Source organism: Erythranthe guttata, chromosome 12, assembly GCF_056151865.1.
Source record: "Erythranthe guttata isolate IM_541 chromosome 12, IM_541, whole genome shotgun sequence".
Lineage (NCBI taxonomy): Eukaryota > Viridiplantae > Streptophyta > Magnoliopsida > Lamiales > Phrymaceae > Erythranthe > Erythranthe guttata.
This window is the reverse complement of record NC_142544.1, coordinates 14,408,283-14,480,371: the sequence shown is the minus strand read 5'-3', so window position 1 is coordinate 14,480,371 and position 72,089 is coordinate 14,408,283. Positions and strand designations below refer to the sequence as shown.

Below are 72,089 nucleotides of genomic sequence, written 5' to 3'. Positions count from 1 at the left end.
ACGAGAAGTTTTTTAATAATTAGAATAAATACAGGGGGTGTTAATTGCAATACACCTTGATTTTTTTTTTCCAGGAAATTTCAAAAATATGATTCCCTCTCTCTTACTTTGGAGAGAGAAAGGGAAAATGAGACGGTACTTCTGGTTATTTACACTAGATGGATTTGAATCGTAAATCTATACATAATCATACACACTCATATATGTGTGCTTAGTAACTAGTTATATGTGTAATTAAATCCGCGATTTAAAACCACACAGTGTACTAATCAGATGTATATTCTATCTCCTAGAGAGAGAGAGAGAGAATTTCTACATGCAGTAACTTTTCAAAATGGTGATGATATTTTTGAGGAAGGCCAACTACCCCAAGAGTAGTGATATTGCCTACCAAACCATGCAAATGCAAAACTTCACCAACCACCACATAGTGCCAATAATTAACTAAGTCATTTATATCACTTATTATATTGCATATTAAGTACTTTCTTATTCTTCTTGTTTTTTTTTTTTGTTTTTTTTTTCTATTTCTTTTTTCTGCATTGACTATAGAACTTGTTATTTTAAAATTAGTATAGAATGTGTCTTAACTTTCAAGGCATTTCCCATGCCTGTGTTTTGAAGAAAGACTTTTTGAGTGGGCAACTCAGCTGGCATACACGATACTATTTCCAACAATTATATATTGTGATTACAATTTTAATACATACATCATATTTTAAGTTTTAGCAGTTCACTTAATTCAAAGTAATGATTTAGTACGTCTTCACCAAATCGGGACCAGAAGAAACTATTAATTCAGACAGTTTATTAATTTATCGAGATTCTACTTAAAAAAATCTTGTTGTATGTTCAATTTTTTTTGTTTTTCCTAACATTCAAGAATGATGTATTTGCATTTAAATTGAAAATTTTAAAGATATGAGAAAAGTTTTTTTTTGGGGGGGCGGGGTGTGTCAAATGGTTTCATATAAAATAGATTTTAAATCAATTAAAATTATTTAAAATCAGATTATATTACAATAAGATTAGTCATCTATATAATATATAAAAGTTGAATTGCATAGCTAATTGATTGACATTTGGCAATTTCAATTGATGACATGTCTTCAATTTCATCCCAAGTGGCGAATTGGTTGGTCGAAATAAATCATCAAAAAACATGTCATCATTTTCCAAAATTAAAGATAGTTAAATATGTTTAATTATTTTATTAATATATTTATATCCTACCATATATAAAATGCTCTAAATATATCAACTTTTTTGAAAACCCTAAATAAATTTATTTTTGAATTTAATTTTATAAATAATTTAATTTTAATTTAGTTAAATTCGATTTAAAATCTTCTCTTATTATAAATGGATGATTGGTGGCATAACGAATTTTTTTAATTTTAATTCATAAACTTGGATTTATATTAAAACAAATATTGTAGAATAAATTATTTGATATTATACATTTTACATGAACATGACTAGAGAATATGTATTTTTTTTACTAATTTACTATTATATATTAATATTATCTGTAAAAAAAGATAGATATGTGTTTGAATTTACTATCTTGCGAAAATTGACACCATTTGTTATGCCATGTGTAGAGTAATGTACTCCCACTTATTTATCATATTGAAAATTATACTACATGAATTTCATGTTATTATTTAAATAATTATTTTTTTCTTCACTGAAGAATCCAGTGACAATAAATTTTACGATTGATTTAACTTTTTAAATTATATACTAATTAAAATACGAATTTTATCATGATTATACTAATAAATTGAATGACCTAAGTTAAGTTTAATCAATTGATAAAAAAACGAATTGATTTTATATATTTCAAAATATAATAATTCTAAATCTTTGGTATTAAATTCATTTTTATTTAATGACTAACATTAATAATATCAATTGTTTTGTTTAAAATGTATAATGATCGTATATACTATATATTGTATTCCACTAATAAGGATTTCATTATGACTCTAATAAATATAATTATGGAAATATCTAGATCAACACTAACCCAAAAGTATCAAAATGAGTTTGCAAATATTTATGTGTTATTTAATATTTTATTTTGATATTTATATAAATGTATTTGCTCCAACCATAGGTATTAAATCGTTGTTAATTAAATATATCTAATTGCCACATGTTATTTTCTAAATGGACACTGAGGTGGTTGAATTCATAACTCATGTTTGATATTTTATTCACCATGATTGCATAATGTATTTTTACATTTGAAAGATGAAATATCAAAATACCTCATTTCATAAATCTAATGGAATTAAAAATTATTATTTTGGAGAATAAAAATGGTGGTTAAATGTTTTGATAGCTCATTTAATAATCTCACTCAAAGTGCTCTTGCCGTATATAGTTTATATTAATAATTTACCTAATGTTTGTTTCCCTCTTACATCAACCGCTTATGGTATGATTTTTGAAGGAATTTTTTTATTACGTGAAATATTCCAATAATGCTTATTATACCCTGCACACACGACATTTCTTTATGGTACTTTTTAAATACAAAAATTACCCTCAGGTGAACTTTACACGAAATATTTATTCTTCTTAAATAACACTTTCACAATTTTGTATTATTACCATGACCACCCCTGAGGGTAATTTTTAAGTTTAAAAAGTATGATAAAAGAAATGTCCCGTCTGCAAGGGTAGACTCCATATTTTTTGGGATATTATATAGAATAAAAAAGATTCCGTACAAAAATCACACCATAAGGGGGTTGTGTAAGACATAGACAAACATAAGGGGAATTTTAGTAATCACCGATAAGTGGGGGTGTTTTCTGTAATTTAGTCTAAGTTCAGGAGGATTTTCATAATTTATCTTATTAACAATGATTATTGTTCTTTTACGTCTCAATGTTTGCTTATACCCTTATAATATTTTATATAATTTTAATGTCAATTTGATAATATAATTAAATATTAATTTCTAATATATTTAATATGTGTTTTTTTATGGTTCAACTACCACACATAAGAAATTTGATATAAATGTTCGAAATTGAATAGAATTATTTTTTTTATACTAAATAATAGATCATTGCAAAAATAATTGTTGCAAAATTAGAATTTTTGATTATAATTATAATTATAATTATAATTATAATTATAATTATAATTATAATTCTTTGAATTAGTATTAGTATTAATACTAGAAATAGGATTCAAATTGTAATTATGATTAATATAATATTAGGATTATAATTAATATTAGTATTAGAATTATAATTAAGATTATGATTATGCTTAGTACGATAATTAGTGACATGTATTAGTATTAGAATTATGATTAGCATTAAGTTTGGGATTAGAATTATAATTAAGATTAGAATTAGAATTAACATTAGCATTAGCATTAACATTAGTATTATTAGTATTAAAATTATTAGGCTTATGATTAGTGTTAGGAATAGGATTATGATTAGGATTAGGATTAGAACTATGATCAGTGTTATGAATAGAATTAGGAATACGATAAGGATTTGGATAATATTAGAATTACAATCATAATTAGCATTAGCATAATAATTAGCATATCTAGATTACATTAGCATCAAAATTACTATTAAGTATTATCATTAACATTAACAATATTAACATATTAGTATTAGTAATAGTATTAATAATAGTATTAGTAGTAATATTAGTATTAGTAATAGTATTAGTATTGGTATTAGTATTAGTATTAGTATTAGTATTAGTATTAGTATTAGTATTAGTATTAGTATTAGTATTAGTATTAGTATTAGTATTAGTATTAGTACAAATATTAGTAGTAACATAAGTATATGTATCAATATTATTATTGGTATCAGTATAAGTATCAGTATCAGTATCAGTACCACAATATCTATCAGTACCAGTATCAGTATCATTATTAGTATCGGTATCAGTATCCGTATCAATATCAATATCAGTATCAGTATCAGTATCTGTATCAGTATCGGTATCGGTATCGGTATCGGTATCGATATCAGTATCAATATATGTATATGTATCATTAGCATTAGATCATTAGCAATAAAATTAGTTTTAGCATTTATATTAGTATTAGTAATAGTAAGTATTATTACTAATATTAGTATTAATATCAGGATAAGTATCCGTATCAGTATTAGTATCAATATCAGTACCAGTATCAATACCAGTATATGTATCAGTATCGATATCAATATCAGTATGAGAATCAATATTAGTATCAATTTTAGTATCAGTATCAATATCAGTATCAGTATCAGTATCAATATTAGTATTAGTATCAGTATTATTAGTATAATATTAGTATTAGTATTACTATTTTTATCTGCATCAATATCAGTATGAGTAACAATATTAGTATCGGTATTAGTATGAGTATCATAATTAGTAATAATATTCGTATTAATATTAATATTACTATGAGTATCAATATGACTATCAACATCAGTATCAGTATCAGTATCAATATCAATATCAATGTCAGTATCAGTATCACTATCAATATCAGTATTTGAATCAATATCAGTAAGTATTAGTATTAGTATTAGTATAAGTATTAGTATTAGTATTAGTATTAGTATTAGTATTAGTATTAGTATTAGTATTAGTATTAGTATTAGTATTAGTATTAGTATTAGTATTAGTATTAGTATTAGTATTAGTATTAGTATTAGTATTAGTATTAGTATTAGTATTAGTATTAGTATTAGTATTAGTATTAGTATTAGTATTAGTATTAGTATTAGTGTTAGTATTAGTGTTAGTATTAGTATTAGTATTAGTATTAGTATTAGTATCAGTATTAGTATCAGTATTAGTATCAGTATTAGTATCGATCAGTATTAGTATTAGTATTAGTATTAGTATTAGTATTAGTAACAGTATTAGTATTAGTATCAATATAACTATTATTAGTATCAGTATTAGTATTAATATTTGTATTAGTATGAGTATTAGTATCGATATTACTATCGATATTAGTATTAGTATTAGTATTAGTATTAGTATTAGTATTAGTATTAGTATTAGTATTAGTATTAGTATTAGTATTAGTATTAGTATTGGTATTGGTATTGGTATTGGTATTGGTATTGGTATTGGTATTGGTATTGGTATTGGTATTGGTATTGGTATTGGTATTGGTATTGGTATTAGTATTTGTATTAGTATTAGTATTAGTATTAATATTAGTATTAGTATTAATATTAGTATTAGTATTAATATTAGTATTCGCATTAGTATTGATATTCGTATTAGTATTAGTATTAGTGTTAATATTAGTATTAGTATTAGTATTAGTATTAGTATTAGTATTAGTATTAGTATTAATATTAGTATTAGTATTAGTATTAGTGTTAGTATTAGTATTAGTGTTATAGCAATAGTATTAGGATTAATATTAGTATTAGTATTAGTATTAATATTAGTATTAGTATTAGTATTGGTATTGGTATCAGTATTGGTATTGGTATTAGTATTATTATTAGTATTAGTATTAGTATTAGTATGTGTATCGATATTGATTAGTATCAGTATTAGTATTGATATTAATTAGTATAAGTATTAGTATCAATATTAATATCAATATTGGTATCAGTATTGGTATCCATATTGGTATCGGTATTGATATCAGCATTGGTATCAATAAGGACGTATACATCTTATCTCTTTTGCAATATTTATAAGTTGTATTGTTGTTTGAGCAATTTGCATCACTAATTAAACGTCATTAGTTATAAACTTACAGGTTATTTGAATATCTATTTTGTTACTTCTCTCCTACCATGTTTGTTGTTAATTTAGTTATTTTGCAAAATATTGACATTGTGTAGTAGGTTGCATTCCTCGAAATAGAGTTATACCATATATTTTAAATGATTTCACTTAATCTTCATATCGTGTTTGCGCGCTTCACGTTTATGGGTTTTTTTTTATTTTCTTCCATTTTGTTTACTTGAATTGCTATTGTTATAAAGAGATAGTCGTTTACATATTATTATTTTTCTCATTTTAAAACTGACATCCGTGCAACGCACCGGTGAAGAACTAGTAAAATCTAAAATTGGTTGTCAGATGAACTAATTCAAACAAACTTAATGTATTTAAAATTACTCAATTTTTTGTAAAGAAATTGAATATTTTGTTGATTAATTTACCTATAAAAATTTATTCATTCTGTCATGATATAAAAATCTACTTGTTATGTTGAGACATATTATTATTAAGACAGCTCACTGTTAATACATATCACTATTAAAACATTAACAATGCATTTAATCTCGAGAATTATATGATGCCAACATATTTAATTTATTGTTTTTACAATGTGAATAGCATCATCCCAACAATCTTGTACTCAACGTAGCTCAACGCTCAAATGCACCACCACCTACCAATCAAAATTCAAGAAAAAAACTATAATTAAACAAACACATATACTAAATTAATATATGCAAAAAAAAAAAAAAAGAATAGTTTAATTGATACTCAATATATATTATAATAATAGCAATATAATTATCATGAATTTTCAGCCGTTGGAATGGGAATAGAAGAACGTTGGGAGTATAAATTATATTTTTGGAGAAGAATATATATACAGTTAAATTTATTTGGTGATGGACCCGATGAAATACATTGAGTGATTATTAACCGTTGATCTGGACATAATCGCGCATTATACAACTATATGCATGTGCGCTTAGCGTGGGTGGTTATTTTATTTAATCACATTAATTGTTAAAAATCACCCGATGTATCTGACTCGGTGTAGTTAACGAAGAAGAAATGACAAAACTACCTACTCGAAGTAGCCACCAACCCCTCTAACTAGAAAAGAACACACACAAACACACACTCTGAAGGAGAGAAAAACACTTTACACTTTATATACATATTTTTCTTAATGTGTGTGTTGGCCACTTTGTCTTTTTATCATTGTTGAATTGCAGGCATAGAATAAAAACTGTGGTTGTGATTTAATCTTTTAATTATCTTCATATATGTATATATAAATATGTAAACCGAAATTGTATATACATAAAAAAAATATTAAAATTGTTTCATTATCTTGGAATAGTTTGGTTAAAAGATTGTGTGTTACGAGGTGATCGATATGACTATTTATTAGTTGGCTTGAATGGACATGACATACATTTTTTTGTAAATTAAAATGGTGGTATTATATATTGTTGTTTCATTTCATTTGATTTTTTTTTTCCTTTTTAAAATATTTTTTTCATCCCATATTAACTGCCACCTTAGATGTCAATGTTAAATGCTAATTTTTCATGTTTTAATTTTATTAATTCAATTTTAAGTATTAACTCTATTTAATCATATCATTATTAAACGATTAAAGTTATTTTAGTTTTTTTTTTATATTTTTTTCTTCTAAAAATCACAACACATTTATTGATATTCTTAATACTTGTGCAAAATTGAAAAACGACAATCAATTAAGAATTGAGGTAGTGTGAAATTGTCAAAAACATTAATGTTACTATATATTAGTAAAAACTCTTTTATGATGTTTTTTTTATAGATATAACTCCCTAAATGGGGTGCTTTTAGGAGATAATATAATTTGCTAAAAACATTAGGGTAAATAGCATTTAATATTCATGAGGTTTGAACTTTGCGTACGTGATCATCTTATACTTTTAATATCAGCACATTACCATTTCAGTAGTTTAAACTTTGTGCAGATTGTACCCTTATACTTTTAATATAAGCACATAATCATGTTCATTAGGATGATATTTTTTTAAGAAAGATACACGGGAGTTATGTGTTTACATTAAAATACAAGGGTGTCGTGTACTATATTGAAAGTACAATGAAATCATGTGCACAAAGTTCAAACCACAGGGGTAAGTGCTATTTATCCAAAAAAATAATTTATTATATGGAGCTTAACTAATAATAACATAAACACATGGGTGCTAAACGCAATAAATCCAATTTCTTTTGGCTGGATAATTTAATGTTAAAATTACCAATCCTAGTCAGTACTATTGTTCGACAGGGACTTGAAAATTTGAGTAACTATATTAAGTTAAATAAAGTTTGTAGTAGAAAGTTGAAACAGACAATCCGATGTTTGTTCAACATTCAGGTGTACTTAGTGTTTCTCAGACAAGTGAATAATGTGTTCCTTAGAATGGAATTTTTGGTTGGCACCGATTTCGATCTGAAATTTTCCGATTTAGTGGAACAATATTTCTCATTTCGAAACTGAAAGTCAGATTTTTCCGATTTTTCTATTTCTTTTGGATTGAAATTGGAATATGCATACGTATCATATATATAAGATTGTGATTTATTTTTTTCTCAATTTTATACTTGTAAATTGTAATATCAATATTATAATGTATTTTATCTTTTAGATGACTAAAATTGGAAAACAATTTCATACCGCCCATTTCGATCTGAAATATTTCAATTTTGTAACAAGTTTTTTTCATTTCAATGTTTAAAATTTTGATTTTGATTTTTCCGAATTATTTCGGAACGGAATTAAGATTGGATTTTCACTTATATATTAAAAATATATTAGGTATTGCATGTTTTAATAAGTGGGAGTTGATTAGTTTTTATCTAACTTATTAAACAAATAAACATTATAACGTATCTCAAGAAATTAGATACCCTTGTATTTTCTCTCGAAAAACGTCGGCATTCGATATAGTTAAAAAGTGGAAATTTCTATACATTCCAATTCAATTAAAATTTCAAAATATTTCCTCAAATTTTCTAAAATTTCCTAAATCGGAATAGATTTTTGAATTACAAAAATTCCGCAAATTGAATACAAAGTGTGAATCATATAAAAAAAAAAAATTATTCGAAAGATCTATTTCCGATCGGATGCATCCGACTTTTTCCATTTCTCAACAGACACATGCTCAAAATGAAGAAGCGTCCTCAAAACAGTGGCACTGCTTCATTTGAATTAAATTGCATTGCCAAATAAAATAATTAATATTTACTAAAGCCCAAGACCAATCAGATTTGGGCTAAATGGGTTTTGTCAAAAAAGATTATTATCGTTGAAGACAAAGTCTAAGCCCAAGCTCGACTGAGGCCGCCGTGTTGCATGTATGTGGTGCTGGTATATAAATCTTATATATAAAATTGAGTAAATTACGGCCACCCTCGATGTAAGGAATAATTACGAAAAACCATTTCGTTTGCATAATTACAACCACCCCTCAATTATATGTTGTCCTCCATGTCCATCCGTACGATGTCAAATTTATCTAGAAATGTTCATTCGGCCGGTAAACCGATCGAATCGAACCGAACGAAAATTCGTACATGACGCTTACCTAATCGTTAATTCGGTGTGGCATTCTATATGTAACATTAGTATTTAAACTAAAATTAATAAAAAAAAAATCAAAATTTTAAATATTTTTAATAAAATTTTGGTAATTCGATTATTTATCGAAGAGGGAAGTATTCGCGCACATTCGTGATAAAGTATGCACATGTCTTCGAAGTTGGAAAATAAAATGACTATCGAACTATCGAAGGGGGGTAACGAAATATTAATTAAAGCGGTAATTCAAGCAATCCCATCTGACGTACTTAGAGAGTCAAATGGCAAAAGTTTAGTGGGACGAAATGAGGTTTTAGCAAGCGCTATCCCTGTGAAAAGTCTAATTGCTAAAAAAACCCCTATGTAAAAACAATTAGCACTTACCCCCCTATGTCAAGAAGTCAAAGGCACTCGCCCCCCTACCAGCAAATCGTGTGATGCACGCGTTGTTGGTGCGATTTGTTATTGGTTTTTTGATGTGAAAAGTCACAAATGCCCTATGAAATTCTTTTTTATATAAATATAAACTCAATTGAAGTGAAATGTAAATTTACAAATGTTAGGGTCAAATTGCAAATTATGTAAACTTCTTAAAGCCCTAGTATTTTCTTGATTTCCTCCCAACAACGGCACGCCAGCTTCTTCTCTGAGTTCGTCGGAACATACGCGTGCACGTCAAAATTTTCCGGCAACCGAGTCGAACCCGCTTCGATTGCTGCCCCATCACTGTGTTCCGGCGAACTCTTATTTAACTTCCCCCACCAATTTCGTCCATGGTAGATGGTGGAGATGGTGCCCACCGATGTCGTCCATGGTAGATGGCGGAGATGGTACCCGTAGCACCGTAGTAGGCTGCCGATTTAGGGAGATTTTTGCTAGAATTTGGGATTGGTTCTGATGTGGATGTCAAGAGGACATCTCCGAAGGATTTTGAAAGATTGGAAATCGGAGAATGGATTTGCAGTCGCTGGAGCCGCCGACGCCGGAGGTAATCGATCAGATCCAGTTCACGGATGGAAGATGTATTATCTAATCAATTCTTGGTCGGCAAAGAGAGGCGGCAGAAATGGTGAATTTGGAGAGGAGCATGATTTTTTTTTTTTTTGACAGAAGTAGAGAAGCATGATGAACTGTGGAGAAGATGACATTTTTTTCTTTTTATTATTTTATGTTTATTTTGTAAATAAAAAATAAAAAATATTAATATCTATAGTCAGTATTAGGGGTGGGCATTCGGGTCGGGTTATTCGGGTATAACCCGACCCGGTCGGGTATTACCCGACCGGATCGGGTAATTTTTTATGAAACCGGGTTTTTTCCGGGTTCGGGTACCCGGTGCTCCCAAACCGGGTCGGGTCCGGGTATTAGAAATCCTACCGGGTTACCCGATCGGGTACCCGGTTGAATTTTTTTTTTTTTTTTTTTTTTTATATATATATATATGTATATAATATATATATATATATATATATATATATATATATATATATATATATATATATATATATATATATATATATATATATATATATATATATATATATATATGTATATGTAATTCAGTATATGTATGTATATGTCTATATATATGTATAGTCTGTATCTCTGTATATATATATATATGTATGTCTGTAATCTGTATATATATATATACGTATGTCTGTATATATATACATATATATATATATAAATATATATCTTAAGTAAATTTAGTTACTATTTATTTTTCAAAAATGAAAAAAAAAAAATAAAAAAAAAATAGCAAAACCCGAACCCGACCCGAACCCGACCCGAAATAACCAGTATATAGTTTTAGCATTTTTTTAAATAACTGTCAAGTTCTTTTTTTATTTTTAATAATAACAAATAAAAGGACATGTAGTATATTTTAATTATTTTAAGTGGTGGGGGTCTGTGCACAATTGGGGAGGAGAACATCGTTTTTCATAGGGCTAATTTTGTCATTTCATTATGGTCAACGCACTTTATTTGAATAGGGAGCTGTGAACTAAATAAAAGGCATCATATCTCTCAGTGTTTTGTCATTTCGTTATGGTCTTTTATCACATCTCGGTGTTTTGCTTTTTCAGCAGATTCATTTTTCAAATCTGCCCCTTTATCTCTCAACAAAGTTTTCCTCTTAGCCTCAATAAATCTTGGTGATTTGTTGCCTTATTCTTCGTGAGTTTGGTGGAGGATTTGGGCGTATAAGTGCACCCTATTCCTTTTTCTGTGTGGGGGACGAAAAAAACGAGAAAAATAGAGACGAGAAGGAGGAGAATATTTCGTGTATTTTGAGAGGGGAAAATAGAGTGAAAAGAGAGACCTTTTTTGAGAAGCAAAGCTCGATTCTTTTCGATGAATTCGAGCTTACTTCTTTAGGAATAAACCGGTGAGATTAGGGTTTGAATTTGGGTTTTGTTTTCTTTGTTTTTCGTTGGAATACACACATGTATGCGTGTGTGTGCTGCCATAAGTGCTAGGAGGCCCCACTTGGATCTTGGACGAGGACTCGGAGATTGAGGGCCGAGTCGGAAAATCGAACCTCGTCGGAGTAGCCATCGGAGGATTTCTTCCCAGCAAATCTGTGTGATTTGCTTATGGTTATTCTATTCTATCTCTACGGATTATTATAGCCTTTAATGTTCTGTAAATTTATTAATTTGAAACCGTTGCATTCTGATTATCATTAATTGTTGGTTTTATTTGTTTAATAATTTATATGTCTACGTCAATTTGTTGTTGATTGTTGTCTTGATAAAGTGCTGCCATTGATTTAATTATTAATTAATTATGTTGATTTATGGATAACTCTATGGCTGCTTATTCTTATTTAATTTCTTCCTCGGGCGGCTACCCAATAGTGGTATCAGAGCCATGGCCTTGACCTAACCATGTGGGGAAAATTGCCGGAATCTATGTGAAATATCCGAATCCTCGGTGCCGAACAAAAATGGTGAGCTCCCGGTGCGCAAATGGTAGGTGGCTCGATGAGCTCCAAGTGGGAGGCTCGGTGATCCTTTGTGTGGTCAGACCTATGTGGTCCTTTGTTCAAGGCTTGGTGCGCGGAACAAAGATGATATTGAGCCCCGTGCGTAAATTAATGGGAGGCTCGGTGGTCAGACCTATGTTGTCATTTGTTCGAGGCTTGGTGCGCGGAACAAATATGATGTTGAGCCCCGTGCGCAAATTAAGGGGAGACTCGGTGGTCCGACCTATGTGGTCCTTTGTTCGAGGGGAGGATTGTTGAAGTGCAAACAATGTCCCACATCTTTAATATGGGAAAGATCAATCCTTTATAAGGAGGGGATAACAACTCTATTGGTATGAGGCCTTTTGGGGAAACTCAAGAGCAAAACCAGTTGAGTCCGGCCCAATCTAGACAATATTCCGATGGGGCCCAACAGCAGGGAAGGATTGTTGAAGTGCAAATAATGTCCCACATCGGTTTAATATGGGTAAGATCAATCCTTTATAAGGAGGGGATAACAACCTTTTGGGGAAACTAAAGAGCAAAATCAGTTGAGTCTCGCCCAATCTAGACTAGGGGTGTGAACGAGCCGAGCTCGAGCCGAGCTCGCCTCTTTTGGCTGGCTCGAGCTCGAGCTCGAGTTTATTTTGTCGAGCTCGAGCTCGAGCTCGTCGAGTTCTTCTTTTTCTGGCTCGAGCTCGAGCTCGTGTTAATTTTGTCGAGCTCGAGCTCGAGCTCGAGCTCGAGCCCAATCCCTTTTTTTTTTTTTTTTTTTTTTTTTTAAATATTATGTTATTATTATTTTATTATTAAAAAATATTTTAAAAAATTACAAAATAAACACAAAATTGTGATTATATATTTTTTTAATATTTGTATTTATTTCTATAATATTTATTTCTATAATATTAATAAATCCGGCTCGCGAGCCGGCTCGCGAGCTGATGAACAACTAAAATGGGGCTCGAGCTCGGCTCGTCAGAAAGCTCGAGCTCGAAAACCTCGAGTCCGAGTTCGAGCTTTTTACGAGCCGGTTCGTCGAGCTCACGAGCCGGCTCGGCTCGTTTACCACCCCTAATCTAGACAATATCATACCAATGTGCAGTTTGTGCTATCCCGATGGGGCCCAACAGTAGGGAGGATTGTTGAAGTGCAAACAATGTCCCACATCGGTTTAATATGGGAAAGACCAATCCTTTATAAGGAGGGGATAACAACTCCATTGGTATGAGGCCTTTTGGGGAAGCTCAAGAGCAAAACCAGTTGGGTCCTTTGTGATAATTATACCTGTTGTTGGTGAATCTTGGTGATTCTTTTATTTATTGCTTCCGCTAATATTTTGTCTCAATCTGTGTGATTCTTTATCTTTGTGATATTTAAAAAATTGGAATCTTTGTGATTCGATTTTGCTTTGAAATTGTAAAAATCTTTGTGATTCTACTATTTTTGTGATTTTTTGAAAATTTGTGATTCGATCTTGCTAAAGAATATTGAATCTTTGTGATTTTCTGTGTGTTGATCCTGCTGATATTTAATCTTGGTGATTTTGCTATCTTTGTGATACTTGGTATATGGGATCTATGTTATCTTTAGCTCCTTTCGATGGAAATGGTGATTTTTCTATTTGGCAACAGAAAATGAAAGGCATTTTATTTCATCAAAAATGTTTTAAAGCGATTTCTTTAAATGATGAAGTTTTTATAACTGTTGCTAAACGTGAAGAACTTGATGATCTTGCTTATTCTGCAATTCTCTTGAATATAAGTGACTCTGTGATTAGAAAAGTAGGAAAACATGATTCTGCTAGAAGTTTATGGGATAAATTGGAAGAGCTTCATGTAGAAAATTATTTGCGCAATAAAATGTTTTTGCTTGAAAAGTTTTTTGGATTTAAATTGGACTCACTCAAAAATATTGATGCTAATATTGATGTTTTTACCAAGTTAGTTCAAGATATTAAATTAACTGGTGATAAGAATATTAATGATTATACCCCTATTGTGCTCTTGAATGCCATTACTGATATTTATAATGATGTTAAGTCTGCTATTAAGTATGGTAGAGATAAGATTACTTTAGATACTGTGATTAATGATTTAAAAAGCAAAGAGCTTGAATTGGGAATTAATAGGGATAAATCATTTGGTGAGGTTAATTTTACTAAAGAAAGTCAGCCTAATCGCTTTCAAAACAACAAGGCTTTTTCTAGTCAAATTGATCAAAGTAAGAAAAATGGTGGAGATTGGAGTAAGTCGAAGGCTAATCTTAATAATAGAAGGTTTTTTAATTGCGGTGACCATAATCATTTCATTAGTGATTGTCCCAAGCCTAAGAAAAACCAACATAGAGATCAAGCCAATATGATATCCGACGGTGGTGATGTATTCTAATGTGTTAGAATATTTGCATTACTTTGTGTTTTGCTTGTTATTTGCATTACTTTGTGTTTTGCTTGTTTTTTGTATTACTTTGTGTTTTGTTTTTTAAACTTGTACTAACTTTGTGTTTTGAGTGCACGTAGTGTCATACAGCAATGATGACTTCGTTTCTCCTAAAAGGGTCCCGATGATCCATTTGGGTCAGGTGGAGATTTGTAGAGTGTGGCCCAAATATTTCTTTGTGAATGGCCCATTAAACAATCATCTTGCAGCCCACTTACGAAAGCAGCCCACAAAATTTGGAGCCCAAAATTAAAGTCAGCCCAATCTCACGTTGGCTTTCCCATTATCTCTCTTCGCCATTTTATCACATCTCAGTGTATTGTTTATTCAGGAGATTCGTTTTTCAAATCTGCCCCTTTATCTCTCAACAAAGTTTTCCTCTTATCCTCAACAAATCTTGGTGATTTGTTGCCATATTCTTCGTGAGTTTGGTGGAGGATTTTGTTGAGAATCGGACACGTGTACGCAGCGGAAAATAAAAATTTTATGCGAATTAAACGAATTTAAAACACATAAACGCATGCCCAATATTTGAAAACAATTAATTGCGTACCTTTGCGCTTCCAGCGAAATTAAAAACAACATACATGCGAATTATTTAATCGAAATTAAATCAACTAGCATGCTCGCGTTAAATCAAATAATCATGCTCGCAGTAAATAATCAATTTCATGTAGTCACATAAAATCATACAACATACTTACTAAACGAACATGCATATTTAATTTAAATGAAAACCGAATCGAATAAATACGGATTCGAATTATTACCTCTTGAAGCGTGAGGTAGGCGCACGAGTCGAAGCAAGATTGCCACGGAAACCAATCCGTGCAATCCGGGGCAGCAACGGCGAAGCGGCAGCAGCGGCGGTGCGAGCTACGGCAGCGCGTGTGGCTCACGCTCTGTCTTCGGGCGGCGCGTGGAGGCGCGTGCGTCGTCGGCTCGAGGGCTGCTCCTCGATTCTTCAATTCTTCGGTCTTCCTCCTCTCGAATTTCACCTCGTATACTTCGATCTACTAAAATGTGGCACTAGACACGATGTAGTTAGAATAAAATGGAAGAAACGTAAAGAGAAAAGAACTACCAGTAAGATCGGCCAAGGAGTGGCCGATTCCGGCGAGTTGGCAGCGACAGCGGTAGTGTTGGCCGCGGGGGGAGAACGGCTGAGAGAGAGGGAGCGGCTAGGGTTTTCGTTAGGGTTGTGTTTTTTTTTTTTTTTTTTTTTTTTTTTTTTTTGTGCAAGACCTATAAATCAAGTTTTTACAGTGTCTTGCATAAAAGCCCTAACGGGCTTAAGTTGGACCGGGACCAACAGCTTAAGTTCGTTAGTCTTTTATTCGCTTGTTTCTCTCAATTCAATGATTGGAAAATTGTAGCGATTACATTTTTGGAGTCATTATAATGTCCTCGTCATTATGAGGGCCAACTCTCGATTTCCAACTTTCCAAAATTGGAAACCCTAATTCAGTGCACTATTTAAATTTGGAAACTTCCCGATTTAGAAAGTTCACTAAGATGTTCGCCTATTCTTTTTCTTTTCTCATTCTCATTCATAATTCCAAATTACGAATGTTGGACCTAATCATATTGACTTCCAATCATGCAAAGATAAAACATTTTTTTTTTTATTTCTGACTGTTATTCAAAGATCTCATGTGCACGAGCAGTGTGACCCTCGATGGTTCGGGTGTAAGCTAGCCGTGGACCCACAACCCTTTGTGGTCAAAACTCAAACTCGTCCCTTAGAGTTACGATTAAGATGAAGCTCGTCATTACGAGTGCCAATTATCGATTTCTAATTTATAAAAGTGGAAACCTTAATTCAGTGGACTTTCTAAATTTGGAAACTTCCCAGTTTAGAAAGTTCACTAAGATGTTCGCCTATTCTTTTCCTTTTCTTATTATCATTCATAATTCCAAATTACGAATGTTGGACTCAATCACATTGACTTCCAATCATGCAAAGATTAAACATCCTGTTTATTCAAAGATCCCGAGTGCACGAGCAGTGTGACCCTCGATGGTTCAGGTGTAAGCTAACCGTGGGTCCACAACCCTTTGTGGTCTAAACTCGTCCCTTAGAGTTACGATTAAGATGAAGCTCGTTTCACCTTAACCACCCAAGGAATCAAGATTGGCGTCTAGCAACTACGCGTTATGATTCCCTAGATACAAATGAAGTGCCTGCAAGAACCTTTTGATATAGTTAGCGTACAGTACGATCCCTTCGATTCATATGTCCCGATTGAACTAGAGGCATTGGTTCATCGAGACCTCCTTAGTAGTTCAATGACTGTGCGATTGCTGTAAGTGTTGTAATCGTTACGTGCATGACTTAGAGAATCGAATTCCCTAATCATCACTTAGTCAGCTCTGGCCAGAGACTTAGAGATTACAAACTATGAGAACACACAAGACATCCAAGACTATTCTAGCGATCAAATCCCCGACTACAATGCACAGACCTCCCACTAGATTTTGGACTGCACGAACACTGGCCCTTGGGGTGTTCATCGGTAGAACTCAGGGACAGGTCACGATACAGCTGGTCCTCTAGTGAAGTCACGGTGATGTCTAGGTCATAAGGACTAATGGTGTACAGCTATACCATAGTTATCTCTACTCGATTATTGAGAACCACTTAGAGATTTCTAGGGTGAGGGAGTTCAGTGAACTTGTCAACTTACCAGCACCCACTTATGCATGCCGATATCACAATACCGTTTACTGATGAGATGCAGTACACATACACTAAGTGCTAGTCTCCTAATGGGAAAGACCGATATCCTCATTGGTGGCGTAACCCTTCGACTAGGAACACTTTTAACAATTATAATACTAAAGTAAATATCTCACGATCCTAACGATCAATTACTAGTACTTGTAATAACTGTAAGGACTATATCTATGCTTGTGACAAATGGACAAATATATAGAATGCCAATGTGTTTTATCATTAATATGAAAAATGTTTGTTTATTACAATAATAAATGGAAAGACCACAGCCACAAGTTGGCTTGTTGGTCAACTACTCTAACAGATTTGGGCGTATAAGTGCACCCTATTCCTTTTCTGTGTGGGGGACGTAAAAAAAGGAGAAAAATAGAGACGAGAAAGAGGAGAATACTTCGTGTATTTTGAGAGGCAGAAATAGAGTGAAAAAATAGAAACCTTTTTTTGAGAAACAAAGCTCGATTTTTTTCGATGAATTCGAGATTACTTCTTTAGCGATAAACCGATGAGATTAGGGTTTGAATTTGGGTTTCATTTTCTTTGTTTTTCGTTGGAATACATTGTGTGTGTGTGTGTGTGTGTGTGTGTGTGTGTGTGTGTGTGGCTGTCGTAAGTGCTAGGAGGCCCCACTTGGATTTTGGACGAGGACTCGGACATTGAGGGCTGAGCCGGAAAATCGAACCTCGCCGGAGCAGCTATCGGAAGATTTTTTCCCAACAAATCTGTGTGATTTGCTTCTGGTTATTCTATTCTATCTCTACGAATTGTTTTTGCTTTTAATGTTCTGCAAATTTATTAATTTGAAACCGTTGCATTCTTGTTATCATTAACTGTTGGTTTTATTTGTTTAATAATTTATATGTCTACGTCAATTTGTTGCTGATTATTGTCTTGATAGAGTGCTACCATTGATTTAACTATTAATTAATTGTGTTGATTTGTGGATAACTCTATGGCTGCTTATTCTTATTTAATTTCTTCTTCTGGCGGATACCCAACAAAAACAAATGTGGAGGTTATTGGATAAGTCTGATAGCCTTTTGAGTAAATTTTTTAAAGCTATGAATTATCTGACCACGAATATTGTTGAAACTTTGTTACGATCGAATTCATCATATACATGGAGAAGTCTATGGGGTTCGAAAAAGCTTATGTGCGCTGGCTTTCTGGGAGAATAGGGAACGAATGCTCGGTGAATTTTTGGGGGATAAATGGCTACCAAGAGAAACCACGTTCCAAGTTTTTACACCTTGAGGAAATGGCTTTGAGTGTTGAATCTCCGAAGTAAAGTAAAAAAAAATTCTTTGGACAGCGTGCAATAATTGTTTACCTACTCAATCAAATTTGATGAAACGAGGGGTGTTGGATGATAACCGATGCGGTTTTTGTAATGAGCATGAGGAAGTTATGCATTGTCTCTTGTACTCTTCCCTTGCCTGTCAAATACGGGTTTTAAGTGATATACCTCAATCAATTTATATGATAACAAGAATGGAGATGGGGAAATGTGATATGATCCTAACTAGCTCCAACACGAAGAATTGGAAGAAGAGAAAGTGAGTGAGTTTAATGAAGTTGTTCGTGTTCAAAATGATAAGAATCAACACAAGGGAGTTGATTGAAGAGACCATGGTATAGAACTGGAAGAAAAGAAAGAGGAAAATTCGTTGGAAAGTCGGATTCCGTGCATCCCAAAATTTTCGCATGTTTCTAACAACTTTATCATTCGAGTCATAAATCTCTCATCTGATGTCCATTTAAGATGATTCAAACTGCTGCGAAAAGAAAACTGAAAGGTCTAAAATTTCATGTTTTGAGCGGAGAGAGATTCAAAGTGAAACAATGTCTAAATTGAACTTAAAGTGTTTGCACGTGCATAACCATGTCTACGCGAGTTTACAAGGGTGATTGGAAAGTCGACTTGAATATCAAGTTATTTAATGTAGGATTTATTATGTTTTTTTTAATTATTATTTTAGAGTTCTTTTATCGTTAGAATTTGCTTATTTATAAGTTTCCTTATTATAGTTTAGGTAGGAGTCTATTTTAGGTCTTATTAATAGGTAGTCAATTTGGTTTATTTTAATGGACAAATTTTGATTAATAAATTGAGATTATTCTCTCTAGTTCTTCAAGAACTTTTCGAACATATCGGAGGATTCCGTGCGTCCACCCCGACTTATCAATCAATCTTTCACAATTGATTGTGGCGTCTTCACATACCAAAGTTCTTGTCTCTTTATAGGAAACGAGTCACGGTTCCACCCCTTTGATTCCTTCTTTTGGACGATCTAGGAATTGATAATCGAAGTATTGTTTTCGGGTTTTGTCACATGGTTAACATATTGGAAATGACTTTGGGCGTTAAATCTCCCGAGTAAAGTAAATATTTTCCTTTGGAGGGCATAATTTGTTACCTACTCGAATAAATTTGATGAAACTGGAGTGTTGGATGATAACCGATGCGCTTTTTGTAATGAAATAGCAGTTTAAAGTTCAAAATATTCTTAGGGGATGGAGTTGTGTGGCTCATGAAATAGCAGTTCTGTCTAAGCTAGATTTTTTGAATGTATTAGCGTATATTATTATATATATTACGTATATTATTATTATTCTTATTTATTCTAGTTACCTTGTATATTAGGTTACCTTGTATATTAGGTTACCTTGTGTAGTAGGTTAGGGTTTCCTACATGTAACTATATATATGATTAATAAACGTAAGAGATATTATTCTCTCTTCTCTCCAAATATTCTCTTTCTATCATGGTATCAAGCCAAAAACCCTAGCCACCGTTTTCTCCTTCTTCAATTTTTTTTTTCTCGTTCTGCCTTCTTGTCTTCAACCATGGCCAACGAAACACCAACACCGACCATGATTTCCAACCCCTTTCACCTTGTTCATGCTATATCTAACATCAAAGCTCTTATTCCTGTAACCCTGGATATTAAGAATCCGAACTATCAAAAGTGGAGTCACTTCTTCATCATCACCGCAGGCCGCTTCTGCCTCACCGATCTGCTTCTCGGAAACAAAAAGCCCGACAACATCTCCGCCGATGAATGGCAACGCGCGGATTACCTCCTCCAATCTTGGATCTATGGCACCATAACCGAGGACCTCTCAAGCATGGTTCTCTCCAAAACCGCAATGGCTCATGATCTGTGGAAGGCCCTTGCCTCTCTCTTTACAGACAACGAAGACTATTGGGCCCTCCAACTCGAAGAACAGTTCAAGTCCCTCAAGAAAGGATCTCTTTCGATCCATGATTATTGTCAACTTCTCAAAACCACTGCTGACAACTTGGCAGACGTCGGCAACCCCGTGTCAGACAAGCAACTCGTCTTCCAAACCCTCCACGGTTTACCAAAACATTACGGGACCATTGTCAATCTAATATCCTTCCAAACTCCGTTGCCATCTTTTCTCCAAACACGTTCACTACTCCAGTTGGAAGAACATCGCATTGCTGAACCGGAGCAGACCCCTACTGTTCTCTACGCATCTCGGCCCAACAGTTCCAACAGTTGGCCGAACAGTTCCAACAGTTGGCCCAACAATCCCAGTAGTTATCGAGGTGGTGGTTCTTGGCGCAATCAGCGAGGTGGCGGTCGCACAAACCGTCGTGGTGGTCGTGGTCAGTCACGACATCCGATGCAACACTATGTTTACAATCCATTTCATAACCAATCGCAACCTTGCCGGGCCCCTTATACGCCTCAGACCTCTTCATCGATACTTGGACCTCCCCCAAGCTCTTCTGGTCCTTACCATGCTCCTACAGCTCATGCTTATCTCGTTGGACAGCAACATCCGACACCTGGCCCCTCCTCTACTGCCTACAATTACCCTCCTCAACAGCACATGAACTGTTCCAACAGTTTATCGAACAGTGGTCCCCTGCAGCCAACGGATCTTGCCTCTCATCTCAACACGTTGACTCTTCAGTCCTCGAGCGAACCTCAGTGGTTTATGGACACGGGCGCCTCATCTCACATGGCACCTCACTCAGGTAATTTCCATTTTATTTTTAATCCTAGTAATGATTTCCCCAAGCATGTCATCGTTGGTAATGGCTCCACCGTCCCTATCCTTAAAGTTGGCCACACCATCCTACCCTCTACCCCGTTTCGTCTAACAAATGTCTATGTTACTCCCACATCATTAAGAACCTTGTGTCTGTCCGAAAATTCACTAGAGATAATTCATGTTCCGTTGAATTTGACCCTTATGGCTTTTCTGTGAAGGACCTTCGGACCAAAGCAGTCATCCTCAGGTGTAATAGCTCCGGTGATTTATACCCTATTGGCGCCCCTTCTCCCAGCCCAACGGCAGCCGCCCTCCTTGCTCACACCACACCTGTCTTTTCTACTACATGGCATCGTCGTCTCGGTCACCCGGGCAACCCTGTCATGTCTCGTCTTTTTTCTTCCAATTTCATTTCTAGTACCAAAGACCTACGGGAGTCTCTTTGTAATGCTTGTCAATTAGGCAAACATTCTCGTTTACCTTTATTTACTAGTCATTCTATTACCGTTGCACCTTTTGAAATTATTCATGCTGATTTATGGACCTCTCTTATTTCTAGTATTTCTGGTTTCAAATATTACCTCGTGTTAATAGATGATTTCACCCACTATACATGGACTTTCCCAATACACTATAAATCTGATGTTTTTTCACTGTTCCAACAGTTTCACAAACTTATACAAACCCAATTTCAGCACCCCATTAAAGCTTTACAGTGCGATAATGGCCGTGAATTAAAAAACACCGATTTTCAAACATACTTTGCCAAACACGGTATCTTACACCGTTTCTCATGTCCCCACTCTTCACTTCAAAACGGACATGCCGAACGCATGGTCCGCACCATCACAAACATGATCCGCTCACTTCTCTTTCAAGCTTCCCTTCCCCCCACCTATTGGGTTGAAGCCCTCCATTTGGCCACACATCTCATCAACATCATCCCTACCAAATCCACACAAAATCGCACGCCCCATGAATCCCTATACAAATCAAAACCCACCTACTCTCATCTTCGTGTCTTCGGTTGTCTCTGTTATCCTAATTTAACCGCCACCACCCCTCACAAACTCGCCCCTCGCTCTACTCCTTGTGTCTACCTTGGTCACCCCTCATCGCACAAAGGCTATCGTTGCCTCGATCGATCAACCGGTCGTATCATTATCTCCCGTCATGTGATCTTTGATGAAAGCCGTTTCCATTTGCTAAATCCACCGACTCATCCCACAACTCCCCCACCTCTAATATGACCGAACCCCTGCACCCACTTCTCTTCCTTCCTCAGCCTACACAAGTCCAACCCACTGTCTCACACAACTGCCCCAACAATTCGTCCAACAACACTACATAACCACCTACTGTCTCATCCAATTGTCCCAACGACAGTTCGTCCGACAGTCCTCCCTCACCTCCACACCCAGCGGAACCACAACCTCCCCCTCCCACTTCCTCACCCCCACCCAACCATCCTATGTTGACACGCAGCAAGGCCGGTATTCACAAGCCCAAAATCCCCTTTTCTCTTACCGTGTCTACCTCATCCCCAACTCCCACTACATATCGCCATGCCCTACTTGATCCAAACTGGCGTATGGCCATGCTTGGAGAATATACTGTTTTGATTAAAAATAACACATGGGATATTGTGCCCCGCCCCCCTTCTACTAATGTTATCAGTGGCAAGTGGTTATATAAGCAGAAATTGAAGGCTGATGGTTCATTGGAACGGTATAAAGCACGAGTTGTTCGCGGTTTTGATCAACGCCCTGGCATTGATTTCGATGAAACATTCAGTCCGGTGGTCAAACCAGCAACTGTTCGAACAGTTCTCAGTATTGCTCTCTCGCGCTCATGGCCAATCCACTAACTTGACGTGAAAAATGCCTTCTTACATGGCAATCTCTCTGAAACTGTCTACTGCGAGCAACCTCCCGGATTCGTCGATCCATCTCGCCCCACTCACGTGTGTCGTCTCAACAAGGCACTCTACGGTCTTAAGCAGGCACCACGTGCTTGGTACAAGCGTTTTGCATCTCACATTACTAGAATGGGGTTCAGAGAATGCAAGTCCGACACTTCACTATTTGTGTACTGTCGTAACAGTTCCCGCGATTGTCACAACAGTTCACGCGACTGTCGCAACAGTTCATGCACCTCGATGACATTGTACTCACGGCCTCCACACCTGAATTGCTACGCTCTATCATCGCTGCCCTTACTCAAGAGTTCGCAATGAAGGATTTTGGCGACCTTCACTACTTTCTCGGCATCTCAGTCACTCGCTCGTCGAATGGGCTGTTTCTCTCTCAACACAAGTACGCCGACGAGATACTAGAGCGTGCACACATGGCTTCCTGCAACCCTTGTCTTACGCCGGCTGACACAAAGAGCAAGTTGTGTTCGACCACTGGACCCCCCCGTTGCTGACCCTACTCTCTATCGCAGCCTTGCCGGTGCACTGCAATACCTCACGTTTACTCGTCCTGACATCTGCTATGTTGTGCAACAAATATGTCTATTCATGCATGATCCGAGGGAACCTCATATGGCTGCTCTCAAGCGTATCATTCGCTACATTCGTGGGACTCTCGATCACGGCCTTCAGCTCTCCCCCAATCCGGACCTCTCCATTATCGCCTACTCCGAGGCCGATTGGGGTGGCTGCCCTGACACTCGTCGTTCGACATCGGGCTATTGTGTTTTCCTCGGCAACAACCTCATCTCTTGGTCCTCCAAACGACAGGTCACTACTTCTCGATCGAGTGCGGAGGCCGAATACCGAGCTGTCGCAAATGCCGTTGCCGAAACGACTTGGTTATGCAACCTACTTTCACTACAACAAAAGTGGTTTTTCATAGCATATAAGCATAGCGTTTTTACTACTAATGCTATAACTGTTTTTTTTTTCTCTATATTAATTTATTAGTGTTATAAACAAACGCTATAATAGATTATAATTCCAACACGCTGATATTTTTATTGTTGCGCTTGTTTAGACAAACACTCCGCCTTTTTCAAAGTATAAAAGCGAATTAAAAAAAAACACATTTTGCCAGAATAAATTTGGGGGAAAAAAAGAACCCTAACCCATCATTCAACGAAGACGGAGAGCACTGGTCCGAAAATGCGACAGAGAATAATTGATGAGGGTTTATTATACAAAGACACAAATTCATGTGTTTAATTAAACCATGATTAGATGCAAACTGCAAGGTATCCTCCAATCCCAATCTTATCTCCACCCATCTTTGTTTCTATAATTTCCGCATATGGGCTCTGTATATGTGGTTTATGTCTTTTTTTTTTTTTTTTTCTTTTAACAATAGTTGTATGTCTATTCATGGTTTTAGAATTGATTTACAACCATTTGTTCATATAAGAAAAACATTGATATATGATATTTTTCCCTCTAATTTGAATGTTTTGGATTTACTTGTAGCTAAATAATTTTGTACGAGTACTCTTTTTTTTCTTTCTAGTTTTAGTTTGAGAGCAAATAAAAAGTTTAAATTGACCTAGTAATCTCATGTATTTATATCTATGTTCTTGAAACTGAAATTGTGTTGTTTCAAATGAGAGATTGCATTATTTAACCTAAATTTTAATCGATGTAGAGATACCTATTGTTTTGCTCCTAAGTATTGTTTGTTTCTTGGTTGTTGAATTATATGGATATTTATTATACCATATTTGAAGAAATGATTTCATACCGTAAGAATATCAGTGCATTCATGATACAGAGAGTACATCGCTTTTGCTCTAAGGAGTTAAGGCACGTGCACTACACGAAGTGTGACGATTCATAATTCATACATTTGAATTTGTACGAATACAATCAAGGCCAAATCAAGAATCATGTCAAGTTTGGCTACTTTCTGAAAAGTGTAGAATGCTTTAACCTTTGCATGTTATGTGTACCAATTAAGTGGGATTTTTTTGGTAAAAAACTGTTTTCGAGATCAACAATCTAAGGACCATGATGGACGGTTATATACAAAGGCTCACTGGGTTTGACATCAAAAGTTCTCTAAAATTAAGGAATTTCATTTCTTCAATTAAGTGTGATGCTAAGAGAATCTCATTTACAATAGTGTATCTTTTTTAGTTGTGATGGTGTTTTAGATGTTTAGATTTGGTCGTTTACAGAAGTGGATCCCCTTTTGCTGTCGTGGTATTTAGATGGAATAGAGAAAGACGACTTCTGAATTTTCGAAGGTAATGCTATGTTGGATTATGATGCATTTGGGAATGAATTTTTTGTATGGATAATCTTGTCGCTCGTACATTGTTCTTATGCGATGTAACTGACTTTTTTTATGTAATTTTACTTGAGACTTGTGACTAAATAATTAAACTTGAGTAGAATATCTTACTTTTAAATACTATTCCTCTTTTGAGTATTATTGAATCAAACTTTTTAATATTTTTATATGCTATGTTAATGCAGGCTGCAGTCTTACATGTAGAGAATGGTGAATTTGTTTTTCTTCTGCAAAGTGAAATTATCAATCAGTTGCACAAAGTATGTGATCTCAGTGGACCTTGATAACATATTGCAAAAATGAGGTGAGTCTATTTCCCACTCACGTTCTTTTGTTGGTAACGTATTGGTGCTATATTATTCTCAATTACCTTCCGACAAACATTAGACATTGAGCAATTCTATTGATAGTCGGTTTGCTCTTTTATATTAGAAAGATACCCTTTACAAAAAATACTCTTGATGACAAAAAATGTTAATTGGTTCAGATTTGACTGAGAGTAGAAACTAATACATTTTTCTTTGCATCTAACTAATACATTTTTATTTTGAACAATGTCTTTATTATTTGTCTAAGATTTATTCTTGTTGAGTTATAATAATGTATAATTATTTTTATGCTATACTTTACTATTATTAATTGTATAGGTAGGTAGCAAATGATGACTTATGAAGGATTGTTGATGTTGTTTGCACTAAGACTCTTTATTTTTCTTAACAGATAATGAAAAGTTGAGGGATGGAAATAAGGTGGCAGTCTCAATTGGATGAGTTGAAGTTGTTTAGCATCCTCAATTGGATGAACTGAATTAGTGCTATATCTGACTTCAAGTTTAAAACTTTTTTAAACTGGTCAATTGTATCGACTAGAGAAATTAAATGTTGTAAACATTATACTGTTTTTTGTTATCTTAATAGAATTTTATGCATCATTCTTCTTGTCATACATATATTTTGAGTTTTATAAAAATATCATCCAATATTGATTCTAATTATGTGAAGAATCCAATTTAACATTTTATTACATACGGATAATCATTGCAAATGAACATAAAATGACATTTATAAATATATAATTATTGGCAGAAAAGAAACATTAATAATATTTATTGGTAACATAGCGCAAGACAAATGCTATGACATAGCATAAGACAGGAATTGTAAAACGCTATAAAAGACGGAATAATAGCAAATGTAAAACGCTATGAAATGTGGATATAAGGTAGCATTTATAAAGCGCTATAAAACGTGAGGATAAGATAGCGTTTCGAAACCGCTATGGAAAACCATGTATCTATTATAGCTCCGGCAGACATAGCGTTTGTAAAAACGCTATGATAGCCTATAATAGCGTATTTCAAACGCTATGGATGGCAATTTGTGGTGTAGTGTTTCCGAGTTGCTCTGCCCACTTTCGAAAGCCACTATTGTCTACTGTGACAACGTTAGTGCCGTCTACCTATCCAGCAATCATATTCAACACTCTCGTACGAAACATGTGGAGATCGATATACACTTTGTCCGAGACAAAGTTTCTTTGGGACACGTTCGAGTTCTTCACGTCCCATCCGCCTACCAGTTTGCTGATATCTTCACGAAAGGACTCCCTACTCAACTGTTCCAACAGTTTGTCTCCAGTCTCCACGTCTTCTCCTTTCCCGTTTCGACTGCGGGGGTGTATTAGCGTATATTATTATATATATTACGTATATTATTATTATTCTTATTTATTCTAGTTACCTTGTATATTAGGTTACCTTGTATATTAGGTTACCTTGTGTAGTAGGTTAGGGTTTCATACATGTAACTATATATATGATTAATATACGTAAGAGATATTATTCTCTCTTCTCTCCAAATATTCTCTTTCTATCAGAATGAGCCAACAAGATTCTTGACATTGTATAATTTACCTGAAAAGAAAAAAATTATGCGATAGTAAATTTTTATCTACAAACAATATTCCAACTATATATTCTAATAACAATTGTCTGCGATTCATTTTATTGTTCAAATATGAAGAAATGTTTATTTCTTTTGAAATTATTTTTCATGCAACATTGTGATAATTGGAGGGATCCCCTTATTAGCTTACATAATTAGAACTAAACACGATGATACCTTGAATCTTGATAAAACCCTTTTGGTCGGGTTTCAACTTTTTATTTGAGATATATCTATATATATATTCTCATTTACCATTCTAGGGTTTCCATAGAATAACGGAGGGCTGAAGTTCCGATTAATTGACTTGATTTAACTAGGCGTCAGCGGCATTATGACTGTGAATCGTCGGAGCTCTGATGAGTTAACTTAATTTAATCAGCTGTCAATGGAGACACGATTGCGAACCGTCGAATCTCCGATTAACTGACTTGATTTAACCATATGTCAACGACGACACGGCAACAAGCCGTTGTAGCTCTAATTAGTTGACTTGATTTTAGCAGCTCTCGGCAGAACCCCAATGAGTCGACTTAAATTAGTTAACTTGATTTAGTCAATTGAATTTTTCGGTGGTGGCGGAAATTCAACTCAATATGTAGTGAAAATTGAGGTAAACTTATGCCAAATGAAATTTGATATTTTTGGAATATGATTTTGAAATGAGATCTTTGGAATGGAAAAAATATAAGTGGGACTAATATGTAAAGAAACTAAGTTTCATGGGCCTAATTGAAATAAATTCATTATCATATTTGTCACTAATTTTTATTGGGTAATTGGCACTTTGCACCCTTGAATTACATCAGTTTGGCACTTTGCACCCTTAAATTGAAAAAATAGCACTTTGCACCCTACAATTGCAAATTCCTTGGCACTTTGCACCCTCTTACACTTTTTGGGTGAAAAAATGACTGGCAACCGGTTTAGTGGGTTCCAAGAGGGGCAGATTTGTCTTTTTACATGTATTATGATTCATTGGAAGCAACTCTCGTCGGAATTACGTAGTTGAAACTTGAAATTGCAGATATAATTCAACGTCATTTCAGGTACTAAGCTGAAAATATGACCGTTCCAATCTTATGATGCACTGACTCACATTTGGACCGAGCTCGAGGGAGAACAGAGATGGGGCATAATCGTCCAGATGTTTCCATGATGTAAGAAGCTGCTTCGTTTGTGTTATTTCGTTGTAAGCCATTTTCCCACCGGGCAACCATGTGTCTCCTGGGCTATCGAGACTCTCCTATAGAAATTTGATGGGTTTGAACCCGATCATTTTTCAGAACCAGGTTCCCGTCGTTGAGCACGGCGGCGACGGCGCTGGAATTGTTCGGGGTTTTTACACCGGTGGACTAAATATGGGAGGACTAAATTTCCGTCAACAATCGTGAGGTGGACATAGTTTTTGTCGAAAATTGGGGTTACTCTGTTGGCGACCCCGACCCAGACTACGGTTTGTTTGTTGACTTTTTTTGTTGATTCCCATGTAGTGTTTTGAAGAATTACCTGGTGAGAAGAATTCGAGCTCGAAGTTCCCGCCGAAAGAAACGGTGGTTTGGTCGCCGGAGAAAGTTTGGCTGTGGAACACGGGTTCATGAGGAAGAAACATAGGAGGAAGACGAGATGAATCATAGTATGGGATCCTAGAAAGATAAATCTGCCCTGTTTAACCGGTTGACAATAATTTTTCTAGCCAAAAAATGCAAGAGGGTGCAAAGTGCCAAGCCATTTACAATTAAAGGATGCAAAGTGCTATTGTTTCAATTTAAGGGTGTAAAGTGCCAAACCCATGTAATTCAAGGGTGCAAAGTGCCAATTACCCAATTTTTATTATTTTCAGTAATGATTAGAGTTAAGCCCCACCGCGAATCGTTCATCGTCCGCCACTCCCCTTTCTTGCTCGGCGGCAGAAAGAAAGCTTATTTTTCATAAAGTAGAAGATTTTGTGAATATAAATCATAATTTCACTTTTATTTAAATAAGGAAATTCCGAATAGCCAGCCCACTGATGAACAGAGTTCTTTCTCTCTCCCCATTCTTATCCTTGAATCCCTTTACAAACAGGTTCGAAACTCTCTCTCTCTCTCTCTCTCTCTCTCTCTCTCTCTCCTAGGTTGAACAGAGTTATTTATTTATTTTTTTAATTTCCTTTTCCAATTTTGGTTTTGTACGCTTGAAGAATTTGCAGATTGGTTGTGAAAATGTCGGCAACAGCCGCCAGTAACGTTGGAATTCCGGCCGGTTCCCTGGTGGTGAAGCCTCCGGCGCACCCCACCTATGACCTCAACGGTGTTATACAGCTGGCGCTCTCCGAGGACGCCGGCGATCGAGGTAAATTTCACCGGTGAATTTTTTTTTGTTTATGGTAATTTAAAATGAAATCAACATCTTTTGTGTAGTATTTCCATCTAGTGTTGCAACAATTGGTTTGTGTTGAGGGTTTATCGATTGATTCCACTGATTACAGGATGATAAATCATCAATTGTATCACTAATTAGGGATGCAATTAGTGACGATTCTATTTATTCAAGATTATAAGCTGATTAGGGATTTGTTTATACAGTAGAACCTCGAGAAATTAATACTAGATAAATTAATAACCTCATAAAATAATAACCTCGCTTAAATAATAAGTTCTTTCGGTCCAGACTCGGTAAAAACCTACTAAATTGTTAGTTCGATAATTTAATATTTCGCTAAATTAATAGAATTTTGTTAGTCTCGGATTGTATTAAATATATAGAGGTTTAACTATATAAGTTGATTAGCTATTCACAGTGATGATTAAATTATTCAAGGAACAAATGAATTAAAATGCTTAGAACTGCACAAACATCCTTGCAAGATTATACATATATACACACGTTAGCTAGTATATTGCGAATTTGAGATTTTATTTTTAGTTCAGAAATTAGCTTCGTTGATAGAATAACATTAGAATTGAAACTGAATACAGTAGAACGTCATAATAGCTTCTTCTGGTCCCAACTCGGTAAATACCTACTAAATTATTAGTTCGATAAATTATTTCGCTAATTTAATAGAATTTTGTTAATCTGAGTGTATTAATTTATAGAGGGTTTAACTGTATCTGTATCTGGTTAAAATGTAGGGGATGTGACTTGTAAAGCAACAATTCCTGTCGAAATGGAAGTGGAAGCCTATTTTTTGGCAAAGGAGGATGGAATTGTGGCAGGTATTGCACTTGCAGAAATGGTATTTAAAGAGGTCGATCCTTCGCTAAAGGTAATTAATACTTTGGATCTATGTATCGTATCTGCAGATTCATCATTTTAAACATTTATCTCTGTTACGAAGAAAAATGAAATAGCAATTTGCTCGTTATTTGTTCGTTCGTCAGGTTGAGTGGTACGTAAAAGATGGTGATAGTGTGCACAAAGGCCTACAATTCGGCAAAGTACATGGTAAGCGATATAAAAAAAATAAAATCCCGGGAAATTGAACATTTATTCTGGAAATTCGTGTTTGACTTTGACCTTGTTTTTTTTTCTATTACTAATAAATGAAAATATGCAGGAAGAGCACACAATATTGTTGTGGCTGAAAGGGTTGTGCTTAACTTTATGCAGAGAATGAGTGGAATAGCAACTCTGACGAAGGTGTTGTTTTTTGTCACTATTATTCATAATTTTTTTGTCGTTTTTTTCTTCTAGGTGTTATTTATTGATCTAACGAATACAATAATCTTATTTACGTAAAATAGATTAATTCAAAATTAATGCAGGCAATGGCGGATGCTGCTCGCCCTGCATACATTTTAGAGACTAGGAAAACTGCTCCAGCCTTACGTTTGGTGGATAAATGGGCGGTGTAGATCTCTATCTTCTCTACCTTTTATGCCAATCTTGATAATCGTAATATCATATTTTTCTTTTCTTTCTTTTTTGACCCGATAATTTTTGCAGGTTTTAATAGGTGGCGGTCAAAACCACAGAATGGGTTTGTTTGATATGGTGATGGTAAAAGACAATCATATATCAATAGCTGGAGGTATCACAAATGCCATGAAAGCCGTCGATCTCTATTTACAGGAAAATAATCTTCAAATGGGTGTTGAGGTGGTGCAATTAAGCTTAATTTTTATTGCATATTGATATTATTTAATTAATTTGTTCAAGAATATTTGAGTACAGGTCGAAACGAGGACAATCGAGGAAGTAAATCAAGTACTAGAATATGCATCCACAACAAAAACATCATTGACAAGAATAATGCTGGATAATATGGTCGTCCCATTGTCTAGTGGTGACGTTGATATATCCATGCTGAAAGAGGCTGTCGAATTGATTAATGGGAGATTCGAAACTGAGGTACATGTTATAATCGTATTTTGATATGTGTGTATATATATTGGGTAAATTCCAACCACCTACCTGAGGTATGGTCAAATTACAAAAAATCCCCTCATGTTTGGATAATTACAACTACCCCTCGATTATGAATCTTCTTACAGGTCCACCCCTATGGTGTCAAATTCATCATAATCTTCTAGAGAATGTTCTCTAGTTTATACTCGTTTTGTGCAAAAATGCAGTTTCTGATGCTCTGATATATACAAGCCAAAAAAACACATCTTATGATCATCTTGTTTCAGAATGTGGAGCTCGAATGGGATAAAACGGGTCAAAATTGAGAGTATTCCATATAATCTAGAAGATTCCACTAAATTTGACACCGCAAGGGTGGACGTGTAAGAAGATTTATAGTTGAGGGGTAGTTATAATTACCCAACATGAGGGGATTTTTCGTAATTTGATCGTACCTCAGGGGGTGGTTGTAATTTACCATATATATAGATCTATATTTATTTTAATTATTGTATTTCGATTTTAATATGATTCATCTTGTGGGCAGGCATCTGGGAATGTGACGCTCGAGACTGTAAACAAGATTGGGCAATCTGGGGTGACCTACATTTCCAGGTACTTCCTCCGTAAATTTTCACCCTTTATTTAATCAAGAAACGATAAGCTAATTGATTCATTTACTCTATTTTTTTCATATTTCTTTTTTTGGCTCTATATTTAAACGACGAACTAATCTGTTTATGTAATTATAAATATAGTGTGCCGTTTCTATATAATGTTGGTAAGAGTTCTTTCTAGTCACACACATAGCAATGGTTTCTCATTTGTGTAGCTATATCACAAAAAAATAATTAGGCATTGTGTCTTTTAACCATTTTGATTAAGCTAATTATTAATCACTTGTTAATCTTTTGAAATGCAGTGGTGCGCTAACACATTCTGTTAAAGCCCTCGATATTTCACTGAAAATCGACACGGAGCTTGCACTTGAAGTTGGGAAGCGTACAAAACGTGCATGATTTTTTTCTCATTCGGACGAAAATAATGGGAAAACTATTCACCGTGATCTCCATTACACAGTTATACTAATTGGAAGGTACTAATAATATAGCGCATCATCATTTCAATTTACAAGACTATGTGAGCTTTTCGACTAGAAGAGAAAAATTGCATGGCAAATAATCCAGAGCGCTTATACGCAGATTCTTGCTATGCAATTCTTCGCTAGTGCTTTGTCGAGGCGGTTTCACTTGTATAATTTTTCGAGTCATGACTTTTATGTGACAAAATTTTGATGCTTTTATGTATTCAGAAGGTTTTTTACGACATGCATTATTGAGTAATGAGTAGGAACAACCCTAATTTATTTTGAAATCGAGTTCGAATATGGTCGTTTGAAACGCACCTAAACAGTAAAGCGAAGTGAAATAGGTTTTGTATGTAAAAATTTAAACAAAAAGAACTACATGACTGAATACAGGTAACTCTTTACACCTCTAAATATGGCTACTAACTTGTAAATTTTGATGAAAATCATGGGAGACGAAAAACACTATTGTTTTCACCATAAGTTAAAATGGCGAAATGGAAATTAACACGATTCTGAATATTATTAATTTTTCTCTTTGCTGTTAGTTAATAAAATAACTAATAATTACTCATTTTTTTTACATAATTAGGAGTTAATCTGGCTTGTCATTCGACTTATTACCAGATACTAGTTAGTAAAGATAAGAAACCGCTATGAGTCTAGCTCGTCTTGGACGTCTAAAATTTCGATCTAAATATGCCGATTATGGAAATTGAAATGTAAGTAACCAAAATTTTCTTTTAACTATTCTAGTAAATTAATTGGCTTGATTTTTCTTTTTTTTTTTCTTTTAAATGTTTAATCTGATAGTATATATATATATACTATCAGATTTTTTCGATAATCCAAAACATTATGTTGACACTCTCTTTAATTTTAAATATTGTTAGATCATTTGGGATAGTGATATAGTATTTCACTATTTCTCAATGTTTTTATAAGAATATCACTTTTTTATAAAAAAAAATTCGCAAATTAAATATTTCTCAAGCTAAGGAATGCTAGTAAGAGGAAAAGTGTTGCAGGACCTATACTTTAGAAATGCAAATTGTATTAACCCAAAAAGGGACTTGATAAATACATGACGCATTTTTAGTAAACACGTGACATTTTGTTTACACGTGATGTAAGTGTTCAAATTTCAACGATATTATTTTGTCAGAATTTCACGGCATTGATCACTATGGTCTAAGAACATGACTTTATCGAATTTAATGAATTTGCTTCTATAGCATACACATGTTTTTCTATGTTCGTGAAGCTTTCCTAGGTCGAATGTTCCACTTTTATTTTTCTTTTCTTTTTCGTGTTTTAGACCAACAAAATATACCCATAAACTCTTCATTTTAGGAACAATCTTTTTTGTTTCTAAATTTCAAGATAAATAATATTTTTTGAATTTAGATGAATTTTTTTTTAAGTTCTAAAAGTTAATAATTACAATCTAAATTTTGAATTTCAACAACTCTATATTGAAATTAATTTAAATGTAGTAATGAAATTATAGGATTTTCGCTTAAAATTAGAGACTTAGAAACATGATAAATGGATGGGATTGAATTAAAAGGTCAGATTGAAATACATATATCCTTGTACCAAAAGTCCATAAGGGGAAATCCCTTGCCCCAGGATCCCCATCCCTTGGCCCGACAAGTATTTGATGGAATGATGTTAATCATGGTAACTCAACAGTCCGTTAAGGTAGCGGACCTGGATCTGGTGCCCGCAAGGAACCAAATTACCAACATTCATAGGAATTGTCGAAAAACATATATCCTGCATTCACTAGAAGTGGTTCTGTATTTATCATTTCAGCCCCAAAAAATCTAAAAGAAAGATAATTTCTTAATGTTTGATCAAAACTTTGATGGACTAAGTATTACGTTTATTAAGTGTTATTATTTTCAGAAGTGGAAATTGTATTTAACCCAAGATATTCATAAATATTCAAATGAGGATAACAACATCTTGAGGTTAGGGATGCATGTTACACTCATCATTGTATAGTGTACTCATCTTACATGTTAACTTTTGTAATAAGTTTGAACTATTTATTTTAAATTGGGGTTTAAAATACGAAAGCCAAGCAATTTGAGCTACTAGACCAATCAAATTTATATCTTGTAGTATGGGTTCTCTTATGGAAAAGGGTTTCACTAATTTTTAGAGGATTCTTTAGATCGAGTGTACAGATTCCAAAAATTGTACCCAAGATTTTTTTGTTAAACTTTTTTTTATAAATCAAGGTTGTAAAAAGTGGGAATTGGATCGGAGGAGGTTAGGCACCGCCTCACTGTTAATTGGAAATAAATTGATTTTTCATATTTAATATAATATATATCTACATATTATTTGTAAATACTCAAAACATATATAAAAAGATATTTAAATACGGGTCTATTCCCATTGTTTATATATCCTAATCAGATGACAAAAGTTTAATAATAATAAGATCATAATACAATAAAAATCCTTATAAAATACAAATAAAATGCAAATCTTTTGCATTAAAACATATGCTTGAACATAGCAAGCATGTATCATTAGTTCCTTTAAATATAATAATTAATATAAACAAAACAAAGCATAAACTCATTCTTTTATTAAGAACCTATATACTTTTTTTTTTGGATTATAAAAAAAAATTAGATAAAAAAACTAGTTTGAAAACCGATTTTTGTCACTAAAGTTCGACCCGTCTCGCATGGTCTCAACCCGCCTACATACCAAATTCCGATTTTTCAAATCTTATACGCCAAAATTGTAAAGGTATTGGACCGCCTCCGCCTCGTAGGTCGATTAATCGGCCGTCTCTCGGCCGATTTTCAGAACACTGTAATGAATATACATGTGTACCGTACGTTGGGTATCGATCATCACCCAATAAACGATAAACTTGATAGAACGTAACGTAGAATAAACAAGTTTCGTGCCTTGAAAAATGCCCGATTTCTAGAAATTGTGGTGAAAGAACTATGCAATATTCTTTTCACAATTATGTGAACCAAAGTTCTATGGTTTGAACGTAAGAAAAGAGATGTAGGGCTTTTTCAAGAAATGTAATTACTAGTCAAATTCAATCGTAATCTTATCTTGTTGGGCAGCCCCTAATTGTTATTTCAATCAATAATTTCTCATAGGGGTTAGGGTTTGTCAATTAGTAGGCAATAGTATAATCAAGAATTAGTGCAGATATTAGCATTTACATCACAAAGATTGTGAAATCTACCAAATAAATTTTAAGAAGAAATATTTCATATTACACACAAATTTATATTTGATGGTATATCCCTATATACATACGTATGATTTTTTTATTTAGACAAAATATTAAAATGGAGTGTAAAAGTTTAACTTTATTAGCATTCGTAGAGATAACGTTGAGTAACACTTGCAGTTTTTTTCGTTTAATCTCGTCAAAAAGTAAAATGATGACTAAAATAATATACTATATTGTGAATTATGATTCTTATACAAAGTGGTAAATGAGTTAATTTCAAAGTTTAATGGAGTACAAAAAGAAAGAAAATTTTGTGGTGGCTACCTAAAATAAAATAGATAACATTCAACAATCGAATGATGGAGTGTTTTACCTTACTCTTACAACTCAAAATGGAATTATAATTCCCAATAAACTACACCTTTTTTTTATGGGCATGAAAAAGTAAAGAAAAACTGACAAAATAAGTGTCTACGCTACAAAAAATAATTTTTCGATTGACAACACTAAATTTTCATATGATTAGACAAAAATATCTGTCACGGGAGTGTCACTAATTCTCTATAGTGACAATTGAAAATGATTAACTGACAATAAAAAAATAATTAGCGAAAAAAGAAATAGTTTCACTTAATATATGTATTTAGTGACAATTTTTAATATCGTCACAATTAGGATGTTACTAATACCATTTTTTCTTGTTAGAACTTGATGTTAATTTATATATTAATCTAATTACATGATTATCAATTTATGTGAAAGGAAAAAAGAATTGAATACCAAGATTTTGAGATGGGCTTTTTGAGGGGATTGAAAAAATTGAAAGATAGATCCCCATTTATTTAGGGAGGAGAGAAAAGGATTTTTGGATTCCACAAACAAGATACAAAATGATAATATCTTCACATGGAGATGACGACTCATACATGTATAAATCATGGTTTTGATGATGATAGGAAAAAAAAAAAAAGTTACATAGATCATAAAAGTTGTATTCCATACTATATTGGATTATTGTGAACTTTATTGGGTATTTAACTTTTTTATTATTTGCATATTTATTTTTAAAATAATACAAATAAAAAAATTATTGGACTGAGAAAATTACAATTATCTAAGTATAAATTTTTTAATCAAATTTCCACGAGCGAACATATCATATTAAACGACCACTTCAACCAAAAGTTGAAGTTAATTTGTGAAATGCATCATTTAATATAAATATCTCCAACATGCCTCCTCACGTGCAGGTAAATTACATTTGAATCATTGCACTTGAAATATTTGAATTGGGGATTGGGATTCGAACCGATCAAAATCTTTCATTTGGTCTGACTCTAATACCATATCGAATGACCATATCAATTAAAAGCTTAAACTAAATAATAAAATGTATCATTTAATATAAATACCTCCAATAAATTATACAACCAAATAAATTTCATTGGATAATTGGATAAATACACATAACAATAGCGGGGTGCACCCTCCATACTCCCATGCTTCTAAATAATGGACTGTACAAAATTAAAAAAATTAAAAACTAAAATAATTAGTTAATTAAAAAAAAACTAAAATTCTACCAAATGTATTATAAAAAGCGCCAAGAAAATAAAGTTTGAAAGATGACTGATAAAATGTGATAGATACATCTTTCGGCAGAGATGTGCCTTCTCATCCAACCGAAACACTAACTATAGCTACCAAATTAAATTTGCCTATTTCTCTCATTACATGTTAAATGACCCTTTTAAAATAAATTAATAAATTATTAATAGTCCTTACAATATTTTATTAGTTCATACAAAATTATGCATCATTAGAACTAATTATAATTTAACTTGTTAGATGTATGATAACATCATCTATTTTGAACATACATACATTTTAATAATCTTTCAATTAACATCAAATTTATCATGGGGGCAATTTTTTTTTTGGGTTGTTTTGTTTAGGAGTTTTTAAAATGGGGTTATTTTTGAAGTAGAAATTAAATTGGTGTTGGCCGCCACCGTGAACGGCGGCATCGGCCGGAGACGCCACCGCTGGTGGCGGCACCGGGAGGAGACGCCGCCACCGGTGGCGTCTTCAACTTGGTTTTAAATTATAATTTTAATATTTTAATATTTTAATATTTTAATATTTTAATATTTTAATATTTTTTAATATTTTAATATTTTCTTATTTTTTAATATATTATTATTCAACGGTGCTGATTCAAGTTGATCCGACGGTCCAGATGAAGACAGCCGGATCATTCCACCTCGGGAACTGCGCCTTTGACCAGAAGACGCCGCTGACAACGGCGTCTCCTAAAGACGCCGGTGTCAGCGGCGTCTTTAATCTCTCTCCTACCCCATCTTCTTCCCCCAACTCTTCTTTCCCTTCCTCAGCTCTTCTTCTTCTTTTTACTTTTTCTTTTTTTTACTTTGGTTAAATTTAAAAAAAAAAAATTATTTTTAAAATTCAAAATAACAGATATAATTACCTTCTCCGTTGGTGGCGACGCCAACGCCGCCTGCCCGCCGCTGCCTCCGCCACCGTCGCCTGCCCCGCCGCCGGTGCTCCTCTCGCCGCCGCTGGTGCTCCGTGGTCCTTGCCGCCGGTGTTATTCACCCAACAAGGTAATTTTCTATTATTATTGTAAATAATTAAAAAAAATTATTATTATAATTTTATATTATGTCCAAATTTTTTAATTAATTATTGTAAATACATGTGATTAGTGTTTTTTAGGATGTTTGTGGGTAGTTAGTTAGTTAGTTAGTAGTTTATTTATTTTATATTATGTATTAGTACTATATATATTTTATAAGCATGGGCAAATTTTTTTGAACTAGTGTTGTTTTGTAAAACCATAGCTAAAATGGTGTTGTTTTGTAAAACATCGGGCAATTAAATTAAATTGACTAATTAATTTTTTGGTGTGTGTACTTAGTTAAATTATTATTTTTTAACTAATATGCCTCATTATTAATTAATCTCGATTGATGAGTTAATTATCTCCTTAATCTTTTGAAGATTGATGGCGGCTAAAACTAATGTCAAAGTGTACGTGTACTTTGGAGGTCACATAATTCCCGATGATTGGGTAGTGCAATATAGTATTGCTCACAAAACAGCATTTCGAATTAAACGTGACTTGTCCTTTGCACAATTTTTGTCAAAGTTGTATCAACTTCTAGATGTCGATGTTAATCAGTTTGGGCTAAGAGTGTGTTGCAAATCTTACATTTATAATGGAGAAAGAATGAGGGAGATGATTACCGAGATGACAACAGATGAAGATTTACAAATGTATATTGATCCGGACGAAGGGAATGAGGCAATCGAAGTATTTGTTGAGATTGAACCGAAGCACATTGATAGTGCCCCACCACAAGTGAGCGTAGAGGCATTTGATTTGAATGAACCATATTTCTCACAACCAGAGGTGACTCCGGATTTTCTGGCGGCGACACAAATCATCCCTAATTATTGTGAGACTAGTGGAGCGAGAGATGTGCACAGAGATAACCATACAATTAACTATGGTAATTTAGGGGGATTTATTGGTGAGTCGAGTTCCGCGAGACGGAGCATTTTCGATGATGAAGACCCTATAGGTGACTCCTTTGGGCCGAACTGTCCTGTGAATTCCGAACCATCCGATGACGGAGACGACGACAATGAAGATGAAGACGTACAAGATGGTGTTCGGGAGACGTGGTTGCAGCACAACGAGGCGGAAGCAGAGGAACAACCGACTTTGTATGAGTCAATCCCATTTTTCTCGATGACGTTTTCAGAAGTGGCGGCAGATTCAGTTGATGTTGGAAGGGGCCGATATGATAAGTTTTACGATAGCGATCGAGGTATTCTTGAGGTTGGGATGGTGTTTGAGGACAAAAAACGCCTTTGTGCCGCGGTGAGAGACCATTCGATTCGATTTGCTAAACGAGAATTCACGGTTGTCGAAAGTAAGCCGAAGATATGGAGTGTCAAGTGCAAGCATAGCACACCTGAAAGGCCTTGTAGATGGTCGTTACGGGGAATTGAAAAATCGGGCAAAGGATTCTTCCTTATTACGAGATATGGTGGGCCCCACAATTGCATAATGGATGAAATGTCGAATGAACACAAGAATTTCGACAGGAACTACATTGCTGCCTTATTGGTTCAGTCCGTTCGAGATGATCCAGCTTGCAAAATATCACAAGCACAGAATATTGTGAGGTCTCAATTAGGATTTCAACTTTCAAAGATGCAAGCTTGGTATGGTTTGAAGCGTTGCAGAAATAACTTGTTCGGGAGTTGGGAGTCCTCAGTGAACAAACTGCCCAAGTTTATGAAGGCACTTCATAGAACGAACCCGGGTACGGCAATTGAGTGGGTTTTCAAACCAACAGATATTCCAACACGGAAGATGATCAAGTACTTCTTTTGGGCCTTCAAGCCATGCTTGGATGGATTCAAGTTCTGTCGAAAAGTTATTAGTGTGGATGGAACTCATCTGTACACTAAGTACAAGAACAAGTTACTAATTGCCGTTTGTTTGGACGCCAATAACCAAGTGCTACCACTAGCATTTGCTCTTGTTGACAATGAAACCACGGCGGCTTGGAGGTGGTTTTTTCAAATGCTACACAGACATCTAATTTCTCAAATTCCAGATGGAGAAAGCGTTTGTGTAATTTCAGATCGAGCTCCGGGAATTTTACGAGCTTTAGCGGAGTTGCCCGAATTTGCTCCCCCTAATGTTTTTCACAGGTTTTGCTTGAGACACGTGTGCTCCAATTTCAACAAACGTTTTAAGAGTGTAGATTTGAAGGATCTATGCTACAAGGCGGGAGCGGAGTCTCAAATTTGGAAGTTTAACCACATTTTTAATGTGATCAAAAGTCGGAGTGTTGAAGCTTATAACTATTTGAAGGATATTGATCAAGAAAAATGGGCATTTGCACATGATGGGGGCAAGCGTTGTGGTCAGCTTACTACAAACATGTCAGAGGCTCATAATGGTGTTCTCAAGGGAACTCGAAAACTTCCCATCTCAACAATTGTTGACCTCACATTCAACCGCATTCTTAGGTATTTTTTTAATCGTCTCGAACAAGCCAATTTGATGGTTCAGAGAGGACAGTTGTGGTCCACATATGCTTATGGCGTTTACCGGAAACATGAAGCCAAGTCTGTTAGATGTTTTACGACTCGTTTTAATCAGCAATTGCTCTCTGCCGAGGTGATCACTAAAGCTCGTCCAAGTGGAGGTGGAAATAACAAACACACCGTGAGTTTGAGGGACCAAACTTGTACTTGTGGAAAATGGAAGCTAACAGGAATCCCCTACAGTCATGTCCTCCACGTGTGCCGTGAATGGATGTTGTCTGCCTCCGTATATGTGAACGATTGGTACATTGTTGATCGATTAGTGAACACTTATTCTGGGATATTCCAACCACTGTTGAGTGAACACTATTGGGAGGATGTTGCATTTGAACTAATTCATGATCCAACACTAGTAGGGGATCGAAGACGCAGTCGTATTCCTAATGAGATGGATGTGCCACAAACAAGGGCAAGACAACAATCTAGAAGAGAGGAACAAGCAAGACGGCTCCGATAGTATAATTTATGTAGTTCATTGCAGTTTGTATTATTTATATGGCTATTTTCTAGTTTTCACTTCGGACTATGTAGGGTCTAATTATCGTGTTTGACTTTGTATTTGTTATTGCACTTTGTACTTATTATCTGAGTTTATCTATGTATTATCGTGTTTTCAAGTCGGACTAAGTAGTCTCTAATTATCGTGTTTCACTTTGTATTTGTTATTGCACTTGTACTTATTATCTGAGTCTATCTATGTATTATTGTGTATTTGTTATTACACTTCTGCTTATTATCTGAGTGTTCTATGTATATTTTTTATACAGGATGGATGTCAGTTATGTTTATGGTCCGCGGGACACTTCATTGCTATACTGCCAGTCAGAGCACATATCCAGATCGATTACATCGGCAAACGTGGATGATGTTGTGCGCGGGAGACGTTGTGATGGTTGGATTTGGGGTTTATATGGAGATGATGGTGATGATGATCCACACCCTAGAGTGATGCAGTACTTAGTTGATACTAGGTTCTATGGAGTATATCGATGTGGTCGTCTCGTAGTCGATTTGCATCTTATTGCAGCTTTAGTGGAGAGATGGCGTCCGGAGACACACACGTTTCATTTTCGAGCAGGGGAGGCGATAGTGACACTTGAGGATGTCGCACTATTATGGGGTTTGCCTGTTGATGGACTACCTATTACTGGACAGGATATTTCATGGTCGAAGGAGCAGTTGCAGGATTATTGTCAGACGTGGTTGGGATATACTCATTCAGATCGAGCTTTCAAAGGGAGACGGCTCTATGCAGCTGATCTGACCATATATTTACGAGGATGCAAGATTACCGATGACAGCACGGAGCAGCGTGTTCAGCAGCATACCAGGTGTTTACTGTAATTGCTACTTGGGGGGGTTATGTGTCCTGACACATCTTCAAGTGCAATCTCGTTGTTGTATCTTCGTCATTTCGAAGATCTTGAGGCGGTGCGTACTTTCAGTTGGGGTAGTGCAGTTCTTGGATATTTGTATCGTGAGCTATGCACTGGGGCTTTACTTAGGAAAGTTGTGGAACAAGACGGCACTGTTGAGTTGGATAAGAGGAAAACTAATCTAGGTAGTGCGCTTACTCTGTTACAGGTAATAGGATTTTTGATACTTTTAAAATTTAAATTAGTAGTTTATTATACTTGCGGTTTTTTATATTTTTTTATGTTTAATAATTAGTGTTGGGCATGGTCGAGGATCCCTTTACTCGCTCCAGCAATACTACCAGTAGTAGAAGATGATCCCCGTCGGCTTGCATATCCCCACCCTCCTTACGGTGCACGGTAAACATCTTAGTACTAATAATTTATTTATATGAAGGTTAATATATTGACTTAGCAAATTTTCGTATGATATTACAGTTGGATCAGACCTACTAGTCACACTCGGTCCTCGCCAAACAATATACGTGTTTATCGTACGACGCTCGATCGGATGCTCTGGGATCAGGTTATTTATAAGTTAACAACAATTACGTTAATGTTTGTGGTCTATTTAACAATATATTAAAAAATATTTTTTCTTTCTAGTTTACATGGATGCCTTATAGTGAACTAGATCCTGAGTTTGGCGCTTTACTTGAGTATCCTGAGATAGTGCATCCACAGCTTTGGTTGTCGAGTTGTCCCCTTATATTTTACGAGAGAGTTGAGATGCATCGTCCGTATAGGGTGCTACGTCAGTTTGGGAGGGTACAGCATATACCACCACATCCTACTGATCACGATATTGAGATTAAATTGCATTCTTATGATCGTCGAGGTGCAGGGGGTAGAGATTGGGCTCGTTTTCACGGTATCTATGTTGATAGATGGCATCGCCGACTTGATTCTCCCGTTGACTATCCATTTATTGAGTTTAGGGGACCTCAGACAGATCCAGGATACTACGAGTGGTATGAGAGGCACACACGTCGTTTGATATTACCGATTGACAATCTTGATGATATCGGTTTTCAGGTCGGAGACCCGATTTTACTGGATCTTGTGGTTAGTATTTTTCTCAAAACAACCATTACTTTCGATGTTTTTCAATTTGTTTTTTCAGTTTCTTAAGTTCTTAAACTTGTAATGCCTTTTATTTCAGGGTAATCAGCTTATATCCATGAGTCTTGCTGCTAGGGCAGTTTCTCGAGATGACGATCAGATATATGATATGTTTCAGGACAACGCTACACGGATGTATGCAGCTGGGACTCAACTTCTACGTAGAGATGGTGCTTCGTCCAGCTTACCTCCGATACCTGCCATACCTCCTATACCTTCTCCGCAGCAAGATAGACGTACCAGAAGAAGGTCCAGCGCTAGCGAAAGAGCTACTGAATTGGAGGATGACGTGAGACAGACGAGAGAGGGGAACTATTATGCATCTACATCTCGGGTACCTCCATCTGGAGATGTTGCCGGTCCATTTGCTTCCCATACACCCTTTTATGCAGATGTTCCTGTGCACGGAGGTATGGACGATTTATCTACTACACAGGGATTTATGGATATGTTCGGTGCGTCTACATCTCAGGTACCCATATTTACAGATTTAGTTGGTCCATCTACAAATGATTACGTTCCACATATGCCATGGTCCGATTCTCTAGCTACCCCACATCCTCCTGCTATTGATACCCGGTTCTCTTCATGGGGTCCACATTTGGAGCTCAATTTGGGATACTCAAGTCCCCAAGAGCGGATCCGACCACAGTATAATGTTTCCCCTGTTCCATATCCACCGGATGACACCCAGTTAGTTGATGATGTACCGGCAGATCCTGACATTCGTCGAGATGGTAGGCCGCGTAGGACTAGACGGGCACCTGCATGTGGCACTGGTTCACATAGGCACTGATTTCATAATGCCAATTTTATTTTCTTCTACTCATTTTGGACCTATTTATTTTGTATAACTCTTTTATTTGACCTATTTATTTTATATAACTCTTTTATTTTCTAAAACTCCTTTTGTTTTTGTCTACATGTTTTTAAGATTGTACCCTATTTTATTGTGTTGATTAGATAAATATATGCAATGATTAATTTAATACTAATTGATAAAATGTAATAAATTTAATACTAACATCAAACTAATGAATGTAGTTAGAATTTTTTTATTTGTAAAAAAAATTAAAAATTAAAAAATATTAAAAAAATAGAAAATATTAAAATATTAAAAATTAATAAAAATATTAAAAAATAAGAAAATATTAAAATAATAAAATATTAAAAAATAAGAAAATATTAAAATAATAAAATATTAAAAAATATTAAAATATTAAAATATTAAAATATTAAATATTAAAATATTAAATTATTAAAATATTAAATTATTAAAATATTAGAAGACGCCACCGGTGGCGGCGTCTCCAGCCGGTGCCGCTATTGGCAATGGCGTCCCCGGCTGATGCCGCCGTTGCCGGTGGCGGCCAACCCCAATTTAGTTACTACTCCAAAAACAACCCCATTTTAAAAACTCTATAATAAAACAACCCCAAAAAAAAAATTGCCCATTTATCATGTTTGCTAACAACTATGTGGCTGAAGCAATTTACAATTAAGCAAGTTGCATATTCAGCCAAATATTCAAAAACATTAGTTTATGCTATCTCATTCTTGTAATTTCTTATGGACCTATTCATCCCTCTTGTGGCATTTTCCTTGCAGCAATTTTTTTTATATAACCTTATCTATTTATTTTATCGTATGTAGTTATAGCCGAGGTTTAACAAGATTATACACGTTGAATAAAAAACAAAGGCATTAATTTGTCGAGCTTAGGTTGAGGGCTAGTTGTTGGAGCAAGTGAGTCTGCGTCAAGTGATCTATGTTTGCAAGCTATTATACAAGATTATACGTTCACTTAGTGCACCTATATGATTGACTGCAGATTCTTTCATAACAAGAAAAAAAAAGTATAGTTGGTGTCCTAAAAATTAAGGTATCTATTAGATCGATTCATAGATGTGCATAGATGTGCAAAGTTTCTTGTGAATGTACACGTAATTGAGGGCTTGTTTAATTTATGAGAACTAACTTTTTTTTTTTTAATAATATCAGTTATTAAATTTAAGTCGTGTTACAAATAAGAAAGTAGGGAAAACAATTGGACCCCTACTACTTGATCATAATAATGAAAGCTATGAGAAAATTGCCCATTTGGTCGAGGGCGAACCCATGGCGTTTTCTCGGGATTAGAATATTGAGGTGATTTAAGGGAATATTTTTCTTTTTAATAGACTAAAAGTATATAAAACTAAAAGTTGAGATGGGTGAAAGTTCATTAACTAATAGATAAATAATAAAATAAAAAAAAAAAAGTTATCTTTTTTGGGGCCCCAGTCCACCTATAGATTGCAGAGGTGACCTAGTTAGCAGAGTAAGGAGAGTGCATCGTCTAACAATTATAATTCGATTCTTCTTTGCTATGTTTTCTATGTCAAACGCATCGTACATGATATAAATTAAATATCTTACCTTTTACTTAATGTTTGGCTTCATTAGACATAATAGATAGCATCTTCTTCACGTTGAAAAATATTATGTTTGAACGACACAATGGGGGTTACATTAATGGTGCCCTTTGATTATCAATTCATATTTGGAGCACTTTTACAATTAAAAAAGGGTAAATTACAACCAGCGCCTGAGGTATAGTCAAATTACGAAAATCCCCTCATGTTTGGATAGTTACAACCACCCCAACTATAAATTTTCTTACACGTCCACCCTTGCAGTTTCAAATTTAGTGGAATATCTTCTAGATTATATGGAATATTCTCAATTTTGGACCCGTTTTATTCCATTCAAGCTCCACATTTTAAATCTAGATGATCATAAAATGTGTCTTTTGGCTTGAATATATCAGATTGTCGTGCATCAGAAACTGTATTTCTGCATAAAACGAATTCAAACTAGAGAATATTCCACGGAATCTAGATGATTATGTTGAATTTGACACCATAAGGGTAGAAATGTAAGAAGATTCATAATTGAAGGATTGATGCAATTATCCAAACAGAAAGAGGTTTTTTGTAATTTGACCATAACTCATGGGTGATTGTAATTTGTAATTTACCCTTACAAAAATATATATTCTTCAAAATCAATAATTTAACGAGTGAATTGTTAAAATATTTGTCAGGCAATACTGGAAATATTTGATAATTAAGAGGTTTGTTCCATGCAACTCATGGTAAATTTTATCAGATAATATGTATAAATTTATTGGTAAATTTCACTTGCCCCTTGTACTTTGGCTAGATATCACTTTATCCCCTACACTTGAAAAATTCTTTCAATGTGGTCGTCGTTGTTAGTAGTCAGACATTTCACCTTAACACGTTTCATCTAATTATGAAAATTACAAAAAAAAAGATAAAAAAAAATAATAATAAAATAATCAAGACAACGAGAAAACATAATCCACGGCACCAGCCATAATTTATTTTTAAGTTTTTTTTATTAATTATTTAAATTGGGATGAGTGATTTTTTTGTAATTTTCAGAATTAGATCAAATGGTGTTAGCGTCAAAGGTTTGAAAACTAACGGCGATGGCCACGTTGAGACAATTTTTCAAGTACTGGGGGCAAATCGATGCAATCGAGAGTAGAATGGGGTAAAGTGATATCGAACCAAAGTACAAGGGGAAAAGTAAAATTTACCCTAAATTTATAAATATCTTACACACGTTCAAAATTAAGAAGTTACTATCCATTTGGATGGAATGATTATGATGGATTCAAATTTCAAATCCGTAATAAAATATCCATCGAACTTGTTTGAATTGAGAGATTTGGGGATAGATGGATTTCGAATCTCCACATCTTCCTTGTAGTTTTAAATGGACCCTAATCATTCTTCCAAATTTCTTGCCCAAATTAAATCATTCCATCCAAATGAACACGAAATTTTTTTTGTATGATTTTTCAAGAGAGTCGCAAACAATCAACAAAAAATAGAGTTTTAAGGGATATATATTAGAAATTAATTTGTCAAATGCAAATCATGTAGCCTCTTTGACAAAGAAATAGTGGATGATAAAGAAAAAGGACTATTAGCCATAACCCCCTCTAGTGTTTTTTTAATGAGGGGGGATCCAGCCATATTTCCAATATTAGTGGAAAACCCACTATTTTAATGATTCCCGAAAATAGCCTTCTGGAAGACACACACAAAATTCAGAAATTTGATATCCCTACAATCGCAAACTCTAATTTTTTTAATATATAATTTAAATAAATTTAATTTTTCGGTTTTTTTATTATTTTAATAAACAAACTAACAATAATAGCTTTAAAAACTATTTTTCTTTTAATTTTTTAATTAAAAATAATTTTTATTTTATTTTATTTTTTTAATTTCCGTTTTTTTTGTTTGGAATCAACTATAAAGATTCTGAAACCAACTATAATATTTCTGAAATCGACTATAATTTCAATTTTTTATTTCATTTTTCTTAATTTTAATTTTCAGTTATTTTTTGCATTTTTTTCAAGAAAAAGAACTATTTTATTGCCATTTTTTAATAAAAAAACAACTATAAATTGTAAAACAACTATTACAAAACAACTATTTTTTTGCCATTTTTTAATAAAAAACCAACTATAAATTGTAAAACAACTATTTCCGAAAATCAAATACAATTTCGGTTTTTTTTCTTCTTTTTCTGGCTTATTTTTTCATAATAAACAACAACAATACTGAAAATAACTATAAAAAAATCGATTTTTTTCCCCAAATCAACTATAAGAAAACTCTAAACAAACACAAAAAATAGTGATTTACAATAATAGAGTTTACTTGAAATAAAAACAACTACAAATTAACGAAATCAAATATATAAACATCAAAATCAATCAAAATCAACTAGCAATCGAAAACAACTACAAAAAATCGAAAACAACTATAAAATATTAAACTCAACTATTAAATTGTTCCTCGATCGGCCTGTAAGTAACTACGAATTCATGCAAAATTTAATCGAAAAAACATCACAAAACATCTCAAATCAAAAATTCAAAAAGTATTCGACACGCTCTAAAACCCTAGGCACGAGATCCACCATTTACCTTTTCTATCCCTTCATTTTTTCATCTCCACTTTTACGGAGATTTGTCGTCGGCACCACCAACAACAATGCAAGAATGGGAGCAATTCTTAGCATAAAGTCCACACCTGCAAATAAAAAACAACTACAAACATCGTAAATCAAACTACAAAAATAATAACAAACAAAATACAACAGCAACATAAACAACTATAAAAAAGTAGCATAAATAACTCAAAAAACAACTATAAAAAGTAGAAATCAACTATATTATGATCAGTTAGAAAAATACTTGTATTTTATTCTATTTCTTTATACAAGAAAGCCACTGATAGATACACAAAGTCAGACATCGATTCTAATTTATGAGTGACCCGAATATTTAAAAAAAAAATACTCATCCTAATAGATGTAAAGAATATAGGGTAAATAGCACTTAGCCCCCCGGTGGTTTCCAGGTTTTGCACTTTACCCCCTTCTGATATCAATTTGGTCATTTTACCCCCTTGTGGTTGACAAGTTGTAGCGACCGTCAGATAAACCGTTAAAGTTAACGGAAAGTGCAGTTCACTCGCCCAAATTTGTAGTGGTTGAAGGTTTTCAAGTTAAAATATTATATTAAAACTTTTTTTTACCCCTTTTCCCATTAATAAAAACACTACAGCCATTCTTACTTTTCTTTTAATTAGAAAAGCATTACAGATTCATCTTTAATTTTTATATTAATTATTTTTAAGATGTTATATTAATTATTTTTAAAATACTCATCTAAATTTTTTTATAATTATTTTATATTTTCAATAAATCTTTGTTAAGTTAGTTGTACTTTTAGCCTTTACATTTAAACAAAAATTAAAACGTGTATATATATATGAAAACTTCTGTTTATGCTGAAAATAATATACTACTGCTGAAAAATAATTTTATTTCCTTCGTGTTTTTGCTTAAAAAAATGAATGCTATATTTTTCATTCTAAAAAAGAAACAACATTAATTTGCCTTGACAATTTGCTTTTATTTTCTCCGTTTTGCTTATGAAAAGGGAAGCTGAATGGACACAAAACTCGACTGCAAAAGCAAATAATATTCAAGAAACAAAAAGTCGCATGAATTCATTAATTTACAGATCATAAAAGGGATTATAGTAATAATACTACTAATTTGAAGAAAAACTATACAAATCAAGCAAATATCTTAAATTTCTACAACAAATTGGCTATTAAAAGAAACCAATACACATGGTAAAATGTGTTTGTTATAGTGTTGGAATACTCGAAAAATAATAAATCTCTATATAAAAAAAAACAAAGGACAATTTGTTTTAGGTTACTATAGTGTTGGAATACTCGAAAAATAATAAATCTCTATATTAAATTGTAGGGAGTTTTATGAAACAGCGGGGGGGTCATGGCCCCCTGTTTCAATTTGAAAATACTCGTCCCCTCCGAAGAGTATTTTTAGATTTCGATCGTATAAGAAATTAATTTATACTAAGAAAAATAAGTTTATTGTATATCCATGTGTTAATAATACAAATTGCTAAAAGGCTCTACGCAATGACAATATTAACCAAAAAAAAATCCTTATAATACTTTTTTTTAGCACTAATGAGATTTTAGAAGCTACTGTGCTAAAATAATTGCATTGTATGGATTTTTTGCTGATATTAATTGATGACACGAATATTTTAGTTAGAATTAGGTGAAAAACAAGCTGTGTGTGCTGAATGCAATAAATCCCTAAAAAATGAAACTATTAAATTGCAAAAAACCAAAAATAAATTTTTTTTTTAATTTGTTCTTCTTCTTACCTGCAGTAGCTCCATCAACTTTAACGAAGAGAGATTCTTTGCAAGATTGTTTTTTTTTAACTCCTGATAATTGTATTTTAGTCCTATGAATTGATGTTATTTTTAACTAAATCCAATTGAATTTACATTTATTTATTAAAAAAAATATAACGTGCAAATAGTAGGAAAATAAGGGGTAGTCCATTTTCTGTTAACTTTAACAGTTTATTAGACGGTGCTACAACTTGTCAACCACAAGGGGGTAAAATGACCACATTGATATCATAGAGGGGTAAAGTGCACAACGTGAAAACCACAGGGGGGCTAAGTGCTATTTACCCAAGAATATATCATAATCTAAATCTTATTTATTCCTCAATGATTCGATGAACAATTAAGTTACAAAAATAAAATATTTTAAACCCATAATTTTCTACCATAGAAAAGATGAGAATTTTCTTACCGAATTAAAATTAAATTATTTTCTATACTTTAGCCGGGGGAGCGATTGCGGCGGTCTGTGGATCGGAGACGAAGATAGATGAGGGGAAACAAGGAAGACCGTGAGGCGACGTTGGGGCAGAGATGAGGAACGGTAGAAGCGGAGAGGCGGCTCGGTGGAGACGAGTAGCAGCGGCGCAGGGGAGAGAACGAGAGAGAGGCGTGGCGGCTTGTAAAAAAAATTGGACGAGGAATTGGAGAAATAGGGTTTGAGGTTTTAATATGGTAAAAGGGTAATACAGACATAAAACTAAAGATTTATATTTATTCTAAATTAAAATATTAATAAAGGGGGGTCTCAGTAATTATGAAAAGGGGGTTATATCCACTCTAATATATGTAAATGATGTAGGGGGTTCTCACTAATTATCCCTAAAGAAAAATTCACAAGGTAGTCATTTCTGGACCGTAAAAGGAAAACCATTTATTTCTAATAATATATAACTAAGCCAATACGACATTTACTTAGAAATTTAGCTGATTTTAATTGACCAAAATTAATATAGGCATGAGAGAACATAGAAAAAAGGGAACAACTAAAATAAATATCGTTTCTTTCTCACTTCAATACCACAAAAAAAAATATATAAAATAAATAGGTAATGGTATTAATTAATATCCTTGATAAAATCAATGCCACACAAATTTTATGTGTGGTATTGATTTTCATTAATGGTAATAATGTCATTACCTACTTCCTTCGTTCCAAAATAATTGTCGTTTTAGGGTGTTGTGCACATATTAAGAAAATTAATAAATATGCTTGGATTTTAGGAAAATACATATAATATGACTAAAATACCCATATAATTAATTATATCTCAACTAATTAAGAGTAATAACTAATACCTAATAACGGCGTAGTTGAGAAAACAGTAATTAATGCATCATTGGAATTTTAAAGTGACAGATAATATGGAACAAGAAGAACTCCCCAAAGCGACAATTAATTTGGAATGGAGGGAGATGTGGAGTATTTATTATCTATTTATTTTTGTATTGTTTATGTTGGTGGTATTAAAATGAGAAAAAAAAGTATTTGTTTTAGCCGCTCCCTAAAAGAAAATCACAAATACACTTTAGAGATTTTTCAATCAAAAATATAACTTAACTTAATTAGTAAAGGAAAGCAATATTTATGAATATAAAACAAGGGTTAAATACAAATTGTACCATGTATTATCACCTGTGTAGCATATACCCCTCATGTATTATAAAATGCGACAAACTGTCCCTTGAACGTAACGTCAATCCTCAAATCTCTAACACTGTTAGTTTGTGTAGCATAGTTGCCTTTTTCGCTTACATTTATATGATATAAATTGGTAATTTTTTTTTACTTTATTACTTGACAATTTTTTCTTTAGTTTATTACGTAGCCCTAGGTTGCATCGACGAGTGGTTCTAGAAAAAAAATATGATATGTCGTGTTTGGACGTAAAAAATGAAATGCATGAATTTTGAGAATGAGAACTATAGAAATAATTTTAAATCGAGAATTCTTGGGCTGAAAATAAATTAATAAAATAAATTAAAAAGGTATTTAAAAATATTATCCAGAGTAAAAGGAATCATAAATTTTGGGTGATATTTTTAGGAAGAAAACAAAATTGCAAAATTCCATAGATTTAAAAGAAAATTATAAATAATTTTCAGAATATGATATTTTTCATAAATTTATATGAACTTTTTAGGTTGTGGAAAATAAAATTGGGAGTAAATTGAATACAAGAGAGAAAGAAAAACGTACATCTTTTATAAACAATCAGAGGCGCATTTTCGCCCGATAGTATCCAACATCTAGTGCGACGGTCAATCAACTTTAAAAAACGACGATTATTTAACATGACTTAACGGTATAAGACACTTTGGCGCATGTTATAGAATATAAAATATATGCAACACTGATAATAGTACCATAATGCAATTTGTTTTTAGCCCTAAAACACCCTATAAACAACAAAAGCCGACAAAATTGATCATATATATACACATATAAAGATCCCTTGAATTTAAGGATAAATTATTTTATCTATATTGAATTATGAATTGAATTATAGAACACAATAGAATAAATCCCATCAAAAAAGTATAGATGGGCAGAATTATCTCATAATAAATAAATACATAGCCACAGTTGGACGACTTTATCCTTATTCCTTAATCTTAAAATACCAAGTTGCACAAGTGTCTTTTTTTATTAAAACTAAAAACTCTACAATCAAGATCGAGTGATATAGAGCCCGCTCGATTAAACTTATTTTAAACAACTTATAAATTATTACGTCTGATAAATTGTTTTAAGAGCCCATAAACTATTATTGAATATTTTTAGTACTCGTTACAAGATCCTAAACAATAAAATGGTGTAGGGTTACATTTGAAAAAATATCTTATTAGCTTTCATCAACTTAATTTTTGGATTTTTAAAATTTTATAAGCTGTTAAATATCTTATAAGTTTTTTTAATAGTTTAGCCTAACATCCTCTCAATTCGATTCCACTTACAAATAGTTTATAGAAGAAAACAAAATTTGCTTACACATCTGGCATAGTTTGAAAACTATTCACAAAATTGAATTTATTATTCAATGCACAAATTGAACACTAATTGTTAAAGCGGTTGTAGTATAAGTTGTCAATTTTATATTGTTATTATTATTATTATTTTCTCGTATAGGTCTTAAAACGTAATTTTACAACTCATCGAAACAATTCGAACCGCATGCACACATTCAAATATATTATTAAGTAAACTGTAAAAGTTGTCAATTAATCGATTGAGTTCAACTTTTAATAACTCAATTAATTACAATATGATTTTTTTTTTTTTTTTTTTTTACAATTAATAACTCAACTTTGCATTACATAACTCCAACTCCCCAAGTGGGGATTTGTGGATTTTGTTACTAGGTTTTTCTATCATTATTTATGCATTCTAGTATATTTGTCTATTAAAAATAAAATACCATGCATAATTTCTATATTTAAGGAGTTTTAATAATGATATCATTGTTATGTTATTTTATAGAAAATTAGTGACAAATCCCTCACCAAGTGTCGCTATTTTAAGAACATGACAAACACTAATTTAGGTTCCGACTAAAGTCCAATATTTAGATTTAATTTGAGCTAAGTTCTCGCGGTGTTATTTTGTCAATTTACCCTTATAAGGAGCCAATTGATTTCACTCAGTTAAGTTAACTGATTCAATTTTCTCAAAAAAAAAAAAAAGTTAACTGATTCAATTATCTCTGTCACTCTCTATATCCGCACTTCCTTTCGAGTCAATTGATTCAAATCACTCGAGTCAATTGAATTGAAAATAAAAGGGGGCAGATTCAACGATGTATTTAACATTTCAGAAGGTGAGAGACTTATTCACTAACAAAACTACGAGGCGTTTCAGTAAATATAAAATCAACAAATTACGATATTACCCTCCACACCTAATTTTTGATTTTGACAATTGACTTTTAGCATGCAAAAAGGTTGACTAAGTAAATAGTCTATGGAATCTAAATCTAACTTTAACCCCCTCTCATCACACACTATTTCTGACCAATAGCATCTCCAAACATTCAATTATCAGATTTAATTAATGAAATAATATTAAATAAATCACCATGCTGACCAATAGCTGAAGAGGCAGTGACACTAATCTTTTTATTTTATTTTATTAATTAATTTATTATTTTTTTTAATTTTGAAAAGGCATTGACACTAACTAATACAAGGATCAGATTACATACATGTACTATTATTTCACTTTCATTACATGAAATAATGAAATCCCTGTGAAAGATAAGTTTTGAAACACACTGTATATTTGCCATAAAGAAAAAAAGATGGCGGATTTTATACACAAGTATTTATGTGCATGTACATACACCAAAAAATAAAAAGTCTGTGTGTGTGTGCGTGAGAGAGAGAGAGAGAGAGAGAGAGAGAGAGAGAGAGAGAGAGAGAGAGAGAGAGAGAGAGAGAGAGAGAGAGAGAGAGAGAATATAGATGAATATTTTAATGTTGTTGAGGAGAGGTAGTGAAAGGTATGCTGCCGGGGAAGAGAGAGAAACAGCAGTTTTTATTGTTGTTGGTGAAGAAACAGAGAGAAATTATGGTTATGGAGATTCGAGCTTCCGCCATTGCTAGAAAAAGAGATTTCTCTGTGCTTTTTCTTTTCCTACTCTTCTTTCTCATCCTCTTCATCCTTTAAATTATATTTCCTTAGCCAAACTCCATAACTGAAACAAACCCACCATTCTTTTCATCTGGGTTCTATATTTCAGGAGCTTTCTTGATTTTAACCTTGTTGCTGGTGGAATTTTTTTTTTTTTTTTTCATTTTTAATTGATTTGGGTTTTACTGTTTGATTATAGGGAAACTAATTTGATCTAGGTTTTCTGGGTTTTTGGATGTGAACTCTGGATCTCGTGTTGCGTTTGTGAGAGAAAGAACCAATCTTGGATTGACCTAATTTTTAGGGGTTTTTAATTTGGAAGGGTGTTTTTTTTAATTGTTTCAAGAATTTAGAACAACCCTTTTTACTGTTTGCTGTTGTGTGATTGATTATTCATTCCAATCTTTCCATCATTGATTATTCAACATTGGGGGTGTAATTGTAAATATCGTCTGGATTTTATTTTTGTGAATTCTTGGGAAGTAAAGTTTCCTTCTGTTTCTTTGGTGGTATACATACATACTCCTCTGATTTTTAAGGGGAACAAGGAAATTAAAAATAAAAAAAATAATAAAAAAAATTACACTACCCCAAGGTTATAGGGATCATAAACCCACCATTTTTATTGTGGGTTTTGATAGAAGTAGCGTAAATTATATCGATTTTCGGCCGTTATGTGTTGCAAAATATTGGTGGTGGTTTATGGGAATGTATGATTCTTCGCTTCTGTATTTCATACAGAAGGTCAGATCTTTGATACCTTGTGGTAATAGTGATTCGGATTCGATACTCCGTTTATTTGAGACGATGGAAAACACGTGCTGCCATTGCAAGAGCAGCATGTTAAAATCCGACATCAAATACCACTGTCAAAACTGCGCAAGTCTGTTGTGCAGGAACTGTATTCAAGCACTTGCATCTTTTGACGAGTCGATTCTTACGGTCAAATCTTGCAAATTCTGTTTCGAACTGAGTCCGCTGAGTAAAAGCGGTCAAAGATATAATAGTGGTAAAGTCCATCCTTCCGAGTCTCCTAGACAAAGCCCGGAACCTCCGTCACCGAGTTTTAGTGGTGATTCTCCACTGTCGCTTCGTTGCTCAACAATCAGGTGACCATCATCCCGTCTTGTTTATTACAATTATGCCACTAGGTGAAATTTTTTATTTGTTGTTACGATACATGTATATCTCGATTGCACCGTTCGAATTGTTTTTCTTCATGTAGATATTGTCTCTCTCGTTGATCTTGAAATTAAGCGATATTTTGAGCTCGTGTTTTATTAATTGGTTTCTTCGATTATTGAAAATACTCCCTTCGTTCCATATTTTCTGTCACTTTAGATAATTGTTTTTGTTCCATATTATCTGTCATTTTAAAAAAAATCCAATAGTGTTTTATTAATTGGTTTCTTCGATTATTGAAAATACTCCCTTCGTTCCATATTTTCTGTCACTTTAGATAATTGTTTTTGTTCCATATTATCTGTCATTTTAAAAAAAATCCAATACTGCATCAATTACATAATTTCCAATTATACCCTTACTAACTCTTTCCAACACTCTCTTCTGCCTTAGTAATTGCAACTCATTTCTTATGTAGACAAGGGTATTTTAGTCTAAGAATTTCTAAAACAAAGCCACATTTACTGAGATTTTTAAAATTTGTCAAAGGTGAAAAACGACAATGAAAGTGTAATGGAGGGAGAGTCTTTGAAGAAGTAATTCTTTATTAATATATTTGTATCTTTATCACGATTGTTAATGTAGGAGCGACGAAGAAGAGGGAGAGAATTCGACGAGTCACTTCTTGAGCACCCCATATGAATACTTCCGTGACGATTCCGACGTAGATTCAATTAGTGCTAAAAATGAATTTTACACTTTGGATAACGAGCAGGCTGTTTTAGAAAGCCCTGCCGGTAATAAAGAGACACCTCCACAACAAACATTGGATTTCGAAGCCAACGGTACTCTGATCTGGTTTCCTCCTCCGGCCGATGATATCAGCGATGAGGTGGAAAACGGATTGTTCACGTACGCTGACGAGGACGATGATGTCGGAGAATCGGGTGACGTGTTCTTGCCTAGTGCTGCCGGTATTGACGATGCCTTGTTTTCAGACAGGGATAAGCAGAAGAGTCGTGATGACGTGGAACCTTGGAGAGGTGCTGTGGAGGGTCACTTTCGAGCTCTCGTGTCGCAGATTTTGCAAGGGCAGGGTGTAATTTCTGACCAAGATAACGGGGCCCACGATTGGCTCGATATAGTGACAGCTATCGCATGGCAATCTGCAAAATTTGTAAAGCCCGATACGAGTGGAGGTGGTAGCATGGATCCGTGTGACTATTTGAAGGTCAAATGTGTAGCTTCCGGAGTTCCTAAGGAGAGGTAAATATCATGTTTGTTTATTTATTTATTTTTTCATCTTCTTATTTATACGAAGATGATTTTTTTTGTTTTGTTGCGTCTTTGAATGGGAGTTACTTAATTTCGTTTCAATTTTAGTTTATCGTTAGTGTTTCGATTTTAAATGTGACTTTGATCCCTTTACGGTCTGAATTTGGCAAAATTCAAAGAGTGATCAAATTATAGTCCTTTGAGTTGGTTTTCTAATCCATCTTGAATCAGCTAAATTGGATGTCGAGTGCGAAAGTTATGCATGAATGAACAAACATGCCCTAAAACCCACAATAAATCTAATTCAAACGTGATTTTGACCGTTTTACGGTCCGAATTCGGGAAAACTCAAAACATCAAGATTATAGCCCTTTGAATTGGGTTTCTAGTCCAACTTGAATCAGCTAATTTGGTGATTAAATGAGACGGTACCGGTAAAATTGAAACAACATTTTGCATTTCAGAAATCGAAAACATTTATTTCTATATTGGTTTATTTTACTTGTTGTTGTTGGTGTATCCGAGAGTGTAAGTTTTTGTTTCCTCTTATGCAGCAAACTTATAAAAGGAATAGTTTGTACAAAGAACATAAAACACAAACGAATGACGTCCCAATACAAAAACGCTCGGCTACTTCTCTTAGGAGGAGCACTCGAATACCAAAGAGTTCCCAATCAGCTAGAATCTTTCGAGACATTGCTACAACAGGTTTCGATATTAAATTTTCTTATTTATTTTCATTTCCTTTTTTCCTCACAATTACGATCACCAACATCGCTCGTGATTTACGAACCAGGAAAATGATTATCTGAAGACGATAGTTTCGAGGATAGAGGGCCATCGCCCAAATGTACTTCTCGTGGAGAAAAGTGTGTCTTCGTTTGCGTTAGAGCATCTCCTAGAAAAAGAAATCTCGTTAGTTCTAAATGTTAAAAGACCGTTGTTGGAAAGGATCGCTAGGTGTAGCGGTGCTAGTGTAACCCCAACGACCAATCATATATCGACAGCAAGGTTGGGTCACTGCGAGCTATTCCACTTGGAGAAAGTTTCGGAAGAACACGAGCCGCCAAATCAATTCAACAAAAAACCGTCGAAAACGTTGATGTTTTTCCAAGGTTGTCCAAGGCGTTTAGGCTGCACGGTACTTCTACTTTTAAACTCTCTGCAATATAATTTTTTATTTTTTTCGAGTCGTGTTATGTATATTGATTGCAGTAGTGTTTATAATTTTCCGTGCCTTGATAAAAAAACAAATTTGTGTAGATTGTACTGCGGGGCTCGAGTCGAGAGGAGCTCAAAAAGGTGAAACAGGTGGTCCAGTATGCTGTCTTTGCAGCGTATCATTTATCGCTCGAGACCTCGTTTCTTTCGGACGAGGGCGCCACGCTTCCTAAATACTCGTCAACCAAATCGTCGACCGATCTTGCGTTGGATCTTGGACTAAACGAATCCCTATCCGAACTCGATTACGAAGACGAAGACATTTCTTCCCCGAACGAATTTACGTACAGAGAAGCGCTGTACGAGGCATGCGACGAGAATTTAGCATTGAAAAACGCGACGGAACCGCAAAATCACGAAGTAGAATCTCCGTTAAAATTCGACGATACTCCACACAGCATATTAGTCTCTTTCTCGAGCCACTGCGTGACGAATGGAACCGTATGCGAGCGGTCGCGCCTCATTCGGTTAAAATTCTACGGCCCTTCTGATAAGCCACTCGGAAGATATCTCAGAGACGATTTATTTAATCAGGTAACTAACTAATTAACCTATTTTTACAATCTTTTTTTTTTTGTTTTTTTTTTTATGCTGATGAAAATTTTGTATGGGCAGTCGAATCAATGTCGTTCGTGTAAGGAATCGGCTGAAGCCCATGTGATGTGTTACACACACCAGCATGCGAATGTTACGATAAACGTAAAAAGACTACCGTCGGTTAAGCTTCCCGGCGAGCAGGATGGCAAAATATGGATGTGGCACAGATGCCTTAAGTGTGAATATATAGAGGGGGTCCCACAAGCCAATCGAAGAGTTATTATGTCCGATTCTGCATGGGGACTTTCTTTCGGCAAATTTCTCGAACTTAGTTTTTCTAATCATTCGACTGGCAACCGTGTTGCCAGCTGTGGCCATTCGCTTCAAAGGGACTGCCTCAGATTTTACGGGTGTGTGTCACCGTATTCCACTTGAATCAATTTTTATATTGTTTTTTCTTTTTTTTTTTTTTCGGTTTTGTAGATAACGATTTTATTCTTTTTTCGACAGTTGTGGCAGTATGGTTGCTTTCTTCAGATATTCTACTATTAATGTCCTTTCTGTCCGTTTGCCCCCGTCGATTCTTGAATTCGGTGGCACTGGCGAACAAATGTGGATAAGAAGAGAAGCGTACGAGGTTCTCATATATTTTATTAAATTATAAAAAAAAAAAGATTTTTTTTTTTTTCTAATTTTCTTTTCGTTTGGAATAAATCTTTGAAAAACCATCCATCCTAATAATTTCTCTCGTTCGTGTCATCATTGTCTTAGCTTTCAAGCAAAGCAAGAGATTTGCATGCAGAGATATCAGATTTTCTCGAGGAATTTAAAGCGAAAAGCTTATCCGCTATGGATGAATTTTCCGATGCAAGCGAATTACACCGACATGTTTTGGAGCTAGACGACATCCTTTTCGAAGAAAAGAGTTATTACCAAGTAAGTAACAATATTATTGCACAGTTAATAATTAAAATTCATGATTTTTAGTAAGTTTATTATCTGACTTCCTCTTGATTTATATTCTCGACAGAACATGCTCCAAATAGCCGACGAAAATATCAGAGAACAAGATCAAGCAGCCTTGGACATTCTTGAAATTAACCGTTTAAGGCACTCTCTTGTAATAAGCTCACAAGTTTGGGATCGCCGAATATATTCGCTGGACTCCCTCCTCAAGAGAAGCTCCAGTCTCAACGACGTTGCCTCTCTTGCTAGATCGAAGGAATATTCCGACACGTATTTCAAAGATTCCACCACCGACGTCCTTGGTAGTGAAGATAGCATTTTCGAGTACGCGAAACCAGAGGATTATTCCTCCAACGAAAACTACGTCGATGAAAACACCGCACCGTTGGAACGGCTTCCGTCGGCAGCATCGATCCTTTCGGACAAGATAGATTCTGCATGGTCCGGTGCTGACGTGGCACCACCGAACGTTGACCCCGCCGAAACAACAACACCGCCCTCGTTCGCACGAATAAGTCATACAAGACCGAATATGGCGCCGACTAGGGTGTATTCGTTCGATTCTGCCCAGAGGCTCCAAGAAAGAATGAGCAAAGGGCTCCCACCTTCGTCTCTCTACTTGTCCACCCTTCGATCTTTTCACGCTTCGGGAGATTACAGGTCCATGGTAAGGGATCCTGTGGCGCACGTACAGAGGACTTTTTCTCAAGGATCGCTTCGTGAATCCGAAAGGCTAAACCTTTCTCCCTCTTCGTTTATCTCTTCCGCGACTTCTCTTTTGCCCGATGGAGCGAGATTGATGGTCCCACAAAACGATGTAGTTCTCACCGTTTTCGATAAAGAGCCGACCAGCATAATATCTTACGCACTTAGCTCCAAAAAATACGAAGATTGGATTTCCGATCGGCCAAACGGGCCTATCAGAAAGGTGAATTCGCTAGCCTCTAATCTTTCGACATGGCATTCATTTGGTTCAATGGATTTGGACTACATAAACTACACCAGAAGCTATACCTCCGAAGAAGCTACGGATCACAGTAGTAATAGTTCTCCTCATGTTCGAATTTCTTTCGAGGACGAATCTTCGAATTTAGCGACGAAAGTGAAATTTTCCGTCACTTGTTATTACGCGAAGAGATTCGATTCTCTTAGGGGGGAGTGTTGTCCGGGTGAAGTGGATTTTATTCGTTCGTTGAGCCGTTGTAGGAGATGGAGCGCCCAAGGCGGCAAGAGTAATGTTTATTTCGCAAAGTCGTTCGACGAACGGTTTGTGATTAAACAGGTGACGAAAACGGAGTTGGACTCGTTTGAAGAATTTGCACCTGAATATTTTAAGTATTTGACGGATGCTCTTAGCTCGGGAAGTCCGACTTCACTTGCAAAAGTTCTTGGCATATATCAGGTGCAAATAACACAACTCTTTATCTTCTTCTTCTTTCGGGATTGTACATTTTAGGGTTTAGTCCATTGGGCACCCGTGTTTTCATTTTATTAACTAAAACACCCTAAAAATTCACTTTTTATGATTAGTAGGGGTGAAAAATTCCGATTATTTTTGGAAGCGTAAAACCAATTCCGTTCAAACTACAAAATTGGAAATTGGACTATCGAATGAAAAAAATTAGTTCCAAAATCAGAAATTTTCGGACGAAATTCGAAAAATTCCAATTTTTAGTCACCTTAAATATAAAATACAGAATAATATTGATATTATAATCGTAACTTTCGAAAGTAAATAAAAAAATTCAGAATTAATTAAGGAAACTATATGGATTGGAAATTGGAATCTCATATATATTCCAATTCTGATCTTAGAAGGTTTCAGAAAAATCGAAAATCAAAATGAATTTTTTACGATAATTAACTTCAAAATTTGATGTGTTTGATGAATTGTATAGGTTACGGTGAAACACATGAGAGGCGGGAAGGAAGTGAAGATGGATTTGATGGTGATGGAGAATCTTTTCTTCGGAAGAAGCATTTCTAAAGTGTACGACCTAAAGGGGTCCGTAAGATCCCGTTACAATTCCGACACAACGGGTGCTAACAAAGTTCTCTTAGACACAAATCTATTGGAAACACTCCGTACGAATCCTATCTTCCTTGGAAGCAAAGCCAAGAGAATCCTCGAGCGAGCCGTTTGGAATGACACCTCATTTTTAGCCGTAAGCTAAAATTTTTTAATCAATATTATTATGCATGGTTTAGAAAATGAACGATTTTTATGCTCGTTTCTTTGTGTTTGTTTTTGGGTAGTCGGTGGATGTGATGGATTACTCGTTGCTAGTGGGAGTGGATGAAGAGAGAAAGGAAATGGTGATCGGGATAATAGATTTTATGAGACAATATACATGGGACAAGCATTTGGAGACGTGGGTGAAAGCGTCGGGAATACTCGGTGGACCGAAGAATGCTTCTCCGACTATTGTTTCACCCAAACAGTACAAGAAAAGATTTAGGAAAGCAATGACAACTTACTTTCTTACAGTACCAGATCAATGGTCTTCTAATTAGCAAACAGAACCTTATGCTTTTTTTTTTTTTTTTTTAATTGACTCCATAAATGAGGTGTACAAAAGTAGTGTAAATAGAGGCCCTGCAAATATTATTATTATTATTTTATTTTTAGTTTTTTTGGTATGAATGATGATAATAAGAATAAGAAACTTCCTCTCTTGAAAGTGGCATTTATATTAATTTCAATTTGCAGGTTTTTAATTTATGTTGTATTAATATAGTAGAAAAATCCCGACTCACGAGTCCACTTTATTACTTGTTAAAGTACGTGCACATGTGTACGTGAAAAATCAACATATATATATATATATATATATATATATATATATATATATATATATATATATATATATATATATATATTGCTGCGACTTTTTTTCTAATTACTTTCACACCAAATCTCGACTAGCACAGTCGTAATCAACTATCACTACATCCTTTTTATTTGTTATCGTTATTTTCATCTCCTATTTTTCTGTCTATTTTCTCTAATTCATCTTTGCTTCATTTATTTAATGATCAATTTCATATTATGACCTTAAATTTATATATTTTTTTGGAATGGGTTTGTATTAATAATTTTGTATACATTTCCGTGCATCGCATGGGGGAAAATGATAGTATATTATATAAGTCTACATTACTTAATTGTCTTTAGATTAAAAAGAAAAAAGAAAAAAGAAAAGTACTTAAACAAGTGCAATAGGCGGGTCCATCTTTAGTATTTGAAAAATGATGTAATTTTTGTCCTTTTATTTTATTTTATGTATTTAATAAGTCAAATATATAGTTTCAAAATGTTGAAGGCATTTCTCACCTAATCATGGAAAAGAAGCACTGCGTAATATTGTATACATTTATGAGATGTGAATACAAGATTTTAAGCCATGCCATTCATACTCTTGCACAGTCGATGTATTATTCAGTCTGACCTAATTAATTAATGTAATTAATTACTAATTACGACGAATTCTACCGAATTGCCATTGTTTTTCAATCTACAACGACCATATGATAATTATAATTAATTAGGCAAGAGAGACATATAAAACATCGTTATCGAATATATATGATTGAATGTGGAAGTGTAACAATTTAATCTCCAGGATTTTTTTTTTTTTTTAATTTAATGTACATTCAAATGATAAATTACTTACTAGTAAAACTATGTCTCTAATATGATTGAGTTATTATATATTTATGATTGTTGGGTATATATAGTGCAATAATTTTGACGTGTTTAGCTACTTATTGTAAAAAAAAATGGCACTAAATTAGTGGTTTAGCATATGCAAATTTCATGAAAGTAGTACTAATTTCATTTTGAGAACAAATTTTGTGAGTCTGGCTAGGGTTGGGACTGAGTTGGTTCGGTCAATTACCGGCCTAAAAATCGACTCCTCCAACAAACTAATTTTGCTCAAATTTGAAAATCATTGCCGACCCAATCTTTGTGGATCTGCTGATGGTTGGCAACCGAATATTTGGTTCCGAAATGGTCGGTTGATTGGTTTACCGGTCGCCACCTATTTCACTTGAAAATATCCAAAATTTGGAGTAAAAATATGCACATTCTCCTTAGTGGCACATCACCATCATTATTCATCCGTTAAAAATAATTACTAGCAATTCCACAAAAAAATATAATTTTGAAATTCAAACTAATTCCAAACATGCGCATTCTGAAATTCTAATGGAGGAGGTGTGTTAACTTTTCTTTTCTTTGGTAATATTTATTCTTTAATTAAAAATACTATTTATTTTGATAATTTCAATAACCACTTCAAAAAACCACACCCTTTATTTTAAATTTTTTTAATAAAATTTTCGTAACATAGTTGATTGACCGATCAATATATAGATGAGTTGGTTAAAATTTTCGACCCGATCTAATAGATCGTTAAAAGATTAAAATCCGTCTAGAATTGTGGTCAGTAATGAGTTGGTTGCTGGATTGAAAGTCGAAACCAACCAACCCCAACCCAAATCTTTGCACTACATTGGAAGTATAATTAATTTTCAAATTGTGGTCCAAAGATATTTTCTTAGCAAAATTCAAAGAATTAGTAATATGGCCAAATTCTAAATTTTCAGGAATAATGTCACATGTTATGCTGTCATGTACAGTGGAAATTGTCTTGGACCAAATCAATTTAAAATTTAAAGAAAAATTAGCAAAAAGTAGATACATAACAGTACTACAAAACATTAATACATTGACTTTGAGAATTACAAGTGTCTAATAATTAATGACACATAATAATGCTTGTACTAACTAACTACTTCTTTAATTGTTTTTTGTTTTTTTTTTTTTATATATGTGAAATTTTAAAGATAGCTTTAATTATATGAACACTAAAATATGAGGAGTGGGAAGTCAAAATATATCAGGAAAATGAATTGACTTGAACATAGTTTAGATGTAAAATAGGTGGTAGTAGTTAGCTCCAATTGAATATAAATGTATTTGTTTTTAGAGGATTGTAAATGTTATTTACTTATTTGATTAATTTATCAATTATGTCAATTTCAAATTATTGAAATTAACTGACTTTCAATGCAATGGTTGTGATTTGTAGAGTTAATAAATATTCAATCGATCAACATCACTAATAATTTAAACTTTTAGTTTAAACTAGTAATTCACCCGTGCGATGCACGGGGATCAATTCTAAGTTCAAATTTTTTTAATGGCTAAAACTCGTCGATGATGTAAATCAAACACCTTTGCGAATGAAAAGAGGATTTTAATGCGATGCATGGGGGTAATATAAAAAATGAAAATATTTTTTAGATAAAATAATTGAACGAAAACCTTGAATAGTTGACATATAATACGGTATAATCTATTTTTTTTCTAAATAATATCAATGTCATTTAATTGAAGTACCGAGATAAACAAAATAAATGATAAAGAAAATATAAAATACGAAAAACTGTGAAATGAAAATAAGATACATTATCTGACCCATACAGTCGGATCCTTAACAGAAAACTTAATTATCAAAGTAGTGTATTACAACACATGCATTGATATTGCCTATAACTCATCCAATACCTTGCGAGTAACATGCACATTTTTCATTGTTCAAATGCAATATGTGATACACATTACTGAAACATAAATTACCTGAAAGTGTAAGAAATAAATACAATTATTACCAAATTACATTGATTTAGAAAAAAAAAAAAAAAAAAAAACTTCAATGGAGTCGACAATAAAATCAGCATAAACTACAAATAAACTTAACACGACAATAGTTATACATATAAATAATACAAATAATAAATGTGTATCTGAATCACAATATACAACATTTGATGTACATTCATATTCCCTAAAAAACTTCCTTGTAAACAACATTGCAAGTAATATTAGTCGCCTATTCCGGTTGGATAACAAAAAGGAAAAATACTAATACTATACTAATACTAATAGTAATACTAATACTAATACTTAGGGCTGTGCGTTGGTTGGTTTGGTTAAAAATCAGTCATAAAACCAACCCAACCCATCGAACCAACTTTGGTAAATATTGGAAACCGTTATCGATCCAATTTACATGGGTTGGGTGATGGTTGAAAACCAATTTAATGGGTTGGTTGGTGGTTTGGTTGATGGGTTATCCATCTAAATATTTTTAATTTTTTTTTTAATATTTTATTACTTGTTACAACGATATATCTTTTATAAATTAAATGCAACTAGCTCAACGATATTCAAATAAAAGATTCAAAACATTACGGTCATATATATTGCAATTAAACATAAATAGTTCAACAAATAATAATCGTCCAAATATTTAGACTATATGTCTTAAAATTAAAATAGTTCAAATTAGATAATTAGTTAGATTTATTGCTTTTAGGATTTTGGTCAATATTAGACAATTTAATAAATGTGATATAAAATAGAAATTTGAAATTAAAAGTATTAAATATTTTAATTAAAATTAATAACTAATAAATTAATGAATAAAGTTGGTTGGCCGATATTAACCAACTAACCAACTTTTTAGCATATTAGAAACCATTATCGATCCAACTATACATGGGTTGGTTGACATTATCGACTCAACTTAAATGGGTCGGTTGATGGTTGATTAACCATCACAAATTGTGGGTCGAAAATGGGTTGGTTGGTGGTTAAAACCGATCCATGCACAGCCCTACTAATACTCATACTGATATTCACACCGATACTAATATTGATACTACTACTAATATTAATATTGATAATTATACTGATATTGATACTACTACTGATACTAATAATGATACTAATACTGATACAATATACTTATACTCATACTAACACTGATACTGATATGATGTTGATGTTAATACTAATACTAATATTGATACTTGTACTAATACTAATATTAATATTGATACATACATTCATATTAATACTCATACTTATATTGATATTAATATTAATATTAATACTAATAATGATACTAATATTAGAACTGAAACTAATACTGATATTGATAGTGATATTGCTATTGATATTGATACTAATACTAATAATCATACATATACTCATACTGATACTAATATTGATACGCATACTGATACATTGATACTCATACTCATACTGATATTTATACTTATACTTATACTGATACTCAAATTGATATTGATGTTAATATTGATACTGTTACTGATACTAATACTGATAACCATGCTCATACTCATATTGATACTCATATTGATACTCATACTAATACTGATACTGATAATGTTACTAATACTGACACCAATATTGATACTGATATTGAAATTGCTATTTATAGTGATACTAAGGCTGATACTAATATTATTATTAAAAATGATACTAATACCGATAAGGATACTTATACTCATACGGATACTCATATTGATATTGATACCAATACTTATACTGATACTCACATTGATACTCAAACTGATACCGATAATGTTGATACCGATACTCACACTAATAAGCATACTTGTACTTATATGGATGCTCAAACTGATACCGATAATACTGATACTGATACTAATACTAATACTAATATTAATACTAATACTAATACTAATCCTAATACTAATACTAATACTAATACTAATAATAATACTAATACTAATACTAATACTAATACTAATACTAATACTAATACTAATACTAATACTAATACTAATACTAATACTAATACTGATACATATCCCCACTAAAAATGATACTAATACAGATACTTATACTCATAAGTATACTCATAGTGATATGAATACTAATACTTATATTGATATCGATACTCAAACTGGTACCGATAATATTGATACTGATACCAATATGTATACCCACTAAAAATAATGTTAATACTGATAAGCATACTTAACTCATACGGATACTCATACTTATATTAAAACTAATACTTATATTGATGCCGATACTCAAACTGATACCGATAATATTGATACTGGTACTAATATTAATGCTAATACATATACCCATATTGATACTACTACTTATACTGATAGTGATATTAATATTGATAATGATATCGATAGTAATACTAACATTTTTACTGATACTCATAGTCATACTCATATTGAGAATGATACAGATAGTGATACTAATACTGATACTCATACATATCATTAATACTAATACTCATTCATATACAAATATTGATACTAATATTGATTATCATACTCATTTTTATATCGATACCAATACTAATACTAATACCGACACTGGTATTGATACTGCTACTGCTATTGATATTAATATTGATACTAATACTGGTAATCATACTAATACTTATACCGATACAACTGGCACTGATACTCATACACTTGTAATCATACTAATACTTATACTAATATTGATACTACTACTGAAACAAATACTGATAATCGTGTTGATACTCAAACTCATACTGAATTTTATATTGCTAATTATATTGATACTAATATTGATAATATTATGAGTGAAACATAATATTGATATACATTATTGAAACATAAATCACCTAAAAATGTAAGAAATAAATACAACCTATACTGAATTACTATGATGAAAGAATCTTCATAAGAGTTGACAATAAGATTAGCATAAATTGCAAATAAATATAACACGTGCAACATAATTATATATATAAATAATACTAAAAACAATTTTGCTATTGAATCGCAATATCCAATTTTGGTGGTATAGCTTCATATTAGATGAAAAACTTGTGGTAGACAACATTGTTAGTAACATTAGTCACCCCATTCCGACTTGACGAATATCTTTATGCCACATCTACTCTTAACTCTCGATATTATGACATATAATTGACCACGCCACCTCTAATAATAAAAATATTAATACTAATACAAAAACTAACATTAATCATGATACTAAGACTAACACTAACACTAACACTAACACTAACACCAACAGTAATACTAATTTTAATGCTAATGCTAATACTAATACTAATACTAATACCAATACTAAACTAATACAAATACTAATACTAATAATATACTCATACTCATATTGCTATTAATACAAACACTTATACTAATACTAATACTTGTACCAATACTAATAATAATAATAATTATTATAATATTAATGCTAATGCTAATATTACTGATATTGATACTGGTACTGATATTAACACTATTATTAATACTAAAACTTAAACTAATACGTAATGCTAATTCTGATACCAATTCTAATATATTAATGCTAATAATAATATTAATACTAATACAATTACTAATACAAATACTAATACTAATACTAATACTAATACTAATACTAATACTAATACTAATATTAATACTAATACTAATACTAATACTAATACTAATACTAATACTAATACTAAAACTGATCAAATTAATACTAAAGTTGATAGACTAATGCTAATGCTAATGTCAATTCTAACGTGCTAATGTTAATGGTAATGATAATCCTAATATGCTATTGTTAATGCTCAAGTTATTACTAATAATCTAATATGTTAATGTCGGTACCAAAAAATAATTATGGGGTGTATTGTGAAAGATTTATTGTGTTCGAAGGGTGGAAATTGGTATTATATTTTTTTGGAGGTGCAATGTGCCACAAGACTTTAAAATTAGAGAAGGAACCCTTTAAAATTATAAATTTGAATATACAATATTGTATAATATTTTATAATATAGATAATACACATTAATCAATTAAAAGGTTGTAATATTTGACAACTATGTATGGACATTAGTTCAACTATTATAAAAAATAACAATATGATATGTTAATAAAAACTATTTCAAAAGAAATAAATATGGTATGTTGTTTTAGATTAATCACACTAAGAAAAAAACACAGCAATATATCCTTTGAGAAGAATAACACTAAATCAGAAAATACGCAGCAATACACACACACACACACACACACACTATATTGGCTAGTTTTTTATTTATTTATTTAATAATTTTAAATTTTGCATTTTTATTTGTAAATCACTCTTTTTTTTAACTAATAATCTATAACAAATCAGAGATTTTTTTTTTGGCATTTTTTTTTAAATTTTGTATTTTTGTTTGTAATCGCATTTTAAACTTATAATCTATCATATTTATTGAGTATCTTAATATACACAAAACCACCCAAAACGAAATATATAATATAGAACAGAGGGAGTATTATATTACTTAATTGTAGATGCATTAAAAGCTTTTATTTATTAGTCACAATTAAATTATCAACAGTAAACCATGATTTACTACCATTCGATTCTAATCTTGAGATGATGATTTTGACATTGTTTGAAAATCATCGTATTCCACTTCAAAAAGAGGTAGAAATGCTAAAAAATAATTAACGATTAGAAAGGTAATTTAATACCATAAACAAAATTAGACATCAATAACTAAACATGGAGAGAATATGAATCCAATAAAAATAATTTAGCATTAGAATTCCATAAAAAATAACAAATGAGAATTTGTAGTCGATAAGAAGCTACCATACATATGATATATAAAATCGCAATGCTACTCTGCAATCGACGTCGCCACATATTACCCACATGTTAATGGTATTCACATTTCTACAAAAAATAAGATAAACAAAAAATTAAATAATCAGACAAAAATACATATTTCGTAAATAAAAACCCATACACATAATATAATAGAAAAAAATACAGTAAATAGACACAATAATATATTATTAAAATAAATTACGAAATAAAATAAAATGTGTAGAGTCTTCTAAGTTTTTGTTTGACTATTAAGTTGGATGTATAGTATGAGTGTGTTGAAATGGTTTGCCCTGGGAGTATTTATACATAATTTTTGGTACATTAAAAAGTAAATAATATATCATTAATGAAATGCATTTAATGTAATAGTCTTAAAAAAACGATTGAGCAAATTATGGTATATCATAAATTAGTTCAATATTAATTTGATATCGAATACAAATTAGCTGATTTGATGTACATTATTTTTGGTAATGATTTAAATAAAATTAATAAAAATTTCTTTTGATTGTAAAACAATAAAATCCAATACATATAATTACGTGTAATGATTGTTATCAAACCAATACAATGTTTTTATTATCAAATCATTCATTTCCAAAATTGGGGAATTAGTTATGCTTATTTAGTGGGCATTATTAATTATACAAAATCATTCGTGAAGAAAAAGATATGATCTCAAAATATATGCCATAAATAAAATATTATATATTATGTCATATAAAACAAAAGAATGTGACAAGTGGCAATTGGAGGTGATATATTCAAATTTTAAGTATATGTACGTTTTTTTGGTAATTAATAATAAAAAAATATAAATTTCATATATTAAAATTTTAAGTGGGATGTATGTTTTCAAATTTGCCTCAGTATGGTAGAAAAAAATGAAATGAACATTGAGGGGTTTATATAGTATTGAAAATGAACTTAATTCT

At 33.2% G+C, this 72,089-nt stretch overlaps 5 protein-coding genes and 2 long non-coding RNA genes across 9 annotated transcripts; 6 read left to right on the top strand and 1 right to left on the bottom strand.

Moving 5' to 3' along the window:
• The first annotated feature begins 20,340 nt into the window (after positions 1 to 20,340).
• Positions 20,341 to 21,738, top strand: LOC148766552 (uncharacterized). Its single transcript, XM_088827340.1, has one exon. It carries the CDS (start codon positions 20,341 to 20,343, stop codon positions 21,736 to 21,738), a length of 1,398 nt encoding a protein of 465 aa, XP_088683466.1.
• A 2,844-nt stretch (positions 21,739 to 24,582) lies between these two features.
• On the top strand, positions 24,583 to 26,600 carry LOC148766551 (uncharacterized). Its single transcript, XR_016035115.1, has 4 exons — positions 24,583 to 24,735; positions 25,669 to 25,737; positions 25,970 to 26,088; positions 26,505 to 26,600. It is a non-coding gene; the product is annotated as an uncharacterized LOC148766551 (long non-coding RNA).
• Positions 26,601 to 29,434: 2,834 nt separating this feature from the next.
• Positions 29,435 to 33,387, top strand: QPT (quinolinate phoshoribosyltransferase). Of its 2 annotated transcripts, none has more exons than XM_088826430.1 (10): positions 29,435 to 29,794; positions 29,919 to 30,061; positions 30,844 to 30,977; positions 31,093 to 31,156; positions 31,269 to 31,351; positions 31,477 to 31,560; positions 31,658 to 31,810; positions 31,886 to 32,062; positions 32,607 to 32,674; positions 32,982 to 33,387. In XM_088826430.1, exons 1-10 carry the CDS (start codon positions 29,739 to 29,741, stop codon positions 33,076 to 33,078), a joined length of 1,059 nt encoding a protein of 352 aa, XP_088682556.1. In that variant the 5' UTR covers positions 29,435 to 29,738; the 3' UTR covers positions 33,079 to 33,387. The 2 variants fall into 2 exon arrangements, with proteins under 2 accessions (XP_088682556.1, XP_088682555.1); XM_088826429.1 differs by having other exon boundaries at positions 29,569 to 29,794; positions 29,910 to 30,061.
• Positions 33,388 to 38,583: 5,196 nt separating this feature from the next.
• LOC148766549 (uncharacterized) lies at positions 38,584 to 44,957 on the top strand. 2 transcript variants are annotated; one of them, XM_088827029.1, is made up of 7 exons: positions 38,584 to 38,642; positions 38,701 to 38,993; positions 42,285 to 43,101; positions 43,189 to 43,292; positions 43,371 to 43,458; positions 43,539 to 43,997; positions 44,095 to 44,957. In XM_088827029.1, the coding sequence occupies exons 3-7, from the start codon at positions 42,880 to 42,882 to the stop codon at positions 44,848 to 44,850; spliced, it is 1,629 nt and encodes a 542-aa protein (XP_088683155.1). In that variant the 5' UTR covers positions 38,584 to 38,642; positions 38,701 to 38,993; positions 42,285 to 42,879; the 3' UTR covers positions 44,851 to 44,957. The 2 variants fall into 2 exon arrangements, with proteins under 2 accessions (XP_088683155.1, XP_088683154.1); XM_088827028.1 differs by having other exon boundaries at positions 38,584 to 38,993.
• LOC148766550 (uncharacterized) lies at positions 39,395 to 41,999 on the top strand. Its single transcript, XM_088827339.1, has one exon. It carries the CDS (start codon positions 39,395 to 39,397, stop codon positions 41,972 to 41,974), a length of 2,580 nt encoding a protein of 859 aa, XP_088683465.1. The 3' UTR covers positions 41,975 to 41,999.
• Positions 44,958 to 48,910: 3,953 nt separating the features above from the next.
• On the bottom strand, positions 48,911 to 51,623 carry LOC148766548 (uncharacterized). The gene is made up of 2 exons (XR_016034903.1): positions 51,299 to 51,623; positions 48,911 to 49,174 (listed from the first exon to the last, which is right to left on the bottom strand). It is a non-coding gene; the product is annotated as an uncharacterized LOC148766548 (long non-coding RNA).
• Positions 51,624 to 55,247: 3,624 nt separating this feature from the next.
• On the top strand, positions 55,248 to 63,318 carry LOC105948599 (putative 1-phosphatidylinositol-3-phosphate 5-kinase FAB1C). Its single transcript, XM_012971817.2, is given in 12 exon segments — positions 55,248 to 56,625; positions 57,284 to 57,904; positions 58,468 to 58,621; positions 58,710 to 59,054; positions 59,177 to 59,668; positions 59,750 to 60,081; positions 60,182 to 60,308; positions 60,443 to 60,607; positions 60,702 to 62,039; positions 62,536 to 62,802; positions 62,894 to 63,034; positions 63,036 to 63,318. Coding segments are annotated over 12 exon segments (4,461 nt in total). The 5' UTR covers positions 55,248 to 56,218; the 3' UTR covers positions 63,108 to 63,318.
• The last annotated feature ends 8,771 nt before the right edge of the window (positions 63,319 to 72,089 follow it).

What these genes read in the sequence shown, in the direction of transcription:
- LOC148766552 (XM_088827340.1), top strand. Translation starts at nt 20,341, where the DNA reads ATGGCCAACGAAACACCAACACCGACCATGATTTCCAACCCCTTTCAC.
- QPT (XM_088826429.1), top strand. Translation starts at nt 29,739, where the DNA reads ATGAACAGAGTTCTTTCTCTCTCCCCATTCTTATCCTTGAATCCCTTT. An exon ending in AGGTCGATCCTTCGCTAAAG is followed by an intron (nt 30,978 to 31,092) that starts GTAATTAATACT and finishes TTCGTTCGTCAG; the next exon opens with GTTGAGTGGTACGTAAAAGA. An exon ending in ACAATTCGGCAAAGTACATG is followed by an intron (nt 31,157 to 31,268) that starts GTAAGCGATATA and finishes GAAAATATGCAG; the next exon opens with GAAGAGCACACAATATTGTT.
- LOC148766550 (XM_088827339.1), top strand. Translation starts at nt 39,395, where the DNA reads ATGGCGGCTAAAACTAATGTCAAAGTGTACGTGTACTTTGGAGGTCAC.
- LOC148766549 (XM_088827029.1), top strand. Translation starts at nt 42,880, where the DNA reads ATGTGTCCTGACACATCTTCAAGTGCAATCTCGTTGTTGTATCTTCGT. An exon ending in CACCCTCCTTACGGTGCACG is followed by an intron (nt 43,293 to 43,370) that starts GTAAACATCTTA and finishes ATGATATTACAG; the next exon opens with TTGGATCAGACCTACTAGTC. An exon ending in ATCGGATGCTCTGGGATCAG is followed by an intron (nt 43,459 to 43,538) that starts GTTATTTATAAG and finishes TTTTCTTTCTAG; the next exon opens with TTTACATGGATGCCTTATAG.